We start from the raw sequence: 72,089 nt of genomic DNA, 5'->3' as shown, positions 1-72,089 counted from the left end.
TAGTTATGGGATGCAAAATAGGAGGCAAGAGAGATTTTGTCACAACCAAGAGGAGGTGCAACAAAATGCACACAAGAAATCTCACACAAAGACATACACCAAATGATGCAAGAGAGAGTCAGAGCAAAGGGAAGAAAGAAATAAATGGAACTTGCGTAATACCTTGTTTGTGACTTGCAAATGGATATGGTTTGTTATGATGTTATCGTAGAGCTTGTACAAAGCTAACTCAATGCTTAGTGAATGCTAAACATTGCCAACACACACATATTGCCTTGGGGTGTGGACAATACCCTCTTACAATAGACAAAAAATGGACAAAAAAATTGGAAATGAAAAACACACTAAAACACTTTCTCAAATAAGATCAAGTGATACAAACTTAAAATACACAAGTCACCTTGAATTCACCTTGAATGGAAGTATGAAGATTTGAATGTCGAATCACGTTGTTGATACACCAAACCTCAATTATTGATGATGGAGCAACATATACAATAGTGGTTTTGAGATATTGAAATCGTGCTCTCTCACTTTTAATGTGTAGCTTGAAAGATTCTCTCACACCAAAGGTGAAGCTCACAAAGTGATTGTCCTAAGTTTCTCCTCTTGCAAAGAGTGCTGGGGTGCTATGTGTGATGTTGGAGTTTCTTTACAAGAAGGAGAGGGGCCTATTTATAGGTTGGAGACCTCTCATTAAGATTACTGGAAATCCTAATCTACAAGCTAACAAATGAAAATTATGTTTTTTTACTGAATATCAAAACATTGCAGGCCTTCTTTGTCTGCTTGAGTCATGGATGTGGGCTCAAAAGAGAGCATTATTGATGGTAGATAAGGTGAGAGAGAGAGAGAGAGAGAGAGAGAGAGAGAGAGAGAGAGAGAGTTACTATGCACATGTAGGCTTGAGGTGAGGGTGTCTTTTATGGTTAGGTCAATGGCTATGTCATGTTAGTGGTTAGTGTTAGTAGTTAGTAGGATGGGGTAAAATTACATGGCATATGCACTGAAGGTGCATTATACGATTTATACAATGATAAAAAGTAAGAGAAGGATTAGAATATACACAATTTGATAGAAACCACAAAATGGGAAGGGAATTTTCCACCTATCTCCTCTAGTAAATGAGCGGTTGTAGAACTCTGTCGGTGTAGTTTTAGTGACCATGAAAAAGTTGAATTTTCCATGATCAAACTCCTCATTTTTTAGAGCTTGAGCTTGAATTTTTACTGATTTTTTCTCTTTTTGTGAAAGGATGAAGAGGTTATGGTAATATGAGTTTGATTCTAGAGAGAGATGAGAATGGTGAAGAAGATGAAAGAAGCCATAAAAGTTGCAAGTTTGAGTGAGGGATGGAGATGAATGAGTGTGTGTATTTGGAAGTAGGAAAGGAGGTGAGAGAAGACTATGGGTTACTTTGTGAGAAAACTGGACAGACTGGGATCCACTCAAAAAATCTTATCTCATCAGTGGTAGCTTTAAAAATTATCAAACAAATTTATGTGAGTATTCATCTTTTGGTCCACATTTTGTTTTCAAACTACCGCTTCAAATTAAGAGTGGAGATGAATATAAAAACTCCCACCAAAAAAACCTATGTCTATTCACAAAAAAGTCTTCAGTGGCTCCCTTTTTGTTGAATTTTCATAAGGCTCCAAAGGTAAGCTCCTCCTTGCACGAGAGCATGACCTAATAGATTCTTAGGGGTTTGAAAATATGCATGGTTTTGGATTAAGCATAAATATGATATATGTATATGATGTTAACAAATATGCTAGTATATATAAACAATTTATGGAATCTAGAATAGTGTGAGTTATATATATATATATATATAATAAATAAATATATGATAATACAGGGAAACAAATGAGGAGGGTCCTCATTTGTTTTTATTGATATATATTTATTTACAAGATCTAGGGAAAAATACATGTAGAAAATAGGAGTTTAGTGAAAGGAAATGACTTATGGTGGAAGCTATTTTTTTTGAGGTTTTTTCATGGAGTGGACTCGCACCAAAAATACGATAATATTTCTATGTGGAATAAAGAGTATGCAAAATGGTAAGAAAAATTCAGGTAATGGTGAGTCAATGTACATAGCATACATAGACAAATAACTCACACCTAGATAGAAATATTTAAATAAATACCAAAGTACTTATGAAAATTTCTCATATTTAGGCCCTTTATATAATGGAATATTTACATACAAATGGGCCATATTATATTTTATTTTATTGATTTTATTTAGCATCCATGGCGCTTTAGGAAGCACAATATTTCCATTGGGAGCTCAATGTGGAGTGGCGGAGGACGGGGAACATTTCAAGGCCCTCAAATCCTCCTCCACCCCCAATGAGTCTTTTTTGCCAACAACGTGGTCCCATAGGGTGTGAGCTACATTCTTGAATATGTGCATGGGATCCAAAAGGTGTTGTATTTTTAAGTCCTTCAAATATGGAAGCCTTAAAAATATGGAATACCTTGACATACCTTTTGGTTGAGAAGTGGGGGCCGGATCACTGTTGTAGTACTCATCCCAAATAGTTTCCCAATCTACCATCATGTGCTTTAGAGGCATCTTCCCATTTGTTGGAGCCTTGTACTTTCTATGACCTTGGGGTAAGAAATGATGGTTTTTTGAATAGATTACCTTGTGCAAGGCATTTGGACTCTCTATTACCAATGATTGGTTGCAAGTAGGGCAAGCATTGTGGCTCGATGTGGACAACCCTGCACACATTAATTCACATTGTTAAAATGGAAGCTTCAAACTACAAATGGTAACTAGAGATGAGAATGAAAACTACATACCAAAAATCTCCTAGATCCTTATGTGCATAGTCCACATAAGGATTCCCCTCACAATGTCTTCTCTCCTCTCCTTTGGAAGTGACATATCTACATTAGAGATGTCTCTCCATAAGTCCTCCAACTCCTCAATGAGGGGATTGAGGTAGGGATCAACATTTTCCACCTTGTACTTCCCTAGTACAAGTAAGGAAAGAAGTATATTTCCCTTCTTAGTTGTCTCCTTGGTTGTACTTCCCTAGCAAAAGCAAGGAAAGAAGTATATTTCCCTTCTTGGTTGTCTCCTATGGTGGAATATTGTAATTGATGATCACGACAGGCCAAGTGCTCCATGAAGTGGACCTAGTGCCAAAGGGATTGACATCGTCGCTTGCCATTCCATGTCTAAAGTGTCGTGGCTCTAGCTAAAACTCTAGCCACTAAGTCTCTATGTACCTCCATGCAGGCGAATCGGCCATGTGAGAAGCTTCACCATAGACCTTCTTTCAAACATGTGCTGAATGCAAGGGATTAGTCGACTATGTCTCAATACCTTAAGGGGTAGGTGCACACCACTCATTCCAATCTTGTAGTGTGCTTCCCCACACACGGGACATGATGTTACATGTGCGTGCTCATTGCAGTATAGTACTTATGCAATCATTGAAGCTTGCGCGGATGCGCTCCTACTCCATGCCAAGTGCAATGATGTACGATCTATCTTGTCGATGATCCAAGGGACATGTGGTGATCTTAGGAAGAATTTTCCACATTAGACTACAATGAAAAAATATTATTAATACAAATGCAATCCCATTCCATGAAGGGAGTGCCATGTATAAAAAGCCATGGATAGAATTTACCCAAGGAGTGCATCTACACTTGCATTGCTCCAACCAAAGTTTTCTTGCAAGTTGAGGACTTTCAATGATTCCCAGAGCATCGAGTATTGTGCACCATCATAAACAGGTTTTCGAACACTTGATAGCAGCATGTTCTCCATTGCTCCTGTGCGTCGAGTGCGTGTTCTACAATCCTCCTCACACATGTTTCCTTTGAGAGCCACTAACTCATCAACCTCAAGCTCAAAGTGTCCATGAGACACGTGAGGAGAAGCTATCAAAGTAGGGTTAGTGAGAGGGTCACCATGCACCATGCCTTCTCCTAATAGCTCTTATTGTTTTCCTTCCATCTTGTTGTCAGATCACGACCACAGATCACGACCACCAAACACAGACCAATGGGGGATCTCCTTAAGAGAGGGGTGAGGGGAGTTCTCATCTACTCGAGTGCTTTTTTGAGGACTCCAAAGCTTTTGGTTCTCCATGTGCTCCAAAGAAATGCGTCTCAAGCGAGGGATTGCCTGTTTGCACTTGATGCAAGGACAACGGATTTTGTGCTTGAGCCATCGATCACCTTCAAGGCCTTTCATAGGGACAAGATCATCCCAACCGTCTTGTATACACGTGAAAGAGAGTTAGAATTAAAGTGAACTACAATAAATTAAAAACAATCTCTAAAATAGCTTTTAAACATACATGAGCCTATAGTTAGAATAGTTACTACAGTAAATGGCTAAATTTTCAATAGTAAGGGGTACAAAAGAAATTACAAATTAGTACTAAAATTAGTAGAAATATACATGTTCTCTATACACTAAGTAGTTTCTAGAGTAGATGGCTAATTTTTCAATAGTATGCTAGTACAAAAGTAGCTAGACTATCATTGTTTGTTAAAAAAGATTTATTAAAAAATCAAAAGACTATAGATAGGATATCATACAATCTAAGGGTAGAGGGAGGTGGTTTATACCCCCCCCCCCCCCCCCCCCCCCCCCCCCCTACCTCGGAAAGAGAAAGAGAGACATATTAATTAAAAACATTATTATAAACCATATGTTCCCTACAAGAAAACAATTAATTAGTGGATTAGGTATCAACTATATTTTTAATAGTAAATGGTATAAAAGGAATAAAATTAAAAACAAAATCTCTAAAAATAGTAGAAATAAACATGTGCTCTATACAATGCTAAATTGTTATTAGAGTAGATAGCTAATTTTTCAATAGTATGTTAGTACAAAAGTAAGTACATTATCAATTATCTATATAAAAAAAGAATCGATTAAAAAAATTAAAAGGCTATAGATAGGATCTCATATATTCTAAGGGTAGAGGGAAGTGGTTTTTACGTCCCGTCCTACCTCAGATACTTTTGTATCCGTTTGAAAAAACATTGCGTTAATATCCACGGTAATACTCGCGAATAGAACCACAAAAATATCTGCAATAATATCTGAAACCTAAAAAGGAAAGGGAGAGAAGAGTATGCCGCATATTTGTAGTGTACTATGCTCAAAAAATCCTCCGTTTTTGCACCTACACCTTCAAGCTCCTTCCTTGTTCTACCTCCCCCAGTATCTATCTCTGTCCCTCTCCCATATCACCGCTCTTTCTCTCTCTCTCTCTCTCTCTCTCTCTCTCTCATCTCTTTCTCTATTGTATTCTACACACACAAACTCATAACATTGGTATATTTCGATTGTTTACAGGAATAGAAACTGCTTATGCACTCATAAACATACACATTTTGACCTTTAAAATTGTGTACAAATATAGCATATCAAGCTAGATTCCTTGGAATACCATGTACTCATAATGGATTCGAACTCTAGCATGATTAATTATTCGTAGATACAAAACAATTGCTTCAAGAAGTACTAGCTCCACAGGAAAACCTTTGGGCACATCACGGGAGGTTGTTACTCAATTGAAAATTTGCACCTACCTTGTAAATAAATATGACTGATATGCAGTCCAATAATGTAGGTTTCTAATTACATCCCTAATTTGGTGCTCCCTACTTGGCTTGCGACATGCTTGAGAGGAATAAGGCTAGTTGGCCAGCTTACTTTTTGTGGAGGTTCTCCAACTTAATATAGCATGGATTATTTATTGCCTACCATACTCCTTGTTGATTGTTCTTCATTGCACTGCAGTAGGCTTGGTGTTTAATGGACTACGTAAGGCTTCTCTGCATTCTTTCTTTCCTACGAACATGCACGCACACACATATAAACATGGGTTTGGGGGACACCATCGAGAACTACGGTCTTACTAATGGAGTCTTTTTAGACTTGCCTACGAATTAACCATTATTGATCTATTAGCAAACTTGATAAGAATCGGTGCTAGCTTAGCACTGCTAAACCCACTCCGCTATTCTTTGAAATAAACAATATTCTAAAGCACGAGTGTAGTTACTTGAGTGTATTTTTTTAAAGGCCAAGAAAAGTAGTAACCAAAGCTTTAATCTCTATCTATCTCTACCTTCTCTATACATTAGATAGAGAGGAAAGTGTTTAGGTTTAGGTATACATATATTTAGGTGTATAGAGAGGATTGGGTGTAGACATATAGAGGTATGCAGATTAGATATAGCATAAGGTACTGATCAACTTGTAATGTAGATGCCAGACAAAAGACCATCTGGTGGTGTAAGGTCTCTGACCCGATCACAAGAGCACCCTTGTACCACGAAATGAATACAATGGAATAAGTTACTATTTTTAGCAGTTTTCCAGATTCTGTCGGTGCCATGATGTTTAGAATGTTATAAAGCTTGAAAATGTGAATTAAAATAATTTTTGTGAAAAATTTCCAAAAATAGTAAGTTTTTGGTCACCCGACCCGTCCAGTCTTGACCGTCTCGAAAATCTGCACCCGTACCCCGAATTCGAAAAAAATGCATTTTTGGACCCCGGGGGCTGCTAAATATGGCAGGTACTCGGGCCAGTACGCCTTAGTTAGAGCTTCGTATGGCAATTTACGGCATCAAAATCCGATTCGTATGACCCGTTTTAGCCTAGAACCAATTTTCCTAAAAATTGTCCGGGGAGGTACCGGGGGCCCGGAACTGTGTGGGAACAGGTTCCAGCCCACTCCAGATCAGCTATAGCAGCTAGGGGGCGCCCTCTTGCTTTGTGGGAGTCTTGGGAAAGCTGCCAAGCCTACAACTCAGTCTTAGAACCAGTTAACCAAGCCAACCTGACACTTGGTGGGCAGAGAACTGGACTTGCCATGCTTAACTGGAGAAGCTCCCAGATGCAATTAGCAACCCAGATCGATTTTCAGCCTGTAGGAGCCTATTTAAAGACCTGCATACACACACACACACACACACACTTATGATCACACACACTCACACAGTGCATACACACACACCCACATACATTGGGGAGGTGCTGCCGAATCACACACCTATTGAAGAAGAAGCTAGGAGGGAGGTGCTGCCGAATTTTCATCTCAAGAAGCTCGATTAGATCAGAAAATCGAGAAGATTCCCAGCTCTTAATCACGGTAACGACAATTTAATTAATGCCATCTGAAAATCCCTTTTTCCCCCATCAAATTTTCTCGTACATTATGTCTATTCCTAGCCGAAAATCTCTATGACTATTCTCTAAATTCTCCTTATTCGTACTCTATTATGTAATCATCATTCCATAGCTGAATTATCAGCCATTCTTCACTCTCGAATTAATGATTAGAGCATAATTATCAGAATCTTCTCTCTCTAGATAGCATAGCAATTAATCGGTAAGCTAGTATTTGTACAGATCGAAGAGAATCACTATTGTAATCACTCATTAACATTGCAGCTTAATTGAATTCATTTTTCTTATGCATTAAGACGTAATTAAGGAGAAATTAATCCGTCATTAAGTCTCTAAGAATTGGTTTTTCCTCACACATATGCATAGGGTAAATCTGCATCATCAAATTGCTAGGAAATAGTTTAATCATACTTAATCCAATTCTCTGGTAATTCTAATAGTGAAATCTTAATTATTCTTGATCATGCAAGCCGAATAATTATCTTAGAGCCGGTTCCCATAGGATTATGTGCCATCCTTAGTGATTGCTTATGAAGGAAATCTAGACTCTCATATAGGAGGGATTAATTGATGTCACTAATCTACCCATTGGATTGTTATGATGCTTGTGAACCTTAGCTCTTTCTCCAAGCTAATCATTTAAAGTAGTGAGAAATGGCCCCGGTTAAGAGGACGCGCTTCGGGGGTGCCCATGATCGTGAAGCAGGAACGAGCAATGTCAACGGAAAGGGGAAGGCTCCCATGGACGAGCAAATACCGGCCATCTCACGGGCCATCGATGAAGAAGTGGAAGAGGTAGATCATATTTTTTATTCAAGTTGTTTAAATTAACATTGCATACGCTAGTTAGGAATGCTCATATCCCCAAACATGTTGGAGAAATCCGACGGAAACCTCGGCATTGAAATCATTGTACATTAAGTTCTAAAGTAGGAAGGTAATGTCTGATGGGTATGCTGTTTGCAAGAGGAAAGAATGTTTGCTAGGAAAAATTTAGCTCGACATGTTCATTTTATTTCCAATGTTGAATCAGTCCTGACCCCCCTACTGATCACAGGGGGCAGAGTTCCTCGTTAGGACTCTTGAATCCACGACATGATTTCTATGCGGTGGATACCCAATACTTGCTTTCTATGAGGTGGGAACCCACGTCTTGCTTTCTATGCGGTGGGAGTGTCCATGACGTGCTTTCTATGCGGTGGACATACCTAGTTGTATGGGCAGCTAGGCAACAATGGGAGGAGTGAACTCTCGCTGGAGGGGGGATGTTGTACCTCCAGAACATTGGAATTTTTATGAATAAGTTTGAGTAGAATTTTTACTAGAACTCTGTCTTGGTGTTGTTTGCAATACTGGTTGAAGGGCTGTTTTAACGAACCATGTGATTCGGAATTAAACAAGGAATATTTATGTTGAACAACCTTTGTGGTAGTAATTAGGTCACACGAGGAAGTGTGAGTGTGGGGGTGGAAAGTGGGGCTTGGCTCAGGTTGCCAATGCCTACGAGATGGGTGGTCCCGATTGGTCGGGAACTCTCTGTCCCCATAGTGCTTACTCGATATTAGTAACGCTCATTGGCCCTAGAGCAGGGAATTCTCGAGAGTACGTGCCTCTGAAACATGGGGAAAAAGGCACTCGAGGCTTCTCTCCTCTTGGAAGGTGGGTCTTAGGATCGCTAGATAGTTAAGTACGCTTCCCCTGCGAGGTGGAGCTAGATCTCGTTGCTAGTAGGCTCGAACTCGACTCACTTTATGATGAGAGATCGTCCGCTAGTTGAACCCTGAACCATTTTGTTTGCTTCCGCTATAGATCTAGTGGCCCCCAGATTTACCATCAGATCCGTTGTTTGATACGACGGGGTGGGGACCTCACACCTGGTATCAGAGCCTAGGTTAGGCTGGGAAAATAAAGTCGTATTGTTTGAACATTTAAAAGGAACTGAAAGTATATAGGTCATTGATCCGAATTCCTTGCATTGGTGTTGTAGGAAGACCCCGTGCTCGAATATCAAAAGTTCCAAGTGTTTGAGCTTATTTATGAGCAAGCTCGAAGATCCCCAGTTTACCAGTTCAGGCGAGATGTCATGGAGATACTGTTGAAGGCTTATACGCCACACTCCACTCGCATTGATAAAGGATGGGAACTTGATTGGACATTTCCAGGAGGGGTTTACTACATCAATGCTCGGAAGCTAGGATGCCTGGCTACCGACTTGAAGAAGATACGTTGGGGAGAAGAGTTGAGAGTGATAGAGATATTCTACTTAGTGCCCACTCGATTGGATCAGACTGTTTCGGGCAACTCCAACCAAACTATCAATGACTGGCTCTTGGAGAAGGTCACCAATGTGATCCCAGCAAACCGAGTCAAAACCTTTGGATTACTGAAAGCGGAACTCCGGCCCGATATCTTAGTTTATTATCCCCTCAAGAATGTGTATAAGAACTATTACACGAATGAAGTAGTGCATCATGTCAATACCATTTCCTAGGCGTATGTTATACGCAAATCCATAAAGCCTTGTAATAAGCGGTCACCAGTCATTCTAAACCTTGAGGAATTTTGATTGTAATAAAATTCCATCAATAAAGTGCTTTTTGTCTCTGAATCTCTGTCTCTTGATAAAGTGGAATTTTGAATTTTTATTAAAGTCTCGTGTCTCTTGAAATTCAAGTAGTGGTATCAAGAATTTCGTATAACCCATGTAGGTACCGCCTGTTGCTCTGTACTCGGTTGCGCAAGAGAAGAAGCTTCTCCTCAAACAAGCCCAACCTCCGATCTTTAAGGGCGAGGGGGCAAATGTGGAGAGAGATGCGGAAGTATGGATGGAAGCCATGGAAGATTACTTTGAAGCTGCGGGAACCCAACCCGTAAATCAAACCATGCTTGCGATGTTCCGCCTGACTGGCGATGCCAAGATATGGTGGAAGCAACATTGCAGGGACATGGATATTAAGGGATCTTCCCAGTCCTGGGAAGACATCAAAGCTGCGATAATGGGACGTTATTTACCACCTGCCTATAGGACCTTGAGAATGAATGAATTCTTTTCACTTCGGCAGCTGAATTCAACGGTCGAAGAATACTATGCAAAGTTTGTCACTCTTCGGAGATATGCTCCTAAGATGACCTTGGAACAATAGGTGGCAAGGTTCTGTCAAGGACTAATGGATCCCTTGAACACTCGGCTGGAGGCTCTCAGGCCGTCAACACTTCAGGATGCCTTGTTGAGGGCTAAACCTCTAGCTCTCGAAGTACAAAAGGCTAATCAGAATAGGAGGAGTCACTGGGCAAAGAGGGCAAGGAACACTGCTTGGGACAACAAACCAGCCAATCAAACCTATAACCAGCGCCCTATTGTGGCTACCACCACAACCATGGAGTTCCCTGATGTTCGATGCTATGGTTGCGGCGAGCATGGACACTACAGATCCAATTGCCCCAGGAACATTCATGCAACCAACGCCAATGCCATACCCTTGAATACCCGTGGGCGTGGCCAAGCTAATGGAAGAGGAGGACGTGGAAGAATGAACAGAGGGCGAGGGCGTGGAGTTATCGCCAGAGTGAATGCCGCAGTAGTTCAACCAACTGTGGGTGACGAAGCAGTAGAGAGAGCAACCCTGCATGCTGCAATTGACAATCCCAATGGTTGCGAGCAATACGCAGTCATTCATACGCCAGGATCTCTCAGAGGTGAACAAGTTAACTTCCTTATAGATTGTGGCAGTACTCTTTCATTTCTTTCACCCAGATGCATGAGAAAACTTAAGCTAGATAAGTATCCGTCAAGCAAACTATTTGTCGAGTTAGCAAATGGCAAGGAGGTAGTATCTCAACACTCTGCAGGAGAAATTGACTTTGATTTAGGGGGACACCCAACTTCTGCCCAATTTCGAACCTTACCCTTAGGATTCTTTGATGGGATACTAGGGATGGACTGGCTAAAGCAAAATAGGGCCCACATACATTGTGCACAAGGGAATTTTACCTTTACAGATAACTTGGGAAATGAAGCCTTAATCCAGGGGGAAAACGGGAGACCTAAGGCTACTCTAGTTAAGGCCAGCAGACTTTTGAAGGGACTAAGGAAGGGTTAGCAAATATATGCAGTTAGACTCAATAAGGTGGACCAATCAGATACCTCACTTCGACCAGACTGGCTGAGGGAGTATGATGACGTATTCCCTGAGGACCTTACGAATCTTCCACCACACAGAGAGGTAGATCATGAGATTGAGACTATCCCTGGGTGTGAACCTATCTCAAAAAGACCTTATAAAATGTCACTTCCGGAGGCCATCGAACTCAAAGAACAACTTAGGCAACTCATTGAGCAAGGATTCATTCGACCCAGTACTTCTCCTTGGGGTGCTCCAGTTCTTTTCCAAAAGAAGAAGGATGGGACCTTAAGGCTATGCATAGACTATCGTGGACTGAACCAGGTAACTGTCAAGAACAAGTATCCAATTCCAAGGATTGACGAACTTTTGGACAGACTCCACGGCGCCAGAATATTTACAAAGATAGATCTAAGGTCAGGATATTACCAAATCAGGATCAAGGAATCAGATATTCCGAAGACAGCTTTCAATACTAGGTATGGGCACTACGAATTCACAGTAATGTCTTTTGGTCTAACAAATTCTCCTGCAAGCTTCAATCGACTTATGAAGGATATTTTTAGACCTTACCTGGATGATTTTGTCTTGGTTTTCTTTGATGACATTCTAGTCTATTCTAAGAATGAAGCAGATCACAAGTAACATGTTCGCAATGTACTTGATCTCCTTCGAGAACACCAGCTTTACGCTAAGGAGAGCAAGTGCACTTTTTGCTCACCAAAGGTCAACTATCTTGGATTTGTCATTTCGGCTGAAGGGATTTCAGTAGACCCAGACAAAGTCAAGGACATCGTTGACTGGCCTCAACCATTCACTGTCAGCGAAGTAAGGGGATTTCTTGGAATAACGGGATGGTACAGGATTTTTGTCAAGGATTATGCACGTATTGCTGCACCTTTGACGAAACTCTTGAAGAAAGGAATGAGGATCGATTGGAAGACCGAGCACGAGTCTAGCTTTGCTAAGCTAAAAGAATTCTTGGTCTCAGCTCCTATTTTAAAGCTTCCAGACTTCAGTAAAGAATTTGAAGTAGCGACAGACGCTAGTAAGTTTGCTCTAGGCGGAGTTCTTACTCAAGAAGGAAGACCGGTGGCGTATACTTCGCGAAAGCTGAGGGATCATGAGAAGAATTATCCCACTCATGATCCGGAACTTTTAGCAGTTATACATGCACTGAAGTTATGGAAACATTATCTTCTTGGACGCAAGTTTCAATTGGTTACAGACCACAAGAGTTTAAAGTGGATTTTTGCTCAACCCATTCTCAATATGCGACAACGGCGATGGATAGAGCTATTACAGGAATATGACCTCGACATAAAGTATAGACCAGGGAAGGAAAATGCAGTTGCAGATGGTCTTAGCCGAAAATCGTTTCTCGGAGCTACCTCTATTCCAAATAACCCTATCTGGGATAGAATCAAAGAAGCATCCCTTGAAGATCCAGAGTGCCAACGTATGGCTTCATTAGTCCAGCAGAATAAGATACCTGAAGCGAAAGATTACTCTCTTATGGGAGGATGTCTTTACTACAGACATAGACTCTGTGTACCCAGAGACCCAGCTTTAAAGAAGGCCATTCTATACGAAGCACACGATAGCCCTACATGCGGACACCCAGGCTATGCTAAAACTCTTCACGCCGTCAGAAGGAGTTATTTCTGGTCTGGAATGAAAGGAGACATACTTCGATATGTGAGGCAATGTCTTTCTTGTCAACGGATAAAGGCCGAAAGGATCAAATTACCAGGGCGACTTCAACCTCTTGACATACCTTAGATGAAGTGGGAATGCATCAGTATGGATTTTGTTACAAGGTTACCTTCTACAGGAGGTTATGATTCTGTTTTCGTGGTTGTTGACATGCTCACAAAAGTGGCTCATCTAATACCCGTAAAGACAACCTTTACTGCTTCAGATATTAGTCGGGTATTCATCAAGGAGATTTTTAGGTTACATGGTCTACCCAAGCGTATCGTCAGCGATAGAGATGCCAAGTTCACATCAAAATTTTGGACCTCTCTTTTCCAATCTATTGGGTCACAATTAGCCTTCAGCACAGCATATCATCCGCAGACTGACGGGCAAACCGAAAGAGTTAATCAAGTCATTGAGGACATTCTCAGAGCCTATTGTTCGCAAGAACCAAAGAAGTGGTTACAATATCTACCTTTGGTAGAATATGCTTATAACTCTTCCGAACACAGAAGCATTGGAATGTCACCTTCCAAAGCTCTTTATGGACAGGACTGCTTAGCACCACTGAACTTTTCAGATCCAACCATCAGAGTAGAAGCCTCTAGAAAGATGTTAGAAGATATGGAAGCACAGACTAGAGCTATTCGCCAGGACATTCAGGCAGCTCAGGATAGACAGAAGCACTATGCAGATAAGAATCGTTCGGAAAGGACTTTCAAGGAAGGAGATAAGGTTTTTCTACGAGTCCGACCTAAGAAAAGCAACTTATCACTAGGGAGATATAAGAAGCTTAGCCCAAGATACTGTGGACCATTCGAGATCATTAAGGTTGTAAGTGACCAGGCCTACAAGCTAAAGTTACCTACAAACTTGAAGGTTCATGATGTATTCCATGTCAGCTTACTCAAACCCTATATTCCCAACCCTGATCAATTCTTGGACTCAGATCAGATAGTCATGCCAGCACAAGGAGTTCTCGAGCTCCAACCTGACTATGTACTTGAAACAAGAGAAAGGAAATTATGCAACAGAACTATCACAGAACATCTGGTAAAATGGAAGGATTACCCTGAAGAAGATGCAACTTGGGAAGACGAATCGACTGTCTTAAAAGATTACCCAAAATCATTTTTGAGATGAGGACATCTCAAATTTTTCACGTTGGGGAGGTTGTAAGGTCTCTGACCCGATCACAAGAGCACCCTTGTACCACGAAATGAATACAATGGAATAAGTTACTATTTTTAGCAGTTTTCCAGATTCTGTCGGTGCTATGATGTTTAGAATGTTATAAAGCTTGAAAATGTGAATTAAAATAATTTTTGTGAAAAATTTCCAAAAATAGTAAGTTTTTGGTCACCCGACCCGTCCAATCTTGACCGTCTCGAAAATCTGCACCCGTATCCCGAATTTGAAAACAATGCATTTTTGGACCCCGGGGGCTGCTAAATATGGCAGGTACTCGGGCCAGTACGCCTTAGTTAGAGCTTCGTATGGCAATTTACGGCATCAAAATCCGATTCGTATGACCCGTTTTAGCCTAGAACCAATTTTCCTAAAAATTGTCCGGGGAGGTACCGGGGGCCCGGAACTGTGTGGGAACAGGTTCCAGCCCACTCCAGATCAGCTATAGCAGCTAGGGGGCGCCCTCTTGCTTTGTGGGAGTCTTGGGAAAGCTGCCAAGCCTGCAACTCAGTCTCAGAACCAGTTAACCAAGCCAACCTGACACTTGGTGGGCAGAGAACTGGACTTGCCATGCTTAACTGGAGAAGCTCCCAGATGCAATTAGCAACCCAGATCGATTTTCAGCCTGTAGGAGCCTATTTAAAGACCTACATACACACACACACACACACTTATGATCACACACACTCACACAGTGCATACACACACACCCACATACATTGGGGAGGTGCTGCCGAATCACACACCTATTGAAGAAGAAGCTAGGAGGGAGGTGCTGCCGAATTTTCATCTCAAGAAGCTCGATTAGATCAGAAAATCGAGAAGATTACCAGCTCTTAATCACAGTAACGACAATTTAATTAATGCCATCTGAAAATCCCTTTTCCCACCATCAAATTTTCTCGTACATTATGTCTATTCCTAGCCGAAAATCTCTATGACTATTCTCTAAATTCTCCTTATTCGTACTCTATTATGTAATCATCATTCCATAGCTGAATTATCAACCATTCTTCACTCTCGAATTAATGATTAGAGCATGTTAACCCTCACGGCACACGGACACCCTATCACCTACGACGGACGTGTATTATGTATTATTTAGAGTCAGGTACCGGGCTTGTCGGACCAATAGGGAAAGGTAGAGTGATCGCCGATGAGAGGCGCACTTTAACTTGGACATTCAAGGGTTTAGTTGGCTAAGCATGGGCGCCCAAGTGTGAATGGGGTGAGCTCCTATAAAAGCCAACTAAACCTAATTTTTACTCATTCTCTCATTTGTGCAATAGAAGAGTGCTCTTGCTCCATCTCCATCTTCTTCTTCTTCACCTCCTTGTGTGTGTGTGAGAGAGAGAGAGAGAGAGAGAGAGGGAGAGTGTGTGTGCGATTGAGCATTACGAAGGCACGACGGCGGCGAAGCGGTTGAGCGCGGCACGACTGCAGCTTCTTCTTCATCGCGGCGAGGAATCCACCACGAAGGCGAGCGTAGAGCGGTGAGTGACACACCCTTTGTTTCCTTGAGCTTGCTAGTTTAGGCTTGTTGTGTGCTTGGAGCCGTTTGTGGCTCGCACACGGTGTATTGGCAAGTCCCTTGCTTCGACAGTGCGGCAAGGAGCGCACATTTTTGGCGCCGTTGCCGGAGATATGCCCTACACTAAGCTCGGTTAGCACTTTACGCTTCCTTGTGGTGCAATTTCTATCATAGGAAAGACAGGGAAGGAGTGCGTGGAGATTTCTGTTTTTTGCGTTTTCTGCATTTGCTGTCAAGTTTCAATTTCTGCTATTGTCTGCACTTTTTCATTTTCTGCAATTTTTGCATTTTCAAGTTCGGCGTTTTTAATTTCTGCAATTTTTTGCATTTCTGCGTTTTTCAATTTTCTGCATTTCTGCATTTTCAATTTCTGCAATTTTCTGCAATTCTGCGTTTTTTCAATTTTCTGCATTTCTGCATTTTCAATTTCTGCGTTTTTCAATTTTCTGCATTTCTGCATTTTCAATTTCTGCAATTTTCTGCAATTCTGCGTTTTTTTAATTTTTTGCATTTCTGCATTTTCAATTTCTGCGTTTTTCAATTTTCTGCATTTCTGCGTTTTCAATTTCTGCAATTTTCTGCAATTCTGCGTTTTTTCAATTTTCTGCATTTCTGCATTTTCAATTTCTGTATAAAAAAAAAAAAGGTTTTTTCTGAAAAAAAAAATTTCTGAAAAAAAAAATATTAAAAAAAAAAATCGAAAAATAAAAACGCGAGCGAGCGGGCGGCTAAATTTTTCGAAAATAAAAAACGTGACTCTTAAAATGGACGGGTTGGTTTGTATAAAAGGTAGATCGGGATCGGGATCATTTTCCCAAGCCCAAGCCCAAGCCACCAAGCCCAAGCCCAAGCCTTAGTCCTCAGTCTTATGATATATACTAGACTCACTCTTATATATATACCCTACTCCCTCAAGAGAGAATGAGAGCATGTGGAACAAGTCCTCCGCTCTCCTCCTTTCTCTTCCCACTTGCACCCTTAGACTTTCTAGTTTGGGCCTAGTTCCCTACTGGAAATTGACAGTTTTAGGGATTCCGAGGGCATAGAGTGACCAAACGGAGGGCTGTAAAGCACGGCACGACCCTCTGACCGATACGCTCGTTTCGAGCTATCACACGGCCCATTCCACGACACGCTCTAAAAAATCTAGCAAAAAAACAAACAAAAAACACGCTAAAAACTAGTCACAAGGCCTCCTAGAGCAGCTTTTTGACACCTTAGGGTATCAAAAGCACATGCACTTACGCTCTGGACGAGTGTTAGAGCACGATCACATTGGTAGTGCCTCTGTTCATACGGACACCCATTACCCATCCACGATAAGCTCTAGACCCTCAGCGGGGACACAAGGTAGCACCACCCAAGACCCTAAAATAGCCGCTAGTGATTCCTCCTCCGACTCAGAAATCATGGAAGCATACCCTACCCAAAACACTGAGAGAGAAGGCCATGCACCTCCCGAAGCTCCACAGCCTAGTACTAGTATGTTTAGCCGTTTCATGGAAACATTAGGTAGAGCTACTCGCTCGGAACCTGATGCAAATGAAGCACACGAAGGGGGTGGGGAAGTGGACTCTCCTTTCACATCGCACGTGGACCCCACACCCCCAAAGAGTGTCCATGTGGATATCCTACCAACTTCTTACCAAGAAGGCCCTGTTGAGCTGCCTCCTTCAGAAGTTCCCTCTAGAGTACCGTTGGTGACAAGTAAAACCATGGGGAGCAACATTGCTTCTACCTCACAAGAAACCGTTAACACGTCGACTCTAGAAGGATTGTTCATTAATGATCATTGGACATACGACCTCCACACTGAGGTGTTGACGGATCTATACTCTGGCCACGCCTACCATGTAGGATGGATAGAGATTGTACAATCCACCTCTAGTGCCACGAGCATCGAAGATCAACAGAAAATGATCTGTAATGTTATCCATGGCATTATTCAATCAGAAAGGCAAATCCGAGGGGTAAATATACTCTCAAGTGGCCCCATGAGATTTCTGGATACGAGCAAGGCTCAACAGCCTACTCTATCACAAATGGAGACTCCTCTAATGAGCCCCATGGACCCATCTTACGTCATTTCACCTGGGGTCTCTATGCAATCTGAGCCTCCAAGCGAAAACTTTAGCTTCCCTAACTTGGCTCAACCCTCTATCAAGGAAAACACAGTGCTCACTCCAGGGATAAGCCTAACAGAGAATGTACCGATGACATCTACGGTTAGCGCAGTGCCACTACCTAGTGTTGTAGTACCTAATATGGGGCCTCGACCGTATGTGCCTCTAGCCCCTTATGCACACATGGCCCCCACACCTCCAATTGTACCACTTGCTTATGCTCCTCGAGTGCCGCTCCCTAGCTCTTATCCGAGTGGACCTATGCCCGGTTATGTTCCATATCCTGCATCATCTATACATATGCCAAGACCAGTACCCGTCCCTCTTCCACATATGATTCCAAGAGTACCTCCACCGGCCCTGCCTCCTCACATAGGTGACTTGGCAGCGTTTGCTCAAACCATAGGTCGATCTATCGCGGAAAATATGCGTCACGCAAGTGATAGAGAGCCTAGAAGTAAGGCAGTACAAATTGCCAAACTCACGCAAAAATTCAATGGGGACGAAGATGCTAGAAAACACATTGAAGTGTTTGAACAAGTATGTGATTCCTTAGGGGAACGCAACGAACTACATAAGTGCAATGCCTTAAGCTTGACATTAAGTGGGAAGGCTGGAGATTGGTATAGGACCCTAAGGGTGGACGAGAAAACAATCTACCCTACCCTTCGAAGGTTGTTTCTAAAGGAGTACATACGAGAAGGTGTGCTTTGGGGTGTAGCATCTCAGCTACAGAAGGCCGAACGTAAGGAAGGAGAGTCAGTAAGGGACTTCATTAGTCGTCTAAAGCACTTAAACTCTCGTTGCCCTGTAAATGAGCGCTTCAACAATAACCAACTTCTTGATCGATTCATTCGAGGGTTGAGGAATGAAGGAATCTATAATGGACTAGTGATTAGAGGTATCACAACCTGGGAAGATGTCACTGCCAATGCAATCCAATTAGAGGACAACTTGATGATAGCAGGCATGAGGGTGTCTACTGACACGAGATCCACTAGCTCACAAGCCATTGAGTATGAACCCATGACTGCAAAGCCCATTGCCAATGAGCCAAAGGTATTTGAGACATTCTTGACAGACCTCACCAAGGCAATCCAAGAGTCTCTTAAGGATAATCGACCCCCTCAAAATAGTCACATGTATCCAAGAAGGGAGCAACAATGGTGTTCCATTTGCTTAGGTCCACATAGCACTAGTGAGTGCCCTACGTTTAGAGTAAAATTTAATGGAACTTGCAACGCATGTGGTAGGTATGGTCACCAAGCTAAGGATTGTTTAATGATCAAACGTATGATGGCAAATAGACCACCTGTAGCCTGCTGGACGGATGCGCCTCGAGCTCCTGTATTGATGCCTACTCCACCTGTTGAGCAACTACCGCAACACATGGTCCCTAGATCTCAAAATGTTGTACAAGCTACACCGTTACCACCTCCTGTGCTAGGACCGCAGCCCCCGCATCCAAGAGTCGCCCCTATGAACCAAGTAGGTTGCGAGCCATCAAATGCTTATGCAGATGGTTGTGAGGAGGAAATAGACACTAGTATTGCCTACGGACTTGATACATTGGAAGAGTGTCCTATATACTACATGGAAGATTGTTGGGGGCAAGTCAAGCCGGTTTATCAAGCTGCTGCTCTCGCATCCAGAGGTCAAAATATCAACACCCAGGCTAGGAGGCCACCTCGTTAATGCTACGAGTGTGGTGGACCACATCGAGCACCGGAGTGCCCTATTAGGCTGCAAAAGAATGCTGCACAGATGCAAATGAATCAAGGGAGCACGTCTGCAATGCCAATACTCACATGTAATCGTTGTGGCATAGATCACTTGATTGCCCAATGCCCCTATAACCCAAATGCGCCTAAAATCACACCCCTGAATTTGGTCGAAATTGCTAGTGTGACATCGCCAATACCACCCGTCGCACCCGCTTATGCGATTACACGGTCCATGCTTCAAGGGCCAGGCCATATCCTCGAAGAGAGAGATACCACGTCCATTATCCAAGCAAAGAAAAAGAAGACACGAAGGAAGAAGTCGCAGAATACGGAAAATTCAAAGCCAAGTTCCAAAACAAACATAGGAACAGAAGATGACCCCGTGTATATGAATGACCTCGAGGATGATTCAGATTCAGTCGAGACAATGGAGACTAGAACCAATACCACAAAGGGAAAGACCGACAAAGAAAACCGTAACATGGAACCAAATGAAAACCGAATAAGAGAAAACCATAAAGAGCCTCTGAAAACACCACAAGTGTTTCCAAATCCAATCCAAGACCCCCAAGATAAACCGTAGGGGCAAAAAGAGAAGAATCGTAAAAAGAAGATTGGGACGTACCCAAACCCAGTAGATGAGATTGAGCAGGTGAAACATCTAAGAGGTTTAGTGGAGGAGACTCAAAGGAAACTAGAACCAAAACCCATGCAGGTCAAAATTCATGACACGGTGTTTCCCACGCAAGTTCATCCACCCCACATGAACCATAGACCGTTAGCCATATCTAGTATCATCCAAGAAGGGAGTGAGGACGGGACATGAGAAAGTGAGCATACACCTTTCTTGTTGGAAAGGATGTTTAACGAAGGAATACCTGATCCCATTGAGGAATATGAGATTCCATCCTCACCAATTCCTATTCAAGGACCTACACCCTGCAAAACGCCAACGAATGTTGCCAAACTAGTGGACTTCATGTCTTCTGAGGTCCGAACCACGATCATAGCAAAGCTGTATGGAGATCCTGAGTTATTCCTTGCACTTCGAGCATTCCTTAACGGAGAGCTACGAACAGGATTACCGCAGTTTGCGCAACCAAATAGGCCTGACTCGATTATGATTGATGAGGAAAATCATGTGCAATCACTTGACTTAGATGGACACGAGTCTGTGATCGAGGTACCCATTAACGAATTAGGGCAGTATTTTGAAGGCGACGAGTCTAATGCGACCCTACCCATCACTACCAAGGGATTAACTATAAAGGGAATTCTTGATGGTGGTGCGGGAGTTAGCATCGTTACAAAAGATTGTTGGGAATCCATGGGAAAACCCCGCCTCAGTGTTACTAACATTGTGGTAAAGATGGCAAATGGTACCATAGCCAAACCTATGGGGATGCTCAAGGATCTTAAGATCAAAGTTCTAGGACACAAGGTACGACATACGTTCATTGTAATGGATTTCTCTAAACACCTTATGTCATATGAAATGATTTTAGGAAGAACATTCATGAGGGAAGCACAAATGGTTCATGATTGGTCTAAAAATCATGTCTATTTGCAATTCCAAGACTCTGTCCTTAGAGTGGATTTGGTGACTGGTAAGGTACACCCCTTAGGGAGTAAAACCATTATTGATCATCGCTCTGACACCACAGTTCACTCGGCTACACTACAATATTGTTACACTTGTAAGAAGGATACAGACATTGGCCAAGATTCTCCTTATATGGATATCCTACCTGGGATGACTGAGTCGGACAATGTGGATTGGGTACACCTAGCATCAACCATAGACACTTGGGGAAATAGGGGGACGACCTGGGTAACACCTGAGGGGGATGAAATGCCTATACCCTTAAATATGCTACAAGCAATGCATATCCCTAAAGCTTCTTTAGTGACCATACCTAGTGCTAAAAAACAGAAGCCTTGTAAGAAATATACCACTCGCTCCAAGAAAAGTAAGAAAATGTTGCGATGGATCCCTAAACGACTATTGGAAGCCCAAGGCTACTATCAAGGAAATGATCAAATCTGGGTGCCAAAACGTAGATTGTGCTCTTACCTATCACCTGACCCAAGTGAGCCCAATCCCGTAGCTCCAAAACGAATCAATGATCGTGGAAAGAAAAAAATCACAGAATGCTACACACCCGCTCCCGAGCTAGTTTGGGTACCAAAGAAAGAACGATTTGTTCCACCTAGCTCAGGAAGGGGGGAGTCCCATGAAGATTCTAGCTCCTCATGTAATACATCCATAGAGGTAAAAGCTTCTACACAGCCTCCATCTATAGTAGCGGACCTCCATGAAGCTACAAAAGAATCCACACCTCCCAGTGTCCAAGAATCACCTGATGAACCACTTCAAGTTCGATCCTGGGAGAGTACCTTACCACCCTTGCAGCTTGACAAGGCACCTAGGGTAATAGAAAACTACTGGCAAAAATCCTCACCTATTACCAACTGGAACAATTGGTTTCAAAGGGTGATAAGCTCATTTCAAACGGTATGATCTACCCAAGGAAGGGGGGAGTGTTTGTGGACATCCATCATTCACTTGCTTCCCTCTCAACCTTTCTCCCTGACCTCTTAATCTCCGATCTTAGGGAATGTACATATAAAGCTTTATACTCACAAAAAAAAAAAAAAAGAGCAAGAGCAATTAGCAAACGAGTATGCACATTAAAGTCAAAACATTGACTCAGACCTACACATGTCACATCTGGTACAGTGAAACAGAAACCTATGCCATTGACGAAGGAAATTTGGAATGGCGGCCTCTACACCAAAACAAACTCCATTGCGCCACAAGGGAAATGAGATGAGGGCACCACCTAGTCTTGGAAGCGTGGACTAGGACCGCTACACAAAGAGAGAGAGAGAGAGAGAGAGAGAGAGAGAGAGAGAGAGAGAGATCACTATGAATGAAGCATTAACCGTGGTGTGTGCACAAGGAATGGATGACTTCAAACACTCCCAACACAAATAGCATATAGATTACCAAACAATCACTCAAGGATTAGCCAAGATCACATCAAGCACTCTCACACGCATATAAAACATTTCTCTTAATTAACATAAGTAAGAGGAGGAGAGGTTACTAGCATGCAACAATTTTCACTCTAGGATGTGCAAGAATAGAGTGAATGAATGCGATTATGGGCTCATGGTGAGTGATACAAAGGCTCAAGGGGCTGAGGGAGGCTTGAAATTACAAAGGGGAAGGCCTCTTTATATAGGAAAGAGAGTGATTAGGAGTGAGGTTAAGATACAAGTGTAATTTGTACAAATGAAGCTTGATTAGGGACATTCAACCAATGAAGAAGCTCCTTCCAAGTGATTTGTTGACCAATTAGCTCCATCATCACTTGTGTTGTCTTCACTCCTTCCTCCATAGCTTGAGTCCAAGAGCTTCCTTATTTTAAAATGTAAAGAATCTACATAAAATCAATACATATCTAGTAATAATAGAAAGGGGTTGAATGAGAACTTATGAATTACAATAAGATTAAGCATGACTTGAGAGGTGATTAGAAGAGGAACTTTGATGGGTTTTTGAGCTTGAGAGAGAGGAGGAAGGAGAGGAGGGTGAGAAGACTAATGGATGATTTTAAAGAAGGTCTCAATGTGGAAAAGGAAGGGTGTGTGTGTGTAAAGGTAGGGGGGTGGTCTCCACCACAGTTGAAAAAACTACCGTCCACCATTTTGGCCATATCTCCTAGACCGTAGATGCAAAAATTATAAAAAAAATATGGCCAGAATCTTCAGCTCGTCAGTTACACTTTGATGAAGACAACTTTTCTTGGATCGGAGTGGAAGTATTTTTTAAAAATTCAACAAAATCATGTGCCTGGTTTCTTCCTTTACCAAGTCTTCCACTTGGGTCCCATTTGTTTGAATCATCATATGGCTCCAAAGCCATGATGATATGAGCCACTCATGACCCTTGAATCATGGGTGCATGGCTCCACAACCACATCATATCTTTTCTTTTCACATTTACATATTTTCCCTTCCCTTTACCACTAGGTTCTCCCTCTACCTTTCACCTCCGGTGAACTAGTCAAGAAAAAATCATTTTTTTAAAAATTTTTCCAAGAGGTTGTTTTCACTCTTTCTTTTATTGTAAACCTCTAGAAGCAAGGAAAACCAACAAAATATGATAAACAAAAATTTGTGATAGGCTCGGATCATAGCCCCCCCAAACCTGGCTAGGGGTATTTATGCCTCTAGCCTACTTTCTTTGATCTTGAGCTGACCTTATCCTGATGTGATAAGGCTTTCGACGCCATCCATTTGTCCTGGTCTTGTGCACTTTACCATCAATGTCTTGAAGTCTGTAAGAGCCATTTTTGAACTTTTTGGTGACCAAGAACGGGCCTTCCCATCGGAAAAGAAACTTTCCATCCTTACGAGTGTCGAAGCGATTGTCATATCGAAGCACCAGAGATCCCTTTTTGATGTCTTTGGATGCTAGCTTTTTGTTGAACTTTTCTCTGCGCTTCTCTGCTTCTTGAGAATAGTGGTTGATGGCTTCTTCACGATCCAATTGCAGCCTCTCTAGATCCATGATCCTTTGATGTACTTTCTCCTTTTGAGAGCCTACCTGGCTACCCAATATTCGAAGACTTGTTAACTTCACTTCAATGGGTAAAAGCGCCTCCTTTCCATAAACCAAATGAAAGGGTGTGTACCCTAATGTGGTTTTGAAGGAGGTTCTATAGGCCCATAGAGCTCCATTCAGGTGTTTGTCCCAATCTTGGCGCCTGGCATGTACCTGTTTGGTGAGAATTTTGCAAATGATTCCATTTACCTTTTCCACCAAACCATTGCACTGAGGGTAGTAAGGAGTAGAGTGTTGATGCTGAATATTTAGCTTCTTCATGAGTTCTCCTACCAAGTCTACTCTAAACCTTGGTCCTCTATCAGATAGTATTTCAAGAGGGGTGCCAAACCGGCAACAGATGTGGTCAAAGATGAACTGACTCACATCCTTAGCAGTAATTCTATTGGTCGGCATAGCCTCAGCCCATCTAGTCATGTAGTCTACTCCCATGATGATGTACTCTTTACCTAACTGAGTGCGTGGTAGAGGCCCTATGGCATCAATTCCCCACTTCTCAAAGGGCCCATATACCTTTATTGGGTTTTGAGGTTCAGCTATGAGCCGTCGTGGTCCTGCTTTCTGACATTCATCACATGTTTGACACCAATATTTGACATCACGATGAAGACTTGGCCAAGTAAACCCAGCTTGTAGAACCTTTCTACTAGTGACATCGTGTGCAAAGTGTCCTCCGCACATATCATCGTGACAAGCTTTTAAAATCTCTTCAATTTCATTCTTCAAAGGAACTCTCCTAAGCACACTATCCTTACCAAGACAATACAAGTCATCATTTACTATGCGATACCTGGTAGCCTTCCTAGCTAACCATCGCCTTTCCCCTGCATTCAAGTGTTTAGGAGCCTCTCCTTGCTCCAGGAAGTGCATAATATCTTCCAAGTCCTCCTTGCCTTGCTGAAGTGGAAGTTTGATGGCCACTGCTCCCACTATTGACTCATTTAACTTTGATGATGCTAGGTGGTCTGCATCCTTGTTCTGGTCTCTTGGTACATGATGTACTTGTGCCTCCCTAAATCTCCTCATAAGAGCTTTTGCTTCTCTCATTTTAGTAGAGAGACGGGCATTTTTGCAAGCCCATGTACCTTGCATTTGCCTTACCAAAAGCATGGAGTCACCAAAAGCGTTTAATCTCTTAATTGAATTATCGAGGCACCAGCAAAGGCCATGAATTAGAGCATGATATTCTGCTTCATTGTTGGAGTGGACATCTTCTAAAGTGATCCCTTCACCATGGATCCTCTCTCCCAATGGGGATAAGACCACGATGCCTGCAGCTGCCTTATCCTTGGTTCTCTTGTATGCTCCATCAAAGTAGAGGCTATAAGCATTGACCAAAGCCTCTAGAGCTGGAGGTGGTGGAAGTTCCTTTCTCTTCAAATGGCAAACTTTTTCATAGCACTTGTTTGTTAAAATGTCGGCTAAGCATGCTCGAGTTGTTCTTTCAACCTGTATTGTATAATCAAACTCTTGAAGTCGCACCACCCACTTTGCTATTTTGTCAGAGATTTCCATATGTTGTAGTGCATAGGGAAACATATCCTCCACAGTGATAATTACAAACCTCTTCGGCAGCAAGTATGGCCGAAATTTGGTTACCGCAAACATGAGAGCTAACACTAGCTGTTCCATCAGGGTGTAGGCCTTCTCTGTGTTTTCCATGAGGCAGCTAGCAAAATACACAGGCCTCATAAAGGAGGTTTTTGGATCTTTTTGTAGGAGGGCAGCACCAATGGCTTCTTCTCCCACACTAGGGTTTACAAAAAATGTTTCTTCCCAACAAGGTTGGAGGATTACACGGAGTGACCCTAACATTTTTTTAATCTCTCTAAAATGCCCTTCACTTTCTTCACTCCAAACAAGCGTCTCTTGACGAGTCAGCTGTTGTAGAGGAAATATCACTTGGGAGAGTAAGTGTATGAATCTACTCAAATATCTTAGCTTTTGCAAGAAGGAGATTAATTGTTTGATGGAAGTTGGGGAAGGTAGATTTAGCAATGTTTCTATCTTTTCAGGATCTACCTCGATTCCATCAATGGACACTACATGCCCTAATAGTGTAACCTTGCTTTCCCCAATGTGACATTTGTCCTTGTTTAGTTGTCCACCCAGCTTAGCTAAACGAGTAAATCCTTCATCAATCTTGCCGAGATGCATACTTTTGGAGCTGTAAATACAAAAGTCATCTATGAAAACCCTTATGGACTTACCAAAGTAAGGTTGGAAGACCATGTTCATGAATCGTTGAAAGGTGGCTGGAGCGTTGGTGAGACCAAAAGGCATGACTCGAAATGCAAAACATCCCCATGGTGTGATGAAAGTAGTCTTTTTCTGGTCCTCCTCTGCAATGCGTATTTGAAAGTAGCCAGAGTAGCCATCACACACTGTGTATCTCTCATGGCCTGCTACTTCATTTAGAATCTCATCTTGAAATGGGAGAGGGAAGTGGTCCCTCTTTGTTGCAGCATTTAGTGGCTTGTAATCCACGCACACTCGCCATTTACCATTCTTCTTTGGCCTCACCACTACTAGGGAGACCCATTCTGAATCTTCTACTGGGTATATGAATCCTGCTTCTAAGAGTCTCTTCACCTCAGACAACAGTGCATTTTGTTGCACAACTCCTAATCTTCTTAGTTTTTGTACTACTGGCTTGCTCCCTTCTTTTAGATGGATATGATGCTTCACTGCAGTGACACCTGTAATGTGAGTGTAATCAGAAATAAACAATGATGCATGCTTCTTGAGAACATTTACATAACCCTCCTTTTCTTCTTCCTTTATATCCTTGGATAACATCTCCTCTAGGCTGGCATCCCACACATTCTCCATTTGGATCCTTGGGTTGTCTTCTGATGAGGTAGTTTCCTTTATGGTGACGCCCATGACTTCGAGAGTGCTATCACTCTCTTCACTTGAACTCTCTTCCTCGTCCATGGATGAGGAGCATCCACTTGAGCTCCACTCATCAGCTGACGTCTCTAGTTCAAGGTTCTCTTGTCGCCCATTCTTTAGGTTATAAACCACCTTCCGACTATGGCCACCCATGCGAGGCCTCAACTCCAAGTCTCCTGTTGCCCAATCTTGCCTAGCTCCTATACCCATGAGCCAAGGTCGTCCTAAAATAAGGGGTATCCTTCTCCCTTTACTGGCATCACATAAGCATCAACCTCTGTAGTGATTCCAAAAACAGAAACTCTCAAAGCTTTCACTACACCCACACAAGTGACAGAGACATTATTGGCCATTTTTGCCCTAAAGTTTGATGATTCCATTACCTCTAAACCCAATTGATGCATTAGCTTTTCTGTCATGACACAAACCTCTGCTCCACTGTCAATGTAAGTTTTTGGAATCCGTTGTCCCTTGATTTGAGCCTCCACCAAAGGCACTATATCCTTGAGACCATATGCTTTGATTACACTTACTAGCTTACTTCGCTTTGCCCTCGTGCTCACCATTTTTGACCATTGTCGTCGAAGCTTTGGGGAGATAGGAAGTAGTTGTGGCCAAGTAATCTTTGGTCCTTGAGAACTCACATCAACTGTCAAGTCATAAGGTTGTGTCCGAGATCCCATAAGGAAATCAGAGATGTCAATTTGAGACCTAGTACGGGTCTTTCTCTTCTTGGCTTCATCTTTAGTTGCCCGAGATGTACTTGCTTCATTGCTTGCATCCTTGCTTGTTTCTTTACCTACTTCATCTTGGACACGCACACGTTTGATAGGCATTGTAGCCACTTCATCTATCTTCATCTTCCCTTTAGCTATTTCTTCCTGGTTGCTTCTGCCCTTGAGGACCTCCTCCATCCTTATGATGCTCACATTTGGTTGAGTAGCAAGGGCTTGAGCTTGAGCACGAGGTGGCTGCAAAATTTGAGGTTGCGGTTGCTCTTGTGCTTGAGCTCTAGCACGGGGTGGACTTACTTGTTGTCGAGGACCTCTGACAGGGTAGTCATATCTTTTGGGATGAGGGCAATTATACATGCCGTGGCCAATTTCCCCACAATTGTAACACAACATTTCCCTTGCTTGACGTCGCATTGGTGGCCGATTCCCACCATTTCCCTCAATAGGCCTTCTTGCACCCTGCACAAGATTTACTCTCAACCCCTCTAGCTGGTTTGTGAGATTGTTTATTTGGTGGAGCATATCTTCTTGTTGACCTCTATTGAGGTCTGGTGCATTAGGCACATTTGGAGGTATGTGAGAAGCTTCCATAGTTGTGATATTGCCTCCCAAAGCTAGCTGGCCAGCTTGGGCTTGATAGAGAATCTTTCTATTCTTTTCCCTAGCAATTCTTAAGGCATCTTCAAAAGCATTTGGAAATTTTCCCTTTACCTTCTCCCTTAGCAAGGGGTACAAACCTGAGATAAATCGATCCTTTTGGAGGCAATTGGGAGCTCGCTCACCAGGGTTTAGTGAGTCTGACCATTGCCCCCAAAGTTTCAGAAAACCTTCCTCATAGGTTGCATAACCATGAGGGTCAACTTGATGAAGGGACAGAAGCCGTTGCCATAGTTCTTCTGCTGAATTGGCTTGTTGAAATCTTCGTAGGAAAGCCACCTTCAATCCCTCCCAATCAATTCTTTGGGTTGGATCTAGAGCCTGGAACCATACCCTAGCTTCTTCTTTGAGCACCAAAGGAAAAGCTCTCAATTTCACTGCTTCGTCATCCCTCCCGGAGACAAGGAAAGGACAAGGAAAGCCATCTCCAAGTTATCCAAAAAATCCCCAGCATTTTCCCCACTACGCCCAAAAAAATTTGGGAAAGCCATCATAAAAGTGGGTTGCCTTCCTCTCAATACAGCACAAAGATGAAAACGTCTAGGCCCAAATCATATCTTATTAAGGGTAGAATAAATGGATTGATAGATGCATTAATCTCAGCTAGATGACGAGGGCCTAGTAAGTCCCTTATGATGTTTTGGACCTAAGCTTTGTGCTAGCTATTATATGCACAGTTTGTCTAGCAAGAGGTTGGAAAGGTCTATATAAATCCCTATGATTCATGGAGTATGCTTAAAGCAAGATGAAGATGTGAACATCAAAAGATACATTATACTCCAAAATAGGAAATATTATAGGGTCAGGGGACAGCAATATCTCTCTCAACCTCTCAGTTCCAAAATAGAAGACCAATCTTTGTTGGAAAAAAATCTTTCTATCAATGCGCACATTCACCCTAATATTCTAAACTGATTGAAAGTTGTGGAAAATGGGATTATTCATTGGTGCATTAATTACAAACTTCCATGAAGCACTTCATTGAAGTTGAGCCCTCTTGGATCCCACCATTTGAGAGATGCGAAGAATTTGCTCACCAGTGATTAGCCTAGCTTTGGTGTGACCATCTTCAGCTTTGTAGAGTTCATAGGGTTCGATGGCTACCCTCTCAACCACCTTGAGCCTTCTTGCTAGTAGTAGTTGGAGTGCATCACCATATGTAGCCTCTTGCCAATACCGCACCCCATTGATGTGTAGCTCCCCCTCCAAAAACTTGTTAATACCCGAGTTTGAGAGTGCTTTCACCACCTGAAGTCGAGGCTTCAAAGGAAGTGTCTTCACACTAGCCACAAAGCACTCAACACAATTTTCTGACCTAGGGACTTGATGACTACAAGATTTTCCTTGAAGCAAAGAAGGGTGTGTGTAGTTAACTCTCTTTACCCGCATACTTGCCGTTTGTCGATAAAGACGCTTCTTTTCTCGAGCTTCTTGGGGAGACCATAGTGGAAGTCTCGGAGAATTTGATGGATCTTCCTTCATAGGATTGATAGAGCGCTGCTTGAGAACTCCTCCGTGGGGGCACCAATTTATGACGAAGGAAATTTGGAATGGCGGCCTCTACACCAAAACAAACTCCATTGCCACTACAAGAGGCTCTTCATATTAGCGACGCTCACACAACGACGCTCAAAAAAAAATTTCCCGGCGTCGCTATGAGCGTCGCAAATTTACAAAGACATTTGCGACGCTCATAGCGACGCATATAGCGACGCTCATAGCGATGCCGGCTGGGGTAAAAAAATAACCGAGCGCGCCCAGAAAATCAGATCTCAGATCTGAGTTTTTTGGCGCCCTCAAGCAAGGAGCAGGTAACGCTCTCCCTCACTCTCTCTCTCTCTCTCTCTTTTTCTTCCCGACACACACACACACACACACACACACACACACACACACACACGAGGAGAGGAAGGAGAGCCAGGTATGCTCCTTCCCTCTCCTCATTCTCATGTTCCCTTACCCTCTTTCTCTCTCCCTCTCTCACACACACACATACACACACACACATAGTGTTTTTGAGAGAGAGAGAGAGAGAGAGAGAGAGAGAGAGAGAGAGAGAGAGAGAGAGAGAGAGAGAGTACAAACAAAAACAAAAACGCACACACACATACATAAAGAAAGAGTGCACACACACATTGAGAGAGAAAAAGAGAGAGAGAGCATGCATAAACAAAAAACGCACGCATTGAGAGAGGAAAAGAGAGAGAGAACATGCATAAACAAAAAACGCACACATTGAGAGAGGAAAAGAGAGAGAAAACATGCATACGATCCAAAAAAACGCACACACATTGAGAGAGAAAGAGAGAGAAACTAATTTAACGTCGTAGGAAACTAATTAAAATTAAAAGACCTAAAGATCTAGCCGACGAGGAGTTGAACTGAAGACCTATTATTCAAGAGGGAAATGGCATAATCAATCTATCATACTTGGCATGGGTGATAGAAAGGTTATACCATTTATCTCTTTTTATTGGCACACACATCCACACACGCGCACACACACAAGAAGAAGAGAGTTATAACGTCGTAGGAAACTATCTTAAAAGAAGTTAAAGATTAGGTTATATGTAGACTTACATTAAATTAGTTTTAGGTTTATTTTTAACTAGATTTACGTTTATTTAAGCTAGATTTAGATTTACGTTATATTAGATTAGATTTAGGTCTCCATAGACTGCGATGCCTACATGAAGCGGGTGAAGAAAGCCCTCAATGGAATATAGGGTATTGCTGCCTTCACTCATGGTGGGCTCCGTCGATCCAAAAGTACTGGTGAAATGTCTTTAGAAGATAGGGAAGAAGGTGGATCTTCAGGGCGGCAAGAGTCACTACATCTCCGACACAATGACCATCTAGACAACCTCTAGTCATTAGACTTACGTTAAATTAGATTTAGCTTTATTTTTAGTTAGATTTACGTTTATTTAGATTTACGCTTATTTACGTTAGATCGAGTCCACGCAAGAATTACTTACGGTTTAGGGTTTAGAGTTAGACGAACAGTGAAAAGATCTACTGTGAAAAGATGTTAAGATAAAGTGAAGTGCTACAGCTAGAGAAGAGGCAAAGGGATTTTGTCCACTACATGCAGTATCATGTAGACGTGGGTGTGTAGATTTCTTGTACCCACAAATATAGGTATTGACCAATAAAGACGAGATTATAACCTGGTGGTTCTGATCTCCGTGCACCTCTAGACCGAGGTGTGCGGGGATTGGACATGACTAGAGAATGTGAGGTAAAGAGAGAGAGAGAGAGAGAGAGAGAGAGAGAGAGAGAGAGAGAGAGAGAGAGAGAGAGAGAGAGAGAGAGAGAGAGAGAGATAAGACGAAGAATGCCAATAGAATATTAAATTTGTTGTCCAGGTTATAAGTTTTTTATCCTCATTATGAGTAGCGACGAGGATGTGGGACCGTCCAACCGAAACACCTATCTCTCAACGAGGGTCTTATGTCCTTGTAATCAATACAAGCATGCTGTGCGACGGACAAGACGTGTTTCTTTGCAGCACGTTCGCGAATTTGGCGAGTTCGATCCATCTATTATAGATCGAGTTGTTGCCAATTATAACTCGTCGGACTCTGACGCTGGCCAACAAGCAGCAATCTTGCAACCCAATAGACGTGTTCGCAGGCGCTTTGGTCAAGCAGCATATGTGAGGCCACAAGATGTAGCCTCTGACAGCTCGGGGGATGATCATGCAGAGCACATTCCCAACGAGGCAATGTTTGAGCCCGAGATTGATGAAATGATCGAGACGATCATGGATTCAGAAAGGCTTATCTATGATGATATGAAAAGTGAAGCCGATACGTCATTGTATAATGGAGCACGTATGTCTAGATTGAAAGCACTCCTGGTTCTTCTCAACATGCAGGCAAAGTTTGGATGGAGTGACACTAGCGTCACAACGCTTTTCAGGTGATCTATTACAGTTAGTTTACTTTAATAGAACTCTAAATGTATAATGATCTGATAGATTTTTATACGACTGTATCATATTTTTATGTTGTGTAGATTGCTGAAAGAGCACATACTACCAGCTGACAATGTGATGCCAGATTCCCGAGATGAAGCAAGAAAGATTTTGCGAAACTTGGGGATGGATTACAATTCTATCCACGCTTGTCCTAATGACTGCATTCTTTTCAGAGGGGAATACACAGACATGGAGAAGTGTCCGAAATGTGATTCCGAAAGATATCGAGTAGATCTCCACGGGACAAAAATTCCACAAAAGGTTTTGCGACATTTTCCTTTGCTTCCTCGCATCAAGCATTTCTTCGAATGTAAGTCCATGGCCGCCCTAGCATCATGGCATGAGGAGAATAAATCTTCGGATGGTGTGCTACGAATTCCTGCAGATTGCGCAACCTGGAGACATATAGATGGAACATGGTCGGATTTTGCCAGGGAAGCTCGAAATTTGCGCTTAGGCCTGGCTATGGATGGCGTAAATCCATTTGGTCAAAGATCAACATCTTACAGTGTATGGCCCGTTGTCATCGTCAACTACAACATTCCCCCGTGGTTGACTATGAAGAAGGGGCACCTATGGCTAAGCTTGATTGTGCCAGGATGATTGGCCGCAAACAGCGTATGATGGATCGATAAAACTCCCTAAAGCACCATGGATTTTCACAGGAGCCCAAGAACGCAAAGTAAAAGAGGCCATTCGATCTTTGCGGACCCCCACTGGCGTAATGCACTCGCTCCGAACGTGTTTTACTAAAGAAGGAAAGCTTACCGGTTTGAAGTCACACGATTGGCATAAAATGTGTCAGGTACGTTCATAGTGGACTTTAATATCATTGCATAAAATGTGGACTTTAATATCATTGCTGCACATACTTTACAATTTATTTTACCGGTTGCCATTGAGGGATGTTTGTCTCTCGACATCCGTAACACAATCTACAAACTTGCAAAGCTGGTGCAATGGATCTCACAAAAGGAGATCAACGTAGACTCCATACCATTCGCCAAACTAAATGCTGCGGAGCTTGTGTGTATGTTTGAGAAACATTTTCCTACTACAATGCTAACCATTCAGGTGCATCTTCTTGTTCACATAGTTGATGAGGTGGAAATAGCTGGCACAGTTCATTCCAGATGGATGTTCTTCTTAGAGCGTTTCATGAAAACGCTTAAGGGATATGTGCGTCAAAAGACACGTCCGGAGGGTAGCATGGCAGAAGGTTGGTTGGTATCAGAGTCCCTAGTGTACATTGGAGAGTGGCTAGACGGATTTGATAAATCCCGGGACACGCTATGGCGAACCATAGATGATGAGCGCATATCTGGGATTGTCATGTGCAATCTCGGTGTTGAGAAGAAGATGACGGAAGATCTAGAGGCTAAAATCAACCGATTTTGCATGCTTCACAATCCAGTGATGCAAAAGTGGATTTCACAATATGAGGATGCAAAGCAAGAGCGACAAAGGGCACGAATCGAGTGGAGACGGGGAAGACGACCACCGATGCACTATCCAGCGGTTCTGGAGAGCCTACCAACCTTCATGAGCTTAAGATGGTTGCACAACCAATTGAAAAGTGCACAACAATGCGGTGACGAAGTGACTGAAGAAGAGTGGGAGTACTCTCGGGGCTGCGCGACCAAGGTAAGTTTGCAATGTACGACTAGCAAGTGACTTTATCGATAAACGTTTGAACGGCCACTCATAATCTTTGTTCGTTGTAGTATAAGTCATACACAGCAGCATGGTGTAAAGGTCGACATTTTAGGGTGGAACGAATCGACAAAAAGCGTTTTACTCAAGATTGTGGAATCATGGCAAAATTTGAACAGTCTAGTCGACGACGTTCCTTTGATGCAGATCCTGTGGTGGCGGAACTCACTTACTTCGGCACGCTGCAAGAGATTTTGAGGATCGATTACAGAGGATTTTTTGTCGACTTGGTCGACGTGCAATGATTCAAGATAATCATGGAGGGTCGCAACGCTACTGTGCGTAGAGGAGAGTCTGGTTTTCTTGAGGTGGATTCTACTAAGAAATGGACTGACCTAAGAGACACTTTCGTACTACCCGAGCATTGTGAACAAGTAAGTATGTAAATAGTTAACATCCCCCCTTTACAAGTTATGTGCTTGAAAGCTCTCATGTAAGTTATGTGGCTCTGGTAGGTAGTATTTCATCCTAAAAAGTCTACATCAAACTGGTGGTACGTCATAGAGGTAGCCCCTCGTAGTGCAAGGACGTATGAAGGCTACCATGTGCCAATCACAACGACATCAATGGAGGAGATCAGAGAAGATGCTCAATCAGAAGCCGCTGCGGTGGTGCCAGACGAGCATCAAGATGCTACTACTCTATATGGGGTGCATGCAGAGGAGCTACAAAATGAAACAGAGGATATGTGTTTAAACGGAGAGCTCTATATAGATATAGGAAGTTATGCTGAGTTATGCGAGGATGAGAGAGAGATCTCTTAAAGCCACAAATATTGTATTTGAACAATTTTGCTCCGTGTTGTAAAAGCTCTGGCTCTCTAAGTACCTTCCATGGTGTATAACGCTCTTTTCTACTCGCGCTCACATCTTTTGATTGAAAATTCTGAGTTTTCGACTTGCCTCTTCTATCACTCGATTCATTGCGTCATTACGTCATTGTATTTAATGGTCTTTGCGTCATTGTCTACTCTATTCATTCAATATTAAGTTTAAATATTCGTGTGTTTAATGCAGGTATGGATGATGAGGAGTTTCTTTCTTCTTTGTCACCGCAGCAGAGACAGTGGTACGTGGAGCGTCATCGCTCTGGCGCATCATCGCGCGTTCCTACACCATCCGCATCTCCCTCTCTTTCGGAGCATTCAACGCGCTCCGAAGCTTCGGCGTCGACGAGACGAGCTTCACACTCGTCTAGACACCGGCGCTCTAGTGGTGGCGGTGGCGGTTGTTGTGGGGATTCCGCCACCGATGCCTCCACACCGCCTCGTGCTCGACGAGGCTCTTTACCCTCCCCTTCTTTGCCCGCCCCCACACCAGCCACAGCATCGCCATCTACGCCAGGTTTTGCACGGCTGAATGTTCCTAGAAGCTACACACCTCTACCTACTCCGCCAGGAGCCACCCCACTCGACACTCCTCGCTTCGGGGCCCAGACGCCGGTGGAGACACCTGACGTCCGTACCCCCATCGACACGCCACTAGAGACCCCTGCCGGGACACCCAGGTTCACACGTCACCGGCCAGAGGGCTTGCCTTACTCCGTCGACATCAGCGGCGGCATCATCATGGATGATGACGGCAAGAAGGTGATCTCGCGCATGCGTGGTCTTTGCTCTCAGCTGTTTAGACACTATATACTAAACAAATGGAGTGAAGTACCAAGTGATTTAAAAAACAGAGTCATCAACATACTTCATGATGAGTTTCCCGTTCCAACACGGGATCAGCGCTTCAATGAAGACCTGATGAAGATTCGAATGCGCGAATACTGCAAACACAAGCGTTCCGAAGTGCAAAAAGCAATCAAGAATGGGTGGAATAGGCCAGATTGGCTGGCCAAAGAAGATTGGAAGAATGCGAAGAAAGCAGCGCGCGAGAATCCCGACAAGTGGAAGCAACAAAAGGATGCAGCCAGAGCGCGAGTAGAGGCAGGGAGCTCGCACCACTTGGGGAGTGGTGGATGGGCATCATTTGAGGCCGATTTTGTAAGTCTTTTCAGATTGCTCTTTATGCATGTTCGATAGTTTAGGGTTTATGAGTTTTTTAGTTCTAACATAATGAGATCTTTGTATGTTTTGACAGTGGTCGATGACAGGACGTGATCCCACACCGTACGAGCGCGAGTACGCAGGCAGGAAGGGCTTAAACGCCCTGATGGACATTCTCAGTTCTCGCGGCGGCATGGTTAGTATTAGGGTTTACTCTTTTTTATTTTTTGTATTGTTTTATAAATGTCGTTATATGTTTATACTTACTGAAAGCTGTCTTATTGTCTTTTTTTGCAGAATCCGACAGATACGCCGCTTGGACGCGATGAGACGTCTGACTAGACGACGTCAGTTTAGCCGTAGCTAGATAGCATTAGTTTAGGGTTTCTCATAGCTTATGTATCATGAGACGGATTTTATACGTCTTTTTGAACCACGTATATTATTACATTTGTCACCGCAGTTCCTTTTGCCAATCAATTCTTTATGCCTATGATGTTGTACAATTGTCATTATTACATTTGCCAATCAATTCATTTTGCCTATGATGTGTACAATTGTCAATTTTGCAAACAATGCATCTTGTGGGTGACTATTTTGGGTCTATTATCTACCTTTGCACTTTTTTTAAAAAGTGAATCAAGTACAATATGGTTGATGGGTGGCAGGGCATTCAATGCCCTGCCACCAAAAAAATATTCTCTCGGGCGTCGCTATAAGCGTCGCTATTTATGGCTCTGTAGCGTCGCTATGAGCGTCGCTATAGTCTTCTGTGTAAGCGTCGCTATAAGCGTCGCTATAGGCGTCGCTATATGCATCGCTATAGGCGTCGCTATATGCATCGCTATATGCGTCGCTATATAGCGACGCTCATAGCGACACATATAGCGACGCCTATAGTGACGCTTATAGCGACACTCTCGTAGCGACGCTTTTAGCGACGCCGGGGGTTATAAAAACCCAATGTATTTCCGTCGCTAACAGCGTCACAAGAGCACACCTCTTGTAGTGCATGCGCCACAAGGGAAATGAGATGAGGGCACCACCTAGTCTTGGAAGCGTGGACTAGGACCGCTACACAAAGAGAGAGAGAGAGAGAGAGAGAGAGAGAGAGAGAGAGAGAGAGAGAGAGAGAGAGAGAGAGATCACTATGAATGAAGCATTAACCGTGGTGTGTGCACAAGGAATGGATGACTTCAAACACTCCCCACACAAATAGCATATAGATTACCAAACAATCACTCAAGGATTAGCCAAGATCACATCAAGCACTCTCACACGCATATAAAACATTTCTCTTAATTAACATAAGTAAGAGGAGGAGAGGTTACTAGCATGCAACAATTTGCACTCTAGGATGTGCAAGAATAGAGTGAATGAATGAGATTATGGGTTCATGGTGAGTGATACAAAGGCTCAAGGGGCTGAGGGAGGCTTGAAATTACAAAGGGGAAGGCCTCTTTATATAGGAAAGAGAGTGATTAGGAGTGAGGTTAAGATACAAGTGTAATTTGTACAAATGAAGCTTGATTAGGGACATTCAACCAATGAAGAAGCTCCTTCCAAGTGATTTGTTGACCAATTAGCTCCATCATCACTTGTGTTGTCTTCACTCCTTTCTCCATAGCTTGAGTCCAAGAGCTTCCTTATTTTAAAATGTAAAGAATCTACATAAAATCAATACATATCTAGTAATAATAGAAAGGGGTTGAATGAGAACTTATGAATTACAATAAGATTAAGCATGACTTGAGAGGTGATTAGAAGAGGAACTTTGATGGGTTTTTGAGCTTGAGAGAGAGGAGGAAGGAGAGGAGGGTGAGAAGACTAATGGCTGATTTTAAAGAAGGTCTCAATGTGGAAAAGGAAGGGTCTGTGTGTGTAAAGGTAGGGGGGTGGTCTCCACCACAGTTGAAAAAACTGCCGTTCACCATTTTGGCCATATCTCCTAGACCGTAGATGCAAAAATTATAAAAAAAATATGGCCAGAATCTTCAGCTCGTCAGTTACACTTTGATGAAGACAACTTTTCTTAGATCGGAGTGGAAGTATTTTTTAAAAATTCAACAAAATCATGTGCCTGGTTTCTTCCTTTACCAAGTCTTCCACTTGGGTCCCATTTGTTTGAATCATCATATGGCTCCAAAGCCATGATGATATGAGCCACTCATGACCCTTGAATCATGGGTGCATGGCTCCACAACCACATCATATCTTTTCTTTTCACATTTACATATTTTCCCTTCCCTTTACCACTAGGTTCTCCCTCTACCTTTCACCTCCTGTAAACTAGTCAAGAAAAAATCATTTTTTTAAAAATTTTTCCAAGAGGTTGTTCTCACTCTTTCTTTTATTGTAAACCTCTAGAAGCAAGGAAAACCAACAAAATATGATAAACAAAAATTTGTGATAGGCTCGGATCACCATGAAACACCTTTGATCCTCATCACTTGAGTGATGGAGGGTAGGTAAGATTAGTACGATAGGAGTGTTTCTGTTTTAGAGTTGAGAGATTAGCGAAGTTCTCTTTTCCCACTAATGTGCCTCCTGGAGGTATTCCTTTTGTTTCATAGTGTGTACAGGAGCATGTTGCTATTGATAGGATTTGGACCTTCATGGAACCTTTCTCTCGTTCACACTTCAAATCAAGCGCGACCATCGACACAAACAGGTGTTTCTTGTCCATTAGCATTGCCCTTATCTTTTTGCATCCATGTTTGTCTGCTTTGATTGTGATTGGTAGCATAATATTCAGCGCATTGGCTTAGTATCAAACATTTAATTCAATGTAATGTTTTGTCATAATCACTTGTCTAGGTGTAAAAATCAAGCAGTCCGCCGACTAAGCTAGTTTGACCAAGCTAGGTATTAGAAATCTTCTCTTAATACCATGGGGAATGCCTTCCTAATAAGCAATGGTTACTTAGGTTCTTAATCCGATTTAGGCAGCATTGTGTGAAATGTACTAGGGCTTTCTAGTGGGCTTAACCCTAGTGACCTTTAGCTTAAGTATTATAAAGGGAGTTTACTAATGTGATGAGCCTGGGGAGGGTAACAGTGTTATATGACCCCCCAAAGTTACAAAATTTAAATGCTGAAAATGAACAAACAAAAAATCAAAGTGCTACAATGTAAAATTTTAAGCTGGAAGAGAAATCTCAGCTTGATTTGGTACTTCACTCACATGTATCGCCTATGGTACTAGAGCCCTAGAGGTTCCCAGTGTGGGCGCTTTTCCTTGAAAAGCAAAAAACCCAAGGCATACAAAATAAGCACACGCATCAAAATTGAATCAATGTGAAAAGACTTTGGGGGGTCAAAGAAAAAGTAATCAGTCAGGCGATGATTTCATGAGAAATTCCTTTTATGGTAGCTTAACTACAAGGTTTTCTAGATATAGCCTCTAGTCAGCCCTCGAACATGAATACTTGGCTCTTGCCATTAAACAACTTAATTGACCACTGAAAATTAAGAAGCTTACCCATGGTATTACTATTCGATCTCTAGTGCCTTTCGACCGTCAAATTAGCGACCCCAGACTTGTTTAATTTTCTACCTTTACATCTGTTTATGCATTTGATTACATTGCAATTTAATGTTCATTGCTGACAAATTGTTTAAAATTCTTTTACCAATCAATTTGTCTACCTAAAACTGCATATGCTTTTAAAGAGAATGCAATTACTGTGCCAATGTTGTTTGATTTTGCAGTGACTGAAGAAGGCTAAGGACATTCATCTCAAATGCTCTTCCACCTCGACGACCCACCAGCTTCAACTTAATAGATTCCGAGGACGGAATCTACATCAGGAAGGGGGGCATGTTAACCCTCACGGCACACGGACACCCTATCACCTACGACGGACGTGTATTATGTATTATTTAGAGTCAGGTACCGGGCTTGTCGGACCAATAGGGAAAGGTAGAGTGATCGCCGATGAGAGACGCACTTTAACTTGGACATTCAAGGGGTTGGTTGGCTAAGCATGGGCGCCCAAGTGTGAATGGGGTGAGCTCCTATAAAAGCCAACTAAACCTAATTTTTACTCATTCTCTCATTTGTGCAATAGAAGAGTGCTCTTGCTCCATCTCCATCTTCTTCTTCTTCACCTCCTTGTGTGTGTGTGTGTGAGAGAGAAAGAGAGAGAGGGAGAGTGTGTGTGCGATCGAGCATTACGAAGGCACGACGGCGGCGAAGCGGTTGAGCGCGGCACGACTGCAGCTTCTTCTTCATCGCGGCGAGGAATCCACCACGAAGGCGAGCGTAGAGCGGTGAGTGACACACCCTTTGTTTCCTTGAGCTTGCTAGTTTAGGCTTGTTGTGTGCTTGGAGCCGTTTGTGGCTCGCACACGGTGTATTGGCAAGTCCCTTGCTTCGACAGTGTGGCAAGGAGCGCACAGAGCATAATTATCAGAATCTTCTCTCTCTAGATAGCATAGCAATTAATCGGTAAGCTAGTATTTGTTCAGATCGAAGAGAATCACTATTGTAATCACTCATTAACATTGCACCTTAATTGAATTCATTTTTCTTATGCATTAAGACGTAATTAAGGAGAAATTAATCCGTCATTAAGTCTCTAAGAATTGGTTTTTCCTCACACATATGCATAGGGTAAATCTGCATCATCAAATTGCCAGGAAATAGTTTAATCATACTTAATCCAATTCTTTGGTAATTCTAATAGTGAAATCTTAATTATTCTTGATCATGCAAGCCGAATAATTATCTTAGAGCCGGTTCCCATAGGATTATGTGCCATCCTTAATGATTGCTTATGAAGGAAATATAGACTCTCATATAGGAGGGATTAATTGATGTCACTAATCTACCCATTGGATTGTTATGATGCTTGTGAACCTTAGCTCTTTCTCCAAGCTAATCATTTAAAGTAGTGAGAAATGGCCCCGGTTAAGAGGACGCGCTTCGGGGGTGCCCATGATCGTGAAGCAGGAACGAGCAATGTCAACGGAAAGGGGAAGGCTCCCATGGACGAGCAAATACCGGCCATCTCACGGGCCATCGATGAAGAAGTGGAAGAGGTAGATCATATTTTTTATTCAAGTTGTTTAAATTAACATTGCATACGCTAGTTAGGAATGCTCATATCCCCAAACATGTTGGAGAAATCCGACGGAAACCTCGGCATTGAAATCATTGTACATTAAGTTCTAAAGTAGGAAGGTAATGTCTGATGGGTATGCTGTTTGCAAGAGAAAAGAATGTTTGCTAGGAAAAATTTAGCTCGACATGTTCATTTTATTTCCAATGTTGAATCAGTCCTGACCCCCCTACTGATCACAGGGGGCAGATTTCCTCGTTAGGACTCTTGAATCCATGACATCCTTTCTATGCGGTGGATACCCACGACTTGCTTTCTATGCGGTGGGAACCCACGTCTTGCTTTCTATGCGGTGGGAGTGTCCATGACGTGCTTTCTATGCGGTGGACATACCTAGTTGTATGGGCAGCTAGGCGACAACGGGAGGAGTGAACTCTCGCTGGAGGGGGGATGTTGTACCTCCAGAACATTGGAATTTTTATGAATAAGTTTGAGTAGAATTTTTACTAGAACTCTGTCTTGGTGTTGTTTGCAATACTGGTTGAAGGGCTGTTTTAACGAACCATGTGATTCGGAATTAAACAAGGAATATTTATGTTGAACAACCTTTGTGGTAGTAATTAGGTCACACGAGGAAGTGTGAGTGTGGGGGTGGAAAGTGGGGGCTTGGCTCAGGTTGCAAATGCCTACGAGATGGGTGGTCCCGATTGGTCGGGAACTCTCTGTCCCCATAGTGCTTACTCGATATTAGTAACGCTCATTGGCCCTAGAGCGGGGAATTCTCGAGAGTACGTGCCTCTGAAACATGGGGAAAAAGGCACTCGAGGCTTCTCTCCTCTTGGAAGGTGGGTCTTAGGATCGCTAGATAGTTAAGTACGCTTCCCCTGCGAGGTGGAGCTACATCTCGTTGCTAGTAGGCTCGAACTCGACTCACTTTGTGATGAGAGATCGTCCACTAGTTGAACCCTGAACCATTTTGTTTGCTTCCGCTATAGATCTAGTGGCCACCAGGTTTACCATCAGATCTGTTGTTTGATACGACGGGGTGGGGACCTCACAGGTGGGGTGCAGTCATCACATTCTTTTTTTGGTTGGTTCATGTCCTAGATGGGCTCCCATCCAAGGTAGATGTCACCTCTAGTGGACCCGAGTCTTGAGGCGATAGGTCCAAGCATTGAAATTAAGCTTATATGTAGCTAATTTTTTTGTGAGCATCAGTGTAGGCTTCTCCTTGTTAATTGAAGTCATGGCCCTCCTACACCTATAGAGGTGTTGTTTCATCTATCCAAGTTCCTCCACTGGTGGTAGATCCACACCTTCAGTGGGTAATCTCTTTGTGGGACGGGTACCTCTGTTCTTGACGGAGGGACTGTTTGGTCTCTACACTCCATAGCATCTTGCAGCCTATAATATTTATAAGCATAGCACACCATGGGGGAACCAATGAGGGACTCCCTATGTCTAGAGCCTTGTACCAATGACACCCCCTTCTACGCTTGCTTCTTACCAACCTACTCCTCTTCGATCGCAAGGTCCCACTCCCCTTCCATCGGTGCTCCACACCACTTCCTTCTACTCGTGCTTCACCAGAGCATAATTGACACACTTCTTTTGGCAACACACGTCAACGTTTGGTAGGGAGCATTGAGATAGCCAAAGCGGGGGGGGGGGGGGGGGGGGATGGAGTCCCCTATTTCAAAGCGTGCCGCCCCAAATGCGGAGGACAAGGATACTAATGCACTCATGCTAGAGAGGCATGGGCACTACTACAGAGTAAAGTATGGCCACAAAGTGGATTGCGATACAACACAAGACAATGCATTTTGATGCCATCTTTAGATTCTTACACACTTGATGCATAAGAATTATTTTGTAAAGTTCAAAGATCAACAGCCTGATCATGCATACTACATCGAGGAAGCCTTGCATGCTTGATTCCCAAATTCCCCAACGAGCGTTTTTCAAGACAATGGTTGGAGTAATACATTAAAACATTTTTGAAAAACAAGCAATCCAGTGTACGGCTTGCAACCGCAATCCAGTTTAGAGATTCAGATAAGAGATATCGCAAAGACACCATGGTAGATACAGAGTGGGAGTGGACAATGTTGGAAAAGGGTGAACAAGCTACAACAACAAGGCTCATCCTATAGACAACAGTACAAAGCTCGGGCCAGAAAGCTCGGGCCAGACAAACTCCCACACACTATGATTCGAGAGGCAAAGTAGCCTCAAAGGACAAATATGTAAGTTTGGTTAAATTCGAACATAAACCAATTCAAAAAAGGTTCTAGTTAATGAATTTCTTTTGTTATTGCTAACTTAGGAAAATATTACCATGAGTCCACCAACCGAAGAGATGGTCAAGTATCGAGAGCAGCACAGATAATTCGAAACTTGGCGATAATGTTGGAGAACCATCACATCTCTCGCGATCAATTCGACTCAGCGATTGAATCCAATACATATGTTAAGTCTAGAGAAATAATATTGAATTAATTATTTTGAGTTGTTAGTTTGTTTAATTTGGTTTTGGTTAATGTAGAGTGAGGGCAATGAAATATAGGAACCTATGGATGCGGAGTAGGACTTGTACAAATAGAAAATTATTTGTAGTCCTCTCATTAAGTCCCAATGTGGCACAAGAAAAAATCCATGAGCATATATATATACAACTGAACTAAAATTTATATCTCATTTGTTATTTTTTTAAATTGTTGGTCTTTTTTACTTTAAATTCTCAAGGTAATGTATATTCGAACTCTATTGTTTATTTTTTTCTATATAATTTTTTTTATTAAAAAAAATGATGATTTATATGTTTTATGTAGGTCAAAATATTAAGGTGCTCATTTGGGCCACCCTAAAGTGGGTGGCCCAACTGAACACCTTTATTTTTGAAAAGGTTCCTAGTGGTAGTAGGCACCATAATGGATGCGGCAATGAGCACGGTAATAAGTGTGGGTATATACTCGTGACTATTAGCACACATATTCTTGGCAAACTAGTTTTGTGTCTATTGCTACTGATAGCTGTTTTTCGGCTTTCCATAATTGCCATAGTAAGCTACCTCACCCTATCAAATCACTCAAACATTTTGGTTATCCCTACCATTTCACTGTACATAGGCGTGTGTGAGTTAGGGGACTTTCCCTATATTTTCTTAAAAACCCTTAATTAGCCAGTCACTGGGCTAGTTGAGCAAAAAAAATAAAAAAATAAAAAATATAAGTATATTATGGCCCATTTGTGTATAAATATTTCATTGTATATAGGGCCTAAATAAAAGGATTTTTCATAATTATTTTGGTATTTATTTAAATATTTCTACCTATGGTGTGTTATTTATGCTATGTACATTGACTCACCATTACCATATTTTTTCTTACCATTTTGCATACTCTTTATTCCATATAAAAATAATTTCATGCAAGCTTCTCTTATTTTTGGTGTAACTCCATCTCAACAAAAATCCAAAAAAACTAGTTCTATTTATGTGTATATTTTTTCACTATTGTGATTTTTTCCTTCCTACATCTATTCTCTATTACTCTCATAAATTAGACCACCAAAAATATTCATCTTTTTATGGTAGAATTATAATGAGAGAGATTTATTTTGACCCCTTTATATTTTTTCCACCTATATTATTTATATTTGACATATACATATTTTTTTAGACCCCTCAATATTTGATTTTCTTAGTTATACTATTCACTTATATCATGATCTCAACAATATCTTCAATTATAGACCTACCAAATAAGGTCAAGGGTATGTGGAATGCATGCATGCACCATGGGGAGCTCACTCTTGGAGGTATTCAAAAGAATCATCCAAAGAAGGACCTCACAAGGACCTTGTGCAGTGGAAAAAAAAATCGGTTTTGCTGAATTTTTAAAGATCACATGCTCCCCGAATTTGAAAAGGTGATACAAACAAAAGTTGTAGCTCGGGAGCTGAACTTTCACCTCAATTTTTTTTCCTATTTTTTTGAGCTAGGAGCTGTGAGCTATGATTTTATTGGTGGACCCCAATTTGCCCATGCTATGCAGCCACACTCCCTCTTCCACTTTATCATTTTCCTCTTTCACACACACTCCTCCCTCTCCTTCCCACTCCCAAACCTGCAACTCCCATGTCTTAATTCACCCTCTTCACCATTGCCACATCTCTCACACCTCCATAGCCTTCATCCTCCATTTCTACACCCTATTTGTCCCCCTTTCTCTCTACATATATGTCCATATTACCATACTCTATTCATCTTTGTAAAGAACTTCAAAAAATCAGCAAAAATCCAAGGTTAACCTCTGCAAATGAAGGCTTTATCATGAATTTTACAAGGTTTGAAGATAACATAGCTTCATCGACACGCGTTACTTCGCCATGCTGACTGCTTCTTGTTCTGGTGCTGTAAAGAGGTGAATGTCAACTTCTCCAAAGCTTCAACCTCTCTTTACAAGCTCACCCCTTCTCTAACTTTTCTCATCATATATCTCACCATTTGGTGAATGATTTTGTAAATATTTTTTAGTGATAATTACTAACTACTAACCACTAACCTTATTGTAAAATACACCCTCTACTAGAGTAGGCACTCCCAAATTATTCACTCAATCCTCTCTCCTATCATCCTCAATAATTCTCTTCCCTTGAGCCCACATCCATGTGACTCAAAGGACAAGAGAGACCCACCCTCATTAAAAAAAAATATATATATATATACATAATCTTTTATTCCTTCAAATAAACTTGATTAGGCCTAATCCTAATCGGGGCTTTCAAAACCTATAAATAGAGCCCTTCTCTCCCTTGTAAATCATCACATGATCACACTACACCACACCATTCTCAACACATAACACACCACTCCTCAAGCCTAGTTGTGTAGAGTGTGTGCATCGTGAGTGCTCTATTCCATCATTACACATAGGTGCATGGAGAAGCTTGAAGTTAGTTATGCCATCTAGAGGAGTGGAGTGTATGCTATACTCTTCACCACACTTGTAGCCTACTCTTGTGCATAAATAAGATTTATAGTTTTGGGTGCAATTGTATGCTGCAACTACGAATCTTCTCTCCAAATTGACTTGATAAGTTGGCTCATCAGGTGGTTGAAGGTATATTGTCCTTGAAATTTGTTGTGCCATTTCATGCTTGGTGGTTTGAGGGCTTGTTGAATTGCTTGCCTAAAAGGTCAATTGTAAGAGGGTGCTCGGTGAGAGGCTCCCGTGAACCTAAGACAATTTGTGTATTGGCAACAAGGTCAAGTTTTGTGTTGTCTCTCTATTTCTCATCAAGCTTTGTGTGCATCTAGTCTTTATGGCTAAGAATGAGTTGCTCAAGTTGATTTGTGCGCTTTACCTCTCTCTGGCATGGTGAATGTTTGTGTTTGGTGTGTGTGGCTATCTTGCATTCCCCTCTCTTTGTGCGTTTGAGTACAAGGAGATATCACGTGCGTCCTAGTTCGCATCTACAACTAGGTGGTGCCCCTTTTCTTGTTTGGTTTCGGGCTGTGGGTTGTTGTTGTCTCTGATTGTGCTTGCCCCAGCCCCAATTGAGCAGCACGGGAGCCTCGAAGGTTGTTTAGAGGCCGCTCTTCTTGTTGCCCGCCCCGGACCGCCTCACTACAAATATTATTGCAAACACAATTTTTTTTCTCCTTTTTCATTTGTTATTCCATGGTAATAGCAGTGGTTGTCAATTTCTCCTCTTATAATGTTCCTTGGAAAGTTCACCTCTTAGACATGTAAGTTAGCACGTGAGTTCAAATGAATGGGTTCTTTCATTGCAAAAAATATAAAATTTTAACAGGGTTATATTAACAAAAGGTTTTTTTTTTTTGAAAAAGTAAGGCTAAGGCTTGTTTTCAAAATGGGTTTTGTCAATAGGGATGGCGATGGTAAGAAGTTCTTGAGTCGTCCGATTTCAGCTCTACTTCAGTGCGCATTTGTTTAGTGTCACGATTTCTCTAGTGTGAGGCTGTGATGAAACACTACACTGAGTCGAGCCCGGAGTCGAGCCCGACCCTGCATTTCATGGGGCTCTGCGTCAAAGATCTTGGAAGTTGAGTGCACCATTTGGTTGAAACTCGACACAGATTGGATCCGTAGAGGCCTGACGTAGGCACTTTTTAAAACACACCCATTGCGCTCCCCTGCTTGAGCTTAGTGGCGGCCATCGTCATGTGCTAGGCTTCACAATCAATAATCGCTTTGAATTTTAGCCTAGTTAATAATCGCGTTGAGCATAAAGTAAATAATCGCTTGTGTCTAGTATCCTTACTCTAAAGTAAATAATCATTTCTACCTTTTGGCAAAACAAAGGTGGTGCTTGTGAAGGCAACCTACTTTTTGTAATCGAGGTTAAGGTTTGAATAAAGGGGGGGTTGTCGATGAGGCCTTTTACCGTGCCATGGAGATTTGCTCTAAGACATCCTACACCGAAGCAGTAGCAGGCAAAGAGCAGCCCGACGCTCTCAAGGCTATCGACTTAGCTGCGAAATCGGGCACCGATGATGGAGATCAAATCTCCCTTACTACTTTCAGTAAGGAGGAACTGAAACAAAGAAAGATGCAGGTGGAAAAAGACCTAGCATCAATCCTGTGTGCACTATCATTGAACAAAAGGTTTCACAAAGATCGTGCGACGTAGGAGGATGCTACTGAAGTGGCCAAAGGGGATAGAGATTTCCAAGCACTCAAGAAGGCACTCCCAGAGCGTGTCAAGGTGGAAGATGCCGTTACAGTGGTTGTTAACCTTGCCATTGTGAAAAAAGAACTTGCAGAGGTAGAAAATTCCACTATGGTATTCGGGTTTATGGGGAGAGTTCCCAATAGAATTGAGCTTAGTAGCTGGCTCTGCAGTCTAGTGGTTTTGAATCAGCCCGCCGACTCGGTAATGTTCACCCAATATATAGCAAAGGATTCGTGTCAATTCAGTTCAATGACAGCGCAATGGTTGAGATGGTTTTGACAAAAATCCCGCTGTCCTTCAATCGCGCGCCAGTGTGCATGCTCCCTTGGGACCCTCTGTTTAAATCTAACGAGGCATTCAAGGATATCTGCCCAGTATAGGTGGATTTTGTCAACCTCCCCGTATGGCTTAGAAAGAGCTTGAAGGACCTCGCGGCTTCGCTTGGTGATCCACTTTTTGTCCCATCTGCCAGAGCATCGGGTGTAGCAGCAAACAAGGTCTGTATTTTGTGGGATCTATGAAAGCCACAGCCAAAGAACTTGGTGGTGAATGTTGGGGTAGGACTAAAGATCATTCCGCTAAACTTTAACACCTTCTTCGCAGCATGCTTCAAATGCAACAAATTTGGGCATTATGCGAGGGCGTGTCCCATTGAGGTGCTAAAGCCTACAGATGAGGTGATGGAGAGAAGCGAATTACAGGCTATCCCACAGGCAAATACAGTAGATCCAACAAAGAAGCCTACTGAAAACCTTGGCAAGGGAGAGTGTGATCCAAATAAAGTCAACTTGGATAAAGATGTGGAGAAACAAGATCATGGCAACCGAGGTAAGGGCAAGACCACCCAAAGCTACCTCTTTTCATCCACCGCTCAGCAAAGAACGGCCACCCCAGTAATCCAGAAGATCGTGATGTCTCCAACTCTTAGGTCAAAAGATGATGGCTGGCAACAAGTATCTCATATTTCATGTAAATGGTTCAAAGCGTAGGCTAGGGCCTTGGGAAAAATCAAAGGTCTCTCGCTGGATGTCCCAAAGCCTCTCCGATCACATGCCATTACACTTACAACTCAAGAAAGATAAAGGGGGGGGGGGGGGGGGGGGGGGGGGGCAATCCTCGGGAGGGGAGAAAAAGCTTCTGGTTACAAGGACATACATGTTCAAAAACCCTCTCTTCCAAAGAATCACCAAGAAAGCATTGGGAAAGCTCAAGAAAGATGTGGGAATGAATAAATCTAGTGCTTGGAATATATTTGTTCGGAGTGTACAAAAAGATATCAAAACTTTGGGTCCTCGGGCTAAAAAAGGCAATGAGGCACATATCAAACATCTCACTGAGGAGGTAGCACAATTAGCCTCTAGGAAGGCTGCTGGATTGGCTACTGAGGATGAGCACAAGTGATGGCTTGAAGCTAAATCTCACCCAGCCAACGAACAGCTGGAGGAAATCAAGAAGGCGAGATTGCTCTCTAGGGAAACTTTCCTTCTAAAAGAGTCTTCTAACCAAGCACATTTTTTTCGGGTTTTGAAAGTGAGGAAGAGTTGAGGCCACGTGCAAGTGCTCGATGATGAGAGTGGGAATACAATTCAAAACCAAGATGAGATTGCTGGACTTATGATCAATTATCTCAGCCATATTATCGGCCAACCAGAGACCCAATCTCAGGAAGTGGAAGAAGCCAACCACATCAAAAGCTATTGGCAATGAAAAGTCCCCCGGTTGGGATGGACTGACGACTGAATTCTTCAGGGAATTTTGGGATGATCTCAAGGGCCCAGTCACACTGATGGCCAATCAAGCTATTTTTGAAGAGTCATTGGATGCAAGTGTTAAGAGAGGGCTTATCAAGCCCATCCCAAACAAATATGTTGCTCTCAACTTAAATATTGGCGTCCCATTACGATGATGTCGGTAGCATACAAAATTATTTCCAAGGCGGTAGCTATTAGACTTGCCCCCCTCTTGAGTCGGATCATCTCTCCCCATCAACACGGATTCATTAAAGGGAAATCTATACATGACAATATCTTGGCAGCAATGGTAGGAATAGATTATGCATCATTCTCCAAGCAAGAGTGCATCTTGCTGCAGATGGACCTCGACAAAGACTATGATAGAATAGAATGGTCCTATATAGAAGAAGTCATGGGAGTTATGGACTCTGGGCCTTGCCTTTGTCGACTCATACGCACACTAGGCATGGGCAGCCAATCAGAGCTCCTGTTTAATGATAGAATTATGGGCTCTTTTAAGGTTAAAAGCTCTATAAAGCAAGGATGTCCCCTGGCCCCCTTTCTTCTTGCCATCAAGTCGCATCCTCTCATTACAATGCTCGAAGCCAGTGCTGTGCGGGGAGAGATTCAAGATCTAAAATTACCGAGCAATGACTAGCTACTGGCCAAAATGTTCGCAGATAATTCACTCCTATTCTTGAAGGCGTTGTCCTGCTGTGACACATACATAGTGGGAACGCATGCTACAAGATCTATCTTGTATTTTTTTAGATACATAATTATATTTCCTATAGTGTACATATGCATATTTAAGTATAATAATAAGCCTTCTATCTCATCCTATTATTTTTCTCAAGGGTAACCTATCCTTACTTTACCATCAGAAAATACTATGGGAAAAGCATCAATAGCTTCGCCTTTTTAACTTGGGGCAAAAAGCATTGATTATTTATTTCTACTATTTCATTATCATCTCACACCCTAGCTAGATCCTATATCTAGGGTAAACTCCAATATATATATATTCTATGTATTTTTTATACTTTTCTTATATTTCTTTTTAAATAGCTACAAGGAGAGAATCAAATCCTAGTGGGACACTAGGTGGCATGATTTCAAAGATACACTTATTTTAATGCATTATTGCAAGCATGATTACAAAACTTTGTCAAGGATCAATGTCATGCTTTCATATGGCATGAGGTGTCCTTTGGAATTAAATGAAAGTCTAGGCTAAGGAGACCACATGAAGACTTTTGCTGCCATAAATGGACCCTATTTTGGTGAATTTTTTACACAAGGTTCCAATCCGAATTGGAAAACAATTTTAAAATAAAAATCGTAGCTAATGAGCTGAAGTTTTTGCCCATATGTTTACTTTTTTATTTGGAGCCATGGTTGAGGAGATATGATCAAAATACTGGACCCCAGTCTGCCCACATCATGCAGGGACAGCTCATTTCCAACTTTTCCAATTCCTGTTCACACTGGCTCCTCTCTTCTTGTGTAAACCCTTGGGGGTTCCCTTCACCTATAAAAGGGGACCTCTTCTTCCTTGGAAGGAACTCAAGAATTCAAGCCATTGATGAGAGGAATTCTCGAGGGAGTGAGTAGTAATGCCTAATTGTACTTAGCCATTAACATAAGCCCAAGCCTACACTTTCTCCTAGAGGGAGACTAGCCATTCTTGCAACAAGCTAACCTTGGAAGATCAACTCTAATCAAAGAAGGTCTTGCACTTGGTGTATCAATCAAAGTGGAATTATCCACTCTTCTTCTCTCTCCCATCAATAATGGTGCGGAAGGGTTTCAAGTAAGATGTGTTCTACATTGATGTTTTCTTGATTTCTTGTTGTTTTCATTTTCATCTCTAATCCAACATATATATATATATATATATGTATCTAATCTCATCTCCTTAACCAAACCAATCTCTCTCATTCTTAGTAATTCATCCTCTCTAGGTTCTCTTGCTACAGGTACATCTCTCCCCGCAGTATCCTTATTGCCTACGGGCAAGAATAGGGCTTGGGAGGGAAACTTCTCATCTTTTCACTTCTCTCATATCTACATTTCTCACATACTATCCTAGATGAATAACCCACATGATGATCATTTCTATCGCTTTCACTCTGTACGATCTATTAGAGTTAACGTATGGATTAGTTGTAAAATACACTTTCAACAACGTATCGTGTTTCTCTTCGGCCCTGAAAGGCTCAATGAAATACTTCTATCACCGGATCCCATCATACTACCTCTCATAGACTATAATTTTTCTTTTGATGTAAGCGTAGTTATCTTGCTATGAACCAAGAGGATTTGTACACACAATTAATCCCAATCACTAGACAAAATATATATATTATGGTAAGCACAAAACTACAATTCCAAAGAACAATTCGTAGCCTATTTGGTCAGTCAAGATTGAATGCCATTAACTCATCCATTTACCCTTTCATATTACCCATGATACAATATGACCATAGCCTTGATGTTTTCATCTTCGTATTGTTTTGACATTCTCTTTTGCGTTCTTTCTTTGTGTGTGTGTGAGTGCAAGAGAGAAAGAGTGAGTCTTCTTTGATTGCACTTCTTTCCAAACCCTAGTCTTCATGGCATCTATGGTTTAACTCCTTCATATAGTTTTTGTTGAGTTCTCTCACAAACTCTCACAGCCATAATCCCGGTGCTTTCCTGGCAAGACCGCAAATTTCTCGACATATTTTTGGTGAACCCGACGCGAAACTGCCAGGGTGAGAGTTTGTGGGTAACCATGGGTGATCATGTTGAGCAACAGGGTATGCATTTTGACCCAACAACAATGCAAATGTTTCAAGAATTTGCAATGTTCATGCAACAACAACATGCCACTGAAAGAAGGGAGATTTCAGCAACGAAGGCCATACAAGCGATCGTCAACAGAATGGATCAGTTCAATGGCAAAGATGTAACCAAGTACTTACGCGAGTATGTGAAGAAGATGGAGCTGCATCGCGTGTCAGAAGGTGAGATGATTCAAAGCTTTGAGCTAGTTGTTGCTCCAGAAATTAGGGAGCATGTTAGGGAAATTAAAGATGGGCATGGGAGAAATTGGGAAGAACTCAAAGTAGCTTTAAAGGAGGAATATTTCATGGAGGACTCTGAGAGAGTGACCAAAAGGACATTCTTAGAATGGGTAGTCAAGCCAAAGCAAGGACTATCAATAACAGAACTACTTAGGGAATTTGAGCGGCGCTATGCACAACTCACAAGGACAGAAAGGGCCACACTAGATGCAGAGAAGACAAATCTTTTCTTACAAGCTGCAGGTAAAGAGTTTCAAGAAAATTTGGAGCTTCTTCTTGAAGATAATGATGCTGAGCAAGGACTAAAGACCGACTGGAATGAGGTTGAAGGTGCTGTCTCACTGCTTGCCAAACGACAAAGAAGAAGGGACAAGATGGTAGTAAACACTACAAGTCCTTCCACCTCAACATCTGACAAAATGGTAAAGCCTACTTTTATCGCTCCTAAGTTTGATGAGTCCATGCTAGATGAGCTTGTGAAGGGCATGCGTGACTTGAAGGTGAAGTTTGCAAAGCTTGAAGAAAAAGGTCAACAATCAGGGCCACTTCCTAGGCAAAGACAACAGCCCAAAGAAGGGTTTGTTAATAGATGTATTTGGTGTGATAGTACAGACCATGTAAGAAGGGATTGTGATGATTTTAGTGATGCTTTGTCAAAAGATGTTGTCTTTTTTAAGGATGGTAAAATCCACTTAAGAGAGACAGGTCTACCCTTAAGAACTAACTTTGGGAAGGGGGGAATGCAAACCTTAGTTGAAGATATGGCAACCAAGCATGCCACCTCTTCAGTTGAGGCAGCTACTTATGGAGTAAAAATTGAACATTTTTGTGATGAAGAGGTGAGTGACCATCATGGTCAAATTTGGCCAAATGCCATGCAATTAGCTAAAAAGGGAAAGCTTACAAAAGAGATTCTACATGAAGCAGGTGATTGCATACGTTTAGAAACAGGATGGAATGATCCAGTGGACTCATTGTCAGTGCATGCCTACATTACAAAATGCCAACAAAATGAGGCAATTGTAGAAGAGAAACGCAGACGTGAGAATGCTGATGAAGGACCATCAAAAAGAGCTTCTAGAACTGGGGGAAGAAGTGACTCAATTCCTTCTCAAACACCCTCAACAAAAGGAGCATCTCCACCTGAAGTACTCATGAAGGAGTCTACAAGAGGAAAGAAGAAAGAGCCAACAAAAGGTAAGACAAAAGGCCCAACTTATAAACTACAATCTGATATTGAGGTTGCTACAGATTTAAAGAAAGTCTTGGAGGAAAGGATCTTGAATAGAAAGATTGAGTTCACTCTGGGAGAAGTTCTTGGCATTGCAAAGCGTGAATTCCACAAGGAGATCATTGACATTATCAAGAGGAAGAGGCAAACCCTTGTTGAAGTTTCTCGTCCACAGGTTGAAGGGGAAACCTCGAAGACACAAGGGATGCAACTGCAAAATAAGGAGAATGATGGAGCTATGGTAGAATGCTACCAATTTAGTGGGAGAGTGAAGCAAGTGCATTTCTCAAATGATGATGAAGAAGTTGAAGATATTCCTAGGAGTTACTATTCACGAAGTCATTGGGCAAGGGCTACTACAGAAACTTTGGTCAAGGTAGGTGATCTTGAAGAGCCATTTGTTGCCTTGATTGACCATGGTTCAGAAATAAACATAATGTCAAAGAGTCTCTACAACAAGTGCAAATGGCCAATGGACACAGATCATGGTTGGATGGTAAAAGTGGCAAACAATTCATCCGGTGAATTGTATGCAGCATGTCCAGGTGTGAAGGTGACAATAGGTGATGTAAAGATTGACCAAAACTTCTTTGTTCAGGATACATATTCATATCATCTCATCCTTGGACAACCCTACATTGTGGGAGTTCGAATGGAAACAAAGGTAATGGACGATGGTTCAATATATGCTAGGATACGTAGCAAAGATGGTAAACGTGCTGTCCAATTTCTCACAGTTTGTGTAAACCATGAAAGAAATCGTGACAACCTCAGAGAACATCCTCTACCAAAGGTAAGCAAAGAGTTTCATGATCATAGAGAAATGATGGGTTTTTGCCAAGTACCATTGTAAAGCAGGATTGCAGTGGTATAGAAAGAAAAAGGGTCTCGCCTGATCCAAAAATAGGTGAAACTTTCTCAATGAACTCCTTGGTAACAAGGAATGGATCAGTATGTTTTACAAAACTTGAAGATTTGAAGAGATATGAGAGGCATTATGTGCATAATGTACAAATAGGCATGAAAAAGAGTGGGTTGCTAAAGCCTACTGAAAATGTTTTGGGTTTGTGTGAACAAGTTTCTTTTGTAGATACTATGGGTGAGCTTGATGCTATAATGAGGTCTAGTTTGCATCTTGAAAATGAAGTTGTGGAAGTTTGCTCTATGGAAATGTATCAAGTAATAGAAGCCTTTAAAGAAAGCCAAACAGTTGGCCCAGAAGTCCATGTTGAAACTAAATACAAGAGTGTAGCAAAGAAGGTGAAACCAATAGCTTCACCCTTACCACCCAACAACAGGGAAAAGATTGAACAGGCTTCTTTACAACCAAGTTTGCGGAATCCTAAAAAGATCGGGCATACCTTCACAAAGGAGTCTTTTCAAGAGTTGCAGATTGGTTGCGAGGAGTTTCTAACACAGGAGGAGACAAAGTGCTTCAAAGAAATGCTATCAAAGCATGGTAAGGCTTTTGCATTTAAGCCACATGAGATAGGATGTGTTGATCCTTATATTGTAGCTCCTATGGTAATTTTCACAATACCTCATGTGCCTTGGAATCTGCGGCCTATTTCGGTTCCAAAGGCTCATTTGCCAAAGTTAGTAGAGCTACTGAATGAGAAAATCAAAATGGGAATCTTGGAGCCTTCTTGTGCTCCATACTCAAACAGGTGGTTCACAGTTCCAAAGAAGAATGGTTCTCTACGCTTCATCTAAGATATGCAACCAGTGAACAAGGTGAAAATTAGAAATGTAGGTACAGGTCCAATTGTGGATGAATTTGCAGAGGTGTTTGCAGGGAGGGCAATCTACTCAATGGGGGATCTCTACTCAGGGTATGATCAATTTCAGCTTGCAATCGAAAGCAGAGACTTGACAACCATGAGGACACTTTTGGGTTTGGTAAGGATGTGTACATTGTAACAGGGAGCAACCAACTCGGTTGCACAAAATATGAATGGGATGAATAAGGTCTTACGTGACTTTATTCCTCAAATCACAATGCCTTTCATTGATGATTTGCCTATCAAAGGATGTGAAGAAAGTGACAAAGATGAAGCTTTGGATCTCAAGGGATGTCGCAGGTTTGTGGTAAATCATATAAATGATTGTGATAAAATTTTGTCTAGGTTGGAAGAAGTGAATCTTACATTGTCAGGGAAAAAGTCTATGTTTGGTGTCAAAGAAGTGCTCATTGTGGGACACATGTGCGGGCCATATGGTAGGAAACCTTGTCCATCAAAGGTAGATGCCATCCAAAGAATGAAAGAAACATGCACTAGCATCACTGAGGTTAGAAGGTTTCTGGGAGCATGTGTCTTCTATGTTATTTGGATTCCACATTATGCACATGTAGTTGATCCTCTTTATCAGCTGTTTAGAAAGAATCAAAAGTTTAAATGGACAGAAGCACATGTAAAATCCATGAAAAAGCTAAAGGAGTTACTCCAGTCAGCAACGACTTTGAGAAAGGTAGACTATGAGTGTCAAAGGCCAGTGATTGTGACAGTAGATACCAGTCCTACAGGGATTGGATGGGCAATAGGGCAAGATGACAAAGAAGGACACAGGTATGTGGTAAGATTTGGAGCAAAGGTACTAAGTGCTCGCCAAAGAAACTATCCACAGATAAAGAGAGAGTTATGGGGTATGGTTACAGCCTTGAAAAGTGGGAAAGAGTACCTAATTGGTGCATGTGTGGTTGTAGAAACAGATTGTCTACCACTTCTTGGGATGATTGCAAGCTGCTCAACACCAGACATTGCTATGTTGCGGTGGATTGCCTACATTAAGTCCTTAAATCCCGAGTTTAAGCACATTGCAGGTAAAGACAATACAGTGGCAGATATGCTATCAAGGTCAAGGTATGAAGATGAGTCACAAATGATTGATGAGGGAGATGATGTAGGCACAAAATTCTATTCTATCTCTCATGTCAAAGGTAACAATGTCTGCATGACTAATTCACTTGAATTGTTCTTGAAAGATCTTTATGAAGGTGATTGGCTTTCTATTGGAAGGTACTTGAGTACTCTAACAAAACAGGATGATTGGTCTGAACAAGAATTCAAGAGGATACGCAGGAAAGCATATGGGTACTTTTTAAGGGATGGTTACTTGTGGGAGCATCCTAAACAAAAGGGTGCTACACCACAATGGGTTATATGTAAAAAAGAGACTCAAGTAAAGCTCATGCAAGAGTTTCATGAGAGTCTATGGGCTAGACACAGGGGTGTGTGGGCAACCTTCTCCAAGTTGAAAGAAAAATACTGGTGGAAGGGTATGTATAAAGATGTATCTCGGTTTGTAGAGTCATGTGTAACTTGTCAAATGTATTCAAATGTTCGACATCGTGATGGATTGCACCCTACATATCCACTAGCCATGCACTATAAATGGGTTGTGGATCTAGTCACGATGCCTTTAGGACTCTGGCAGATGAGATACTTGGTTCTTGCACGAGAGGACCTAACTAACCAGGTTGAAGGAAGAGCATTAAGAGCTAAGACCACAGAAGCTGTGTGCAAATTCCTTCTTGATGAGGTGATTTGCCGTTATGGTTGTGTGGGAAAAATCACTGCAGATCGAGGTGAACTGGATGCCGAAGAAGCAAGGGAGTTCTTTTCTAGATTAGGGATCAAGCTTTCTCTTACTACAGCTTACAACCCTGAAGGCAATGGAAAGAGTGAAAGAGGGCATCCTCCTATCATCAAAGCTTTGGCCAAGGCTTGCGAAGGAAGAGTTGGTGAGTGGCCAAAATTGTTACCATATGCTTTATGGGCTGATCGTACAACACATAGCTCAGTAACTGGCTACATGCCTGCGGAGCTAATGCATGGTCAAAAGCCAGTGATGCCGATTAAGGATACAATTCCCACATGGAATGTACTACCTTGGCAAGAAGGGCTTAGTAGGGAAGATCTCCTTGCACTACGTATAAGGCAGCTAGAGAGAAGACCTGGAGACATTGAAGCTGCAAAAGAACGACTCAAAAATGCAAGGTTGAAAAACAAGGACTATTTTGATAAGCGACATCGACTCAGGAGCAAAGCAATTGACAAAGGTGACTGGGTTTTAGTGTATGATAGTAGCCTTGATAACCAGCACACAGTCATGCGTAAGTTCTCAAAAAGATGGTTTGGACCGTATGTTGTAAAGCATGTGCATGAAAATGCTACTTACAGCTTGTCTGAACTAGATGGTACAGAAGTAAAGATTCCCATTGCAAGAAAAAGGATTAAAATGTTTTAGAGAAGAGGAGACAATGATCTAGAAGATATGGATGAGGAAGAAGAGAAAAACACAGGTGAAGATCAAAGTGAACATGAAGCTTTGGAATCATCCAGTGAAGAAGAAGACAAGGAAGATGTACAAGAGGTCTAATCTTACAAAGAGACAATGTGGCACATACCGGAGGATGTGCAGGTTTAGAGGGGGTGGATGTCGTGTTGTGACACGTACATAGTGGGAATGCATGCTACAAGATCTATCTTGTATTTTTTTAGATACATAATTATATTTCCTATAGTGTACATATGCATATTTAAGTATAATAATAAGCCTTCTATCTCATCCTATTATTTTTCTCAAGGGTAACCTATCCTTACTTTACCATCAGAAAATACTATGGGAAAAGCATCAATAGCTTCGCCTTTTTAACTTGGGGCAAAAAGCATTGATTCTTTATTTCTAATATTTCATTATCATCTCACACCCTAGCTAGATCCTATATCTAAGGTAAACTCCAATATATATATATATTCTATGTATTTTTTATACTTTTCTTATATTTCTTTTTAAATAGCTATAAGGAGAGAATCAAATCCTAGTGGGACACTAGGTGGCATGATTTCAAAGATACACTTATTTTAATGCATTATTGCAAGAATGATTACAAAACATTGTCAAGGAGCAATGTCATGCTTTCATATGGCATGAGGTGTCCTTTGGAATTAAATGAAAGTCTAGGCTAAGGAGACCACATGAAGACTTTTGCTGCCATAAATGGACTCTATTTTGGTGAGTTTTTTACACAAGGTTCCAATCCGAATTGGAAACCAATTTTAAAATGAAAATCGTAGCTAATGAGCTGAAGTTTTTGCCCATATTTTTACTTTTTTATTTGGAGCCACGGTTGAGGAGATATGATCAAAGTACTGGACCCCAGTCTGCCCACATCATGCAGGGACAGCTCATTTCCAACTTTTCCAATTCCTGTTCACACTGGCTCCTCTCTTCTTGTGTAAACCCTTGGGGGTTCCCTTCACCTATAAAAGGGAACCTCTTCTTCCTTGGAAGGAACTCAAGAATTCAAGCCATTGATGAGAGGAATTCTCGAGGGAGTGAGTAGTAATGCCTAATTGTACTTAGCCATTAACATAAGCCCAAGCCTACACTTTCTCCTAGAGGGAGACTAGCCATTCTTGCAACAAGCTAACCTTGGAAGATCAACTCTAATCAAAGAAGGTCTTGAACTTGGTGTATCAATCAAAGTGGAATTATCCACTCTTCTTCTCTCTCCCATCAATAATGGTGCCGAAGGGTTTCAAGTAAGATGTGTTCTACATTGATGTTTTCTTGATTTCTTGTTGTTTTCATTTTCATCTCTGATCCAACATATATATATATATATATATGTATCTAATCTCATCTCCTTAACCAAACCAATCTCTCTCATTCTTAGTAATTCATCCTCTCTAGGTTCTCTTGCTACAGGTACATCTCTCCCCGCAGTATCCTTATTGCCTACGGGCAAGAATAGGGCTTGGGAGGGAAACTTCTCATCTTTTCACTTCTCTCATATCTACATTTCTCACATACTATCCTAGATGAATAACCCACATGATGATCATTTCTATCGCTTTCACTCTGTACGATCTATTAGAATTAACGTATGGATTAGCCGTAAAATACACTTTCAAAAACGTATAGTGTTTCTCTTCGGCCCTGAAAGGCTCAATGAAATACTTCTATCACCGGATCCCATCATACTACCTCTCATAGACTATAATTTTTCTTTTGATGTAAGCGTAGTTATCTTGCTATGAACCAAGAGGATTTGTACACACAATTAATCCCAATCACTAGACAAAATATATATATTATGGTAAGCACAAAACTACAATTCCAAAGAACAATTCGTAGCCTATTTGGTCAGTCAAGATTGAATGCCATTAACTCATCCATTAACCCTTTCATATTACCCATGATACAATATGACCATAGCCTTGATGTTTTCATCTTCGTATTGTTTTGACATTCTCTTTTGCGTTCTTTCTTTGTGTGTGTGTGAGTGCAAGAGAGAAAGAGTGAGTCTTCTTTGATTGCACTTCTTTCCAAACCCTAGTCTTCATGGCATCTATGGTTTAACTCCTTCATATAGTTTTTGTTGAGTTCTCTCACAAACTCTCACAGCCATAATCCCGGTGCTTTCCTGGCAAGACCGCAAATTTCTCGACAGCATGCCCTCAAGTTGTTAGGAGAGCTCTGGAGATTGTGCAAACATTTGCCGTGGCCTCTGGATCCAAGTGCAATATAGAGAAGTCAAGGCTTTATCTCCCTGTCGAAGAACGACTCTTTTGATCCTGCAGTCTGGATAGGAGAGATTATTTCCAAAGGGAGTGTATTTAGACACCTCGGAGCCCCCATAGGGGTGGACGTAACCCATAGGCAAAGATTTCAATGGGTCCTTGAAACAATAATCTAAAAAATGAGAAGATGGGAGTTTGTTCTCATCCCCTTTCAAAGCCGGATTAGAGTGGTTAATGCTTTTATGATCCCATATATTTCTTTCCTCAGCCCCATGCTCAAGATGGCTAAGTGTAACTAGAAAGATTTTTTAAAACCAATGAAAAGGTTTCTTTGGAAGAACAACACAAAAACCTCCCGGCCATGGTAGTGGGCTAGATGGGAGGTAGTTGCTTGCCCGATAGACCAAGGAGGGCTCAGCATTATTAACCCTGTAACCCATGTTGAGGCCCCGTGTGCCAAATTTTGGTCTCATTGGCTAAACAGGACCAAGCTTGGGCTATCATGACCAAGGAAATGCTTGATGCAGTAAAATTGGGATCAAAAGGGGGAAAGTAGAACGGGGTTGTGATGCACGACAAAATTCTCACCCCATAGTGGTCTTATCTTAGATCTAGTGGACTCTCAGGGGAGCTAATGAGGAAGTGAAAAAGAGCAGCTGAGGTTTTGGAATGCGGGGAAGAAACCACATACTTTAAGAACTCCATATTGCAATGTTTCCCTTGGATCTCTAAAATATTGGGGCCTCCACAAAGCCCCTATTGGATAGAAATGGCTAGGAATGTGCATAATAAGGGGCTCGTGCGACTAGAGCAATTCTGGGATGGCAACAGGAAGTGCTGGAAAACTGCTGACTCTTTAGCCATCCAATTTAAACTGAATGGCTTTGAGATATTACTAGCCTACAGGGTGATGAAAGATCTTGATAAGGTGGTGATGCCAATTTGTGAATTCAACTTTGAATGGGACGCTTGGAGATGGCTCAGGAGTAGCCTCTTTTGGAAACCACATTCTAAAGGCATTTACCATGCATTAATGCACGAGGCTAATTGGTGTAGCCCCCTCAATAAATTATGGAAGAGGCACTGGACGGAAAAACGGTGGGAGGGAGTCATGGATAACATATGGAAGCCAAGGTGGCCTCAATATATGAAGGTATTTCTGTGGAAAGTGATGTGGGGTGCTCTGCCAACGGGCGTACAGATTCAAGAAAGAGGAATCGGGTCCGATCGTTGCTCGGGATGCAGAATAGCTAGTGAAGACCTAGCCCACCTTTTCATGGGATGCCAGGCAATCAGTGGCATGGCTAGGAAAATATGCAAGTGGATTCAAAGGACATGGAAAATTAAGTTCTTCAAGACTTATCTATTCTTTGGTAGTAGCAGGTTGGGAAGTCCTGCTCTTCTTGTCTGCACTCAATAATCAGGTACTACTTCTTTCACCATATTTGGCAAGCAAAGTGCAAGGTCTAATGAAACCACGGGCAAGGTAGTTGGTCAAATGACTGTCAACCTCCTTGGCTTCTTTAGCACTCATATGATAAGGTGGTTTAGTCACCGGTTTAGTGCCTGGCAAGACGTCTATGCCATGCGCTGCACATCACATGTAGGGGCTAAACCCGGCGGTAAATCACTTGAGAATACATCATTATGATCCGTGAGTAAGTGAGTCATCTTTTTCCGTACAAGAGGAGAAAGTAAATGAGAGTTATGCTGGGATGGATGATCTTGTAATTCCTGTAATGTCTGTTTTATAGCAGTTGCACATTGCTCTATAGAATTAAAATTGAGAGCACTTTTCTTGTTAGATTTGTTAGCACTTTGCTTATCATTAGAATTCATTTCACTTTGCATACCATTACTAGAATTCACCACACTTGCTCTTGAGAATTCACAAGACTTGGAGACAAGTAGTAACACAAAAAGACTTTATCTATTCAATCTGTTTTTTGCAAAATAGAAAGCTCGCTTGTACATATAAGAGGTGAAGATGGTATATTTTTCTCACCAAGCTAAAGCACATGTTTACCATTGGAAATAAAGGATAACGAGTAGTGTTAATAACTAGTGTGCAATGTGTTTCTTAAACCATGCAACCACTCCCGTCCCAAAACTACATGAGCACGGTCCATGTTCATAACTAGAAGTCAAGGGTCATCTTATGATCTTGAACAATAAGCTCAACCCCTTGAACTACCGTGTCCCATACTTATTTATCATTGCCAGACATTTGTTTGACCACATACTTGTGAGAGCAGGGAGTATGTATAAGCTTCAATTTCTTGACTAGCTTATAGTTTAGGAAGTTATGAGTTGCACCCACTAAAATACAAACACATTGTTCGTTAATAGTGCCATGCATGTGAAGTCATGGGGGCCAAAGGTGGGCTACCACATTGAAGTAGCCACACAACACTTGTTCTTTTCTTCCATATGAAGAACCTCTACAAACAATATCTAGGAGATGAATCTAATGTGAGGCATTGCACCGTGTGCATGGACTTTTCTTTGCCTTGCAAAAGAGGAAAATGTTTCTTGTTATGTTGGTCCAATAGACATCTAAAACACAAATTGTGTTTCTTTGCACGCTTAAAATCAGTAGTACTGAGAGATCCACACGGAGTATCTCATGATTACTTAGGCTTCTTAGCCTCTTGTGGGCGTGGAGAGATAGATTGTCTCTTATTCCTCTTGGAACGTGTGGGAGATCTACCTCACCATTGGCTCTTAGCCACATTGCTCTTAGCAAAATTATTCTTAGAGTAGATAACATTTCCTTTCCTCTCTTGGTCATCATTATATCTTTGGGCATGATTGATGGCTTCTTCCAAATTTTTTGGATGTTGGGTCTTAACATGAAGACGATAGTCTTTGTCAAGACCCCTATTGAAACCCCGTATCTTTTGGAATTCATCAGACCTTCTAGTTTTAATATGATTTCGTGATACTTCAAAAGGTACTATGTGAGAGAGAGGCGAGACATGCGTCATGCATCCCATGCTAACCAATTCTTATCTTCTTCATTGGAGTTTAAAAACCCTTTGGAGAAATAACCTTGAAACGCAACCCAAGACGGAGGACGAGCATCTATTGAAAATGTCATCCACCACTTATAGGCTTTGCCTTTAAGAGAACCAAGCTACACAATCGTCTTTATATCCGTGGTTTGTCTCAATCTATGAATATCACTCCATTTGTGTAATAATGTATTGACCGCATCCTTGTTTCCACAGCCATCTTTATATTCGTGGTGTGTCTCAATCTATGAATATCACTCCATTTGTGTAAGAATGTATTGACCGCATCCTTGTTTCCACAACCGTCTTTATATCCGTGGTGTGTCTCAATCTATGAATATCACTCCATTTGTGTAAGAATGTATTGAATGCATCCTTGTTTCCACAGCCGTCTTTATATCTGTGGTGTGTCTCAATCTATGAACATCACTCCATTTTTGTAAGAATGTATTGACCGCAGCCTTGTTGTGATCACGCTCTTCCCCTAAAACTCAGGAATGTTGATATTCTTAAGTAATGCATTGCTACCTTCTACATCTTCTGAATCACTTGTCTCTTGGACTCCTTGAGTCGGGCGAGCTTGGTTTGCTTGAACTGTGCCACTTGTGGCTCCTTGAGCCATTTGTGAATTCATAAATTTTCCAAGTAGCTCCGTAAGATTTGTAACATTTTCATTGAGTGCAGAGAGGTTGCGTTCAAGAATTCTTTGGAAATTTTCCAAAGTCTTGAAAGCAGCCATATCTACAAGTCCATGATATCCTAGATCATCATCGTCATGCATATTAGTGTCAGCAACACCCGTGGTGCCCTGATTTTGATCTACGTGCTCAAAATCTAAAGTGTGTGTAGGTGGGATATCCTCACTAGCCATGGTAAACACGCACTAATGTAAAGAGAGAAAAAAAATTGTCAACTTTTATACATGTGAATCTTGAAGTCATTGTGTTTTTTATGCTCCGCGATTTGCGTTGCATGCGAACCTTGCCTTGCAAAAATTGTAGCGCTTCACGTTGGAAAGTGGAAAACTGAAACACCTCTATAGAGATGTCACCCAAGAGCGTTGAAAGAGCACAAAAAGAACACAAAAAGCTTTGGGAAACTCGTTTGAAACACCGCTAATCCAACAAGAGTAGTCCCCTTGGGAATTTATTGGCCGTCGCCTACCCAAGAGACTATGCCACAAAGAAGGAAGAAACCTGTTTAGGCATGAAATAACGGACGTCGCCTACTAATGCTCTTAAAAATGAATCTTTCCCCTTCATCAAAAATCACTTTAAAAGTCCCCCTTCAAAGCATACATCACCCACAAGACATATGGGTTTCCACAACTCAACCTACATAGTTTTTCCCCAAAGCTGTCATACATTGTACACTGCATAGAACATACCATAACTCCAAAATACATGATTTAAAACGTCAAAGAATCTTTGAAAACTCTGCAACAAAAGTTTTGAAATCCTTTAAATCAAACCCACCGAAAACTATGTGCAAAATCAACACGAACAGTATGCTGTAGTAGGAAGAATAGGTGTAGAGAGAGCTACTCAAGGGCAAAAAAACTGCATCCAAAAGCATCAAGAAGCTAGAAGGAGCTAAGACCTGCAATTTTCTGATATTTGACTAAACTTGTTTTAGTTTGTACATGAGTTTTAGCTATATACAAGTCTCCCTTCAAAAAACTCACTCACGGGCACTTACAGTAGCTCGACAGTTGTCACTAGACTAGCCACTTGCAGTCCATGTACATATGCTTGCTAAAGCAAGCTAAAAACCCCACAAAACAAAATCCCACACACATTTTTAACATCAAGTGTCATGTTTTTATGTACAAATTTACAAAAAACAGGGTGTTAGAAATGCGCCCAACATAGTTTGCCAACCCCCCTGTCTGCTAGAGCATTCATGCTCAGTAGTAGCATAAGCAGATTGTCCACCCGGATCAAAGGGCGATACAACATAAACACAAAATGCATGAAGAAACACCAGCCATATCAATTGTGTCACTCCCAATATCAAAGCATAAACCATATGTAGAATCCAAATCCTGTTTAGGCATAAAGTACTCTCAACAGATACCACACAGAGAAAGCCTTTCGCAACTACAACATCGAAAGAATCCTTTAACATTTCCTCCAAAAGGTCTTCAAACTTTAACTCAGCTATTTTCATATCCTCATGAATATTCATATCATTACCCCCACTCTTCATTAAGCATCCGTCCAGTTCAACCATACCATGTTTGATAGGTAAGCCACCCTTCATACATAACTTAGGCTTGTTAATAAGAGGATCAAGAAAGGTAGCATTATCCATATTCACATGAGGTATAAAAAGAGCATCTCCATCACTTTTCACATCATCAAATCTCTCAATATTCTCTTCATCATCAGTTAAGGCACGGCATACAAATCATCAAGTTTCTCATTGATAGGCTCTTCATCAACAACACAAGTAGTAGACCTAATTGCTTCGTCACCCTTTTGCATACAATCATTCAAAGCATATACTCAAGATCCCTCATCATACACAGCACCCAAAGAATATACTCGAGATCCCTCATCATAAACATCACCCTCTTTGTCATTATTATCTTCCTTGACCTCCATCTTGTGATCCTCGACTACCTCATCTACAAGAGAAGAATTCACAGCAATAACATTCGTATCAGAAGAATACTCATCCTCAGTGTAACATATATGAGAAGCATTAGCCATGTGACTTGGACATTCAAAATGATCATCTCCTTGCATTTGAGACTCATTCATGACCATGGTAGCCTTCTTGCCTACATCCACCTTACTAGCATCATCATCTTTGACATGAAGGTTGAGATCAAATTGCTTAAACAAAAAAGATGGCATACATTGAGCATTCTTCTTGATCTCATTATGCATATGACATTCTTCTTTCACATGCTCAAGATAATGAGAAACATGGAAGCATTCATTGCATACTTTGTCCATATTTATGTCTAAAACATAAGATACATTTGGCTTCACATCTTCTTGCAATCCATGCTGCCTCACTCTCTCTAGCTTCCATTCCTTATGCTTTGCAACCTTGACTACATCATCAAATGTAAGTGGCGTTTTAATCTCAACATTTAACTTCAAATCAGCCCTCAAACTTTGCATAAACATACAAGTTTTAGGCATAAGAGGAGGAGCATCACTGCCCAAAGAAACACACCATCTCTTCCACAAGGCATTGAACTCCTTGGCAAAGGCATCTATACTTTGACCATCACATTGCACAAGTACTTCAATGGAGTGCCATAAATCCGTTGGATCCTCTACCTTCTTGAACTTCTCAAGAAACGATTTCTTTAATGCATCATAAGTCCTCACCAATGGACGTTGAGATAATTTCAACCAAAACTCATACTCATCATACCATGTCCTTGCATCGTCTTTCAAGCAAAAGAATAAAATCTTGAGCATAATCATTGGATCTTCCTTATTTGCAATCAGACAAGAAAACTCCATCTTCTCAATGAATGCATCAGCATCCTCACCTACATGACCATAGAACCTTGGAAACTCTGTCATCATAGCCATCAAAGCTGTCAATTGAAGGTCACTTGAAGAAGATCCTCGGTGGTGGGCACCAAAACACTGTTGGTAAACAAGAGAACTGAACAAGAGCACAAAAAGTAAACAAAAGTCTTTGGGCAACTCCTTTGAAACACCACTAATCCAACAAGAGTAGTTCCCTTGGGAATTTATTGGCCATCACCCACCCAAGAGACTATGACACAAAGAAGGAAGAAACCTGTTTAGGCACGGAATTACGGACATCGCTACCAATACTCTTGAAAAAAAAGATTTCCCCTTCATCAAAAACCACTTTAAAAGTCCCCCTTCAAAGCATATATCACCCACAAGACATATGGGTTTCCACAACTCAACCTACATAGTTTTGCCCCAAAGCTGCCATACACTGTACGCTGCAGAGAACAGACCATAACTCCAAAACCTCAACTCCAAAAGACATGATTTCAAAATTCAAAAAATATCTGCAAACTCTGCAAAAAAAGTGCTGAAATCCTTCAAATCGAACCCACGCACAACTATGTGCAAAATGAACGCGAACAGTATGCTGTAGTAGGAAGACTAGGTGTAGAGAGAGCTAGTCGAGGGCAAAAAAACAACATCCAAAAGCAGCAAGAAGCCAGAATGAGCTAAGACCTGCAATTTTATGATATTTTACTGAACTTGTTTTAGTTTTTACATGAGTTTTGGCTGTATACAAGTCTGTCTCCCTTCAAAAAACTCACTCACGGGTAATTACAGTAGCTTGACAGTTGTCACTAGACTAGCGACATGCAGTGCATGTACATATGCTTGCTAAAGCAATCTAAAAACCCCACAAGAATAAATCCCACACACATGTTTAACATCAAGTGTCATGTCCGTATGTACAAATTTACAAAAAACAGGGTGTTAGAAATGCACCCAACAAGGTGTCGTTTGTCGTAAGAACACCATCATTGATTCTTCACAAAAACTCGTTGTTTGTGAAGTATTTTGTTCACTTTGAAGCTAACTCCTTGAGGAAAAAATAAATTTTGGAGGAAAACTTGCGTTTCTCATGCAAGGGTTAAGCAGTCCTTCCTACGCGCCCAGCCAACGACACCAACGAAAGCCTTCGAAGCCTCGGTGCCGTAGAGTTGTCGGTTGAGTTTGCCTTGGTTGCCTACATTATTTTTTCACTATGGAGGGTGTAGGTCAGGCGGGCGGCCACGGTCGTGCATTGTGGACTGCTTGTCTTCGCACGCTACGCACAAAAAATTGTGCCTGCCTTCCTTTTGCTGCACGCAGGGGAGGCCTGGATGTCTGCGGATAGTTGGAGAGAATCAATGTGTCGCATGCACATCAACCCACTTTTTCCCTTTTCCAAAAATAGATCGAATACCAGTGAAAGGGTGGCAGTAATGTGTGTGCTAGTCTCCACCCAACCGTGCTATCTTATAGCCTCCCCCTAGCTTACACACTGTCCTGCCATGCCGATGGCCTTGCTCGTAGGACCCATGTACTTACAATATAACTTCCAAGGCAGAAGCCACTGCTCCCACTATTTGCAAAAAGCAAATAAGGGATAAAGCCAAGCACCATCAATTTTTCAAGAAATTTTAAACATCAAAGCTTGAAATTTGTGAAGATGTGCTTCATAAAAGGTGAAGAGTTACTTCACAAAATCCTTCTTTGCATAAGGCCACATAATTGTAAACTTCAAGATGTGTGAAGCTCATGATTGCACAGTAGAAATTTATGTTTGCAAATCAATCTTTTTATGACCATGCACAAAGTAACGTGTTTTAGACACTTCCCGCGGGACTCCTTCTTGGTAATACCGCCCACGACACAAGCACACACAAGATGCGCTCCCCATTTGGTATGTATGTGTGTTTTACATCATTGGCCAAGAAGGCCGCATCCTCAGCACAATGAAAAAATGAAGATAAAAAAGAAAAAAAAACAATGACAAAAAAAAATGACAACAACAACGAAATGAAGATGAAGAAAAATCTAACGACGACAAAAAACTTTGCAAATTTGAAGATGGCATTAACAACACATCTAGTCTTTTGAAATTGGGGCCACACACACAAAAATATTTGAAAGCACCACATTTTTATTTTGACCTACCACCTAGTTGCCTACAAATCTCTAGGGGAGGTGTACACTTTGGTCCTACACCCAGTTGACAATTCTTTGGGGAGGATGTTGTGACTTTTGGTCTTACACCTAGTTGGTTGACAATTCTGTGGGGAGGACATTTTTGTATTTTGGGTGCTACATTTGACTCACCAAATGATTCCTATGTATGAACACATGCACCACATGTGAAAGCCTTGTAAACTGTCATAATAATCAATATCTAATTCTCCTAAATGATTTCCTCATATTAAACTGATCATTTAATGTGGGGAAGGCCAGGGGAGAAAAAGCTAGACTATTGGTTAAGCTAGCAGCCCTGCCACAGTAGGGATCCAAAGGAGGGAAAATAGGGATCCAAAGGAGGGGACATCTACAAAAGAGCCATGTGCAACAATGGGCTAAAAAGACCCTAAGGTTCAGCCCATTAAGACTTCCAAAATGCTAAGGTTCTAAAATTCAAAGGTTGTGTCCAAAGGTCAACCCTAGGGAAAATTGGATGCTTTGTGTGTGCCCTAAAAGTCTTTGCACATCCCTACACGGGAGGGGGCGAGCCCTAAAGGTAGGGGATGAGAGAGAAAGCCACACACACACACACACACACAGGCTCCCTTTACACAAAGGGAATGAGGGACACATGTCAGCTCCCTAGGCCAGATGCCCACAAGGTGTGCCCAATTTCTATTGGATGACCCATTGAAGTGGACCAATGAAAATCAAGCTAGAGAAAATCTAGTTTAATTAATTTAAAAACATTTAATAAAAGAAACCAATGAGAATTAAGTCTCCCAGAAGACTATTGGGCAGTCTCCCAAGGGGTCCAATGAGCATTCAGGAGCCCCATGGCTTGCCTGATTCCTATTGGCCAGGAGGCAAAGGGGTCCAATGAGAGTTTAGTTTAATTATTTAATTACCTAAAGCTCTCACAAAAGGGGAAAGGGGGACACATGTCAGAAGGCTATCACTTATGCTATTTAATTGTAATTGGCTTGACTTGGGGAGGGCCAATGAGGCTTCAGGAAGAGCATTTAGCATGAGGGCTCGCCCAAGACAGAGATGGGGCTGATTTTTGCAAGGCATTATCACACACACACTCACACAAGCTCATGTGTGAAGAAAGAGAAGACTATCTCTTCCCAAGCTTTAATGGAGAACTCATCACCTACTCCAAGCTTGTGAGATAGAAGCCTACATCAACACTCTCTTGGCATGTGGATGCAAATTCAACCAAGAGACAAGCTTCAATGCATGCTCATCTCCTCTACCAAGCTAATTACTAAGCTAAGCTATGCTACATATGAGTGATTATGTGAGGAGATGTACATCTTTCTCGTAAGATACTCCTTCTTTCTCTCAATCTACTCTCATACCCTGCTAGCTCTCACCATCTTCGAAGGTGTGTGAGGTCTTGGGTATGAGAATGGGGATAATTCAAGTTGTGTTTGTTAAGTGTTTTGCTTAGTGCATGAATTTTCCATCTTCATTGCACTAGCTAGTCTTGAAGGAACACAAAGAATTGTATTGTACAATGTCTCTCTTGATGGGAGAAACCATAATACAAAGCCTTTTGGAGGGGGGACCGGCTCCATGAAAATCCGGTCCTCAACTGTTGTCAATAGCTTAATTGCTCTCTCTTTTGAAAGTATTATCGATGCTATCTAACTAGGTGTTATGCTTTTTGTTGCTCTCTCCACCCAAGCACTCTTGTAATTCTCATTAGGAATCTATTCTAATGAAATGCCCACTATGTTCATGTTAATTTCCGCTACACATAAGTTATTAGATCATTAAATGTTACATTGGTATTAGAGCTCAAGGTTTCTCTTTTCTTGCTCAAGAAGGGAGGTCCTCAAGCTAGCTACAAATGGTTGGTATTATTAATTGCCTGTGAGTAAGTAGAATAGGGATTTTTTAGCCTTGCAGTGCGCCTGCCTTCGTGCAGTTAATGGGGCATCACCGTTGAGAGCTATGGTCTTAATAGTGGAGTCCTACGGGGATTGCCTACAGCTAACCACTATTGAGCTATTAGAATCTTGACAGGAGCCGGTGTTGTTTTGGTGTCGAAAGACCCTCTCTTCTATTCCTTGCAATTAATGGTATTCGAACCACGGGTACAGTAGCTTGAGTGCTTTTTCTAAAGGGGTAAAGAGGAGTAGCAACTAGGGCTTGAAGTGCCAAAGTACACCTAAAAAGTTTACACCTGAAAGTTGTTAGAATGGCTGACAATAGTAAAGAGAGTGAAATTAATGTTGATAACTTTGATTTTGCTCATGAGCAAGCTACTAATGATGCTTCAATGCTTGTTAACTATCTTGTTTCTAGGCTTCAACAAGCCATGGGCAATCCATCTCTCCAAAGTGAAGTGCAACGGCAGCTCCGTGCTCACGGGATTCTCCAAGCTCATCACCATGACGAGAGAACACCTAGGAAGCCTCCTTGTGAGACTACCAAAATAGGTCTCTCTCCGATTCGGGAAGAAGAAGAGAATCCATATGAAGGGCTCAATAATTTACTTCTTGATGATGCATCTCCTTCCCAAAGGAGAACTCAAGAGCCTGAAGGAACGAGAAAGAAGCGAGTCTCCCGCCACCTCGGCGGAGATGGCTCCACGAAGACGGCAGGCTAAACGCTCTCCATCACCACCAAAGCGGAGAAGACCATCACACTCTTCTCCACGCCATAATTCAAAGAGGGATGATAAAAAGCAAGAGAAGAAAAAGGCGAGAAAGAGGACACCCTCTTCTCCATCTTCTTCATCCTCTTCCAAGAGAACATGATGCTTTTATTCTCTTTGACCCTGGTTCTACTCACAATTTTATATCTATAGAGTTGGCCACCAAGCTAGGAATACAATCCAACGAGATGGGAGATGTCCTACCCGCAGACAGTGCCTTCAAGGGGCAAGAAGCTTCAGTCA

Source organism: Adiantum capillus-veneris, chromosome 26, assembly GCF_014529385.1.
Source record: "Adiantum capillus-veneris isolate H3 chromosome 26, ASM1452938v2, whole genome shotgun sequence".
NCBI classification, from domain to species: Eukaryota; Viridiplantae; Streptophyta; class Polypodiopsida; order Polypodiales; family Pteridaceae; genus Adiantum; species Adiantum capillus-veneris.
The sequence above is the reverse complement of the archived record's forward strand: the minus strand, read 5'-3'. Positions refer to the sequence as shown.